This window comes from Dermacentor silvarum, chromosome 7 (genome assembly GCF_013339745.2).
Source record: "Dermacentor silvarum isolate Dsil-2018 chromosome 7, BIME_Dsil_1.4, whole genome shotgun sequence".
In the NCBI taxonomy this organism is placed as follows: Eukaryota; Metazoa; Arthropoda; class Arachnida; order Ixodida; family Ixodidae; genus Dermacentor; species Dermacentor silvarum.
The window spans coordinates 59426575-59498663 of record NC_051160.1 but is presented as its reverse complement, the minus strand read 5'-3'; the positions used below and the strand labels follow the sequence as shown (position 1 = coordinate 59498663).

General features: G+C 48.1%; 2 protein-coding genes across 3 annotated transcripts; one reads left to right on the top strand and one right to left on the bottom strand.

Annotated features, from left to right (window-relative positions):
• The first annotated feature begins 24828 nt into the window (after nt 1–24828).
• LOC119458089 (uncharacterized) lies at nt 24829–62632 on the top strand. Of its 2 annotated transcripts, none has more exons than XM_037719904.2 (5): nt 24829–25158; nt 56794–56991; nt 57779–57910; nt 59735–59987; nt 60419–62632. In XM_037719904.2, exons 1-5 carry the CDS (start codon nt 25138–25140, stop codon nt 61210–61212), a joined length of 1398 nt encoding a protein of 465 aa, XP_037575832.1. In that variant the 5' UTR covers nt 24829–25137; the 3' UTR covers nt 61213–62632. The 2 variants fall into 2 exon arrangements, with proteins under 2 accessions (XP_037575832.1, XP_037575833.1); XM_037719905.2 differs by lacking the exon at nt 24829–25158 and adding an exon at nt 49541–49654.
• A 3608-nt stretch (nt 62633–66240) lies between these two features.
• Nucleotides 66241–68613, bottom strand: LOC119458900 (membrane metallo-endopeptidase-like 1). The gene has a single exon (XM_037720760.1). The coding sequence runs from the start codon at nt 68611–68613 to the stop codon at nt 66241–66243; it is 2373 nt and encodes a 790-aa protein (XP_037576688.1).
• Between the last annotated feature and the right edge of the window lie 3476 nt (nt 68614–72089).

Here is a 72089-nt window from a genome sequence, read left to right as displayed (position 1 = left end):
TCCGTGGCAGTCGAATCCTCGAGCTTATGTGGGAGTCGAACCAACGACTTTTGGTGTTAATTAGGGCGAAGGAAATTAAGGCACAGTTAATTAGGGTAGCGTCAATTAAGGCACTCGAATCCGCGACCTTTGGTCGTAAAAAAAAGAAGTAATAGAGAGTTTTAGAATAGGGGCCCCAAAGGATTAGCGTTGACACCACTGCGCATGCGCAAGACGCTAACTGCGTTTGGGTTTTGCGTTGGGCACGCTATTTCGCCGATTTAGCGGGAGCCCCAAAAGCAGCCCCAAAAGTTTTGCGTCAACAAACATGACGGCACCCATCGAAGCGGCGGCTCTCCGAGTACCAAACTCGGCTTGATTCGTGGTAACGCGTGAAGTTCGTAAGCTATAGGAGAATTGACTGCGGTTGTCGCTTTCTGTGAAATAACGTGTGTAATGAAAATTGATTCATTAACGCCGCTGATTCTGAATTCGATTGTCGATTTCATGGCTCGTAGGCCTAACGTGGATTAGCTTGGCTGGTGAAGGCACGTCAAGTTGGTTACTCAAAATTAGGCGCAATAAATCGATTGCTGCTAACAGAATAACATCGTAATTGCAATTAAACGCAAAACCACGAAAGTCAAAATTACTCTTCCTATCATGAAATGGTACAGTTTATTTTAATATTTAGAATAGTTTTTCTTTGACACCGTAGTGGCGTTGCAAGCGCAAGACGCTATTCGCAAACGCAAAGCCCTATTCTAAAACTCGCCACTCTTGCATGTCCCAACGCAAACACCCGCAAAGCTCTTTGGGGCCCCAAACTTTTGGGGCCCATATTCTAAAACTCTCTAATAAGAAGTAACAACGCATTCGAATGAGAATGTCAAGTAATTTAATGAATGTCTCTCGAGCGCGCAAGCTTTCGCCTTAACCCTCTTTGGCGTACACTAAAGTGGCTGGAAATTTTTATTACTGAACAATTCAGCCCAACCATAATGTAAAAGCGCGGAGGATGAACGTGGGAACTTGCCTTGAAATAATGGCAATGCACAACGAGTTATATAAAATAGTTTCACTTTGCTGACAGTGCTGTTCGCCTCAAAGGGCGAGAAAGAAAAACAGAAACAGTAAAGCAAACGTCTCCTCAGGCATTACAAGCAATGTTTTTCTCCTCGACACGGGATCCAGCCATCGTGTCGTCACGTCACATCCGATGCCGGGGTGCCCAAAACCCCACCGAAATAACTTTCCCGGATTCAAACGAAACACGTTCTGCGCAGCTTCGTTTGTTGAACTCTTGCGTTACTAGCAGCTAGGAACCTCCTTTCATTCATACCCAACCCCCGTGCCCGTACCGATCGAATTTTCCCAGCTACAATATGCGCTTCGGCAAAACAAACCCCGGGAAACCGCGCTTCAAACGCTGGTATCGTTCGCGTAAGACGATTCCTGCACCTGTTCATTGAAGCCACAGTAGGGTACACTATAGAACGAGTGGCACGCATTTTGTAGCCACAAACAGGACGACAAAAAAAAAAAAAAAGAAAGAAAGCGGAGGCTTTTCCGTTGGGGACATCTCTATAAAGAGTTCATACCACGGGTGCAACGACATTTAAACGAAGAAAAAGAAAATTCACGGGGGCAAAAGGGGAAGCGCGTTTACCGGGAAACTCAATTTCAAGCCTGCCGAAACGGGCCTACGCGTGCGGCCGAAGGCGCATCCAAGATTTTTTTTTCTTTTACTAGTGGAAACTGCAGCGGACGTTGAAGAGAAAAGTCGCGGCGCCAAATCAACAGGAAGACGCCCGCTGTTTTTTAACGCTCCCGCCATCGCCGCGCCGACGGTGCCGGGAGAGGCAGGCGCCCGGGCCCCGGCAGTATAAGCTCTGAAGACGACGGTATACCTCGAGCAACGTCTTGGACGGGACGACATGCGGTTTTTTTTTTTTTCCTCAAAGCGGTCGCGAGAAGAAGCGAAACGCGACTTCCGCGGCGGGCAACGCATTCACGACTCGCTATGGGAAAGAAGACCGAAAACAGTCCGGAGTTCGTTCGAATGCGACAGAAATGACAGATAGAAACCGAGAAAAAAAGAAAAAAAAAGCGATGAAGCTGCCAATATAAAATGACAGACAAACACGTCACACACACACGAAACCGGGTTTTTGTGGGAGTGCCGGAATTTTCGTGTCACGTTTCTTTTCTTTTTTTTTTTTTTGTGCTGCGCCGAGCAGCACTCCCTCGTATAGTAGTTTTTTCCCATCTCTGTAATCCTGACGACTAGGCGTCAGCATAAGTGACAGTAGATATGCTGACAGCGTTATAGATGCGCCTATCTGAATCACTTTCAAGACTGAATCACTATAGCCTCCTTCATGCAACGCCGGTTTGAGAGCTGCGTCACTGGAAATGTTGTGTGGAGCAGGTCGCTGTCACAATTCGTGCGAGCTAACACAGAAGAACAAATGCAAAAGAAGAAAGCCAAGAAATATCGTACTTCATTCACTGGTGCCCGTCAAGCTTTACATTCGACCCAAGTAATACGTATATGCTATTAGGGGTCCGTATTCACATAGCACTCCGTGGTTCGCAAAAAACAAGCTTTGGCCAATAGTTTTGGCGAACGCGTTGTATTAGCGAAAGCCACCGGTGAATAACGAAATATTCTTACGGAACGAATCTTACGAACCTTCTTACGGCTCTGTGAATTCTGTCCCAGATGCACGCGAATGACACACGGCTATTCACTAAACTGCTTATAAGCGGAGCTCGCATTCAGCACGGGATCAAACATTTGTGTAACGGAAAAGAGAGTCAATAGATGACGTTGTTTTTAAGGATTGCTGGATAAGTGTAATGTCACTGGAAGCTTTAATAAAATGCACCGCTACGTTTCTTTGCTGACTTTTGTGGACCCATATTCATAGAAAAGTTCTTACGATAGAATTGTTCGTAGAAGCAATCTCCAGCTAATCCCGATTCGGCAAATATAACTAGCCAAGGCGTCCTAGCCAATGGCAAAGAGCACTCACGAGCAGAAGGCTTAGTGACTTCATAAACGATAAAATTTGCATTCGTAAAATTTGCATAAACGAGACTCAATTAACGAACTCTTTTCATTCGTAATTACCGTTTGTCAGAAGTCGGCCACATTGTACCTAGTGATGTGTTCCACATCACGACTGGCGTTTTGAAAGACCGATCTGACCGTGCCAACTTGTTCGTTAATACGAAACTATTTCATCGTAAGTCTGTTTTGCGCTTGCCTCCCACCGCAGTACTGGTCATGCATCGCCAACGAAGTGACGATGGTTACGGTGGCAGCCAATCACGCCCAGTCATTCCGTGCCCGCGACCAGCCGATACAATAGTGATTACATCGGCGGGGTATCACTCGGAAGAGTGACAAAGCGCGAATATTTTGTATATATATATATATATATATCCTCCTCAGACCCGAAGCCCGCTTAGAGGCATGATAGATTTTGAAGCCGTTTCTTATTACCGACTGGTATATAATGAACGTGAAAACACAATTTCTCATTTTAATACCCTGGTTAGATGCCGGCGGCAGCATCTCCATTTAAATGGAGAAAGTAACCGTCTCCTTATGATTACTGTCATGAAAACCGTTTTTAATGCCCAAAAAACAGATGAAGATCTAGCATCGCGTGGAACGTTGGCTTATTGATGCCGCATCCTGTATTTTTTTTTTGTAAACTCGCAGTAATCGAGATGTAATTGATGCTTGCCTGTTGTCGTCTGTGACGACACAACGGCCAAGAACTAATTGGTAGGAATTTTTACACAAGCTTACAGCAGTAATGAGCTTAAACCCATTTCACACAGTTACACAGGCTTCAGACTTTAAATCGGAGTTGAATATTTTACTTAATTGCAGCTGAGGTAATTCTGAAAAGGAATAAATTCAACGTACCCAATTGGGTACTATGGGACCGAGGCGGATATATATATATATATATATATATATATATATATATATATTGTCGTATCATAAGAGGCCAATGACACCAAGGACAGCATAGGTGAAATTACCTACAGTTCTTAGTATAATTAAGTAAATTATACATAAATGGAAATGAAAGTGAGTAAAAAAAACAACTGGCCGCAGATGCGATACGATCCCACGTCTTCGCATTACGCGCGCGATGCTCTTACCAATTGAGCTACCGCGGTGCTATTTTCCGATCCACTTTCTGGAGTATTTATGTTTATGTTTCCTTTCATCTTCCTCCCTTTCTCCTCGAATTTATACATGTGCACATTCTTCATTCACTGCTATACTAGGTTTCTGAATTCAGACCCGACTCCAACTGCCAACACCTAACTTCTGCTGGCTAGTACTTCGAGTTCAATTATGACGGATGTATTTCTGCGGCGCTCGCTCATCCCTCGAGAGAACACGACATTGACGGCACTGACACGGGACGGGATAGGGATACTTCTCCTTGTTTACCCGGTATTTAGTTTTCCGAGAATCACCTAAGCAGAGTTCAAGGATCGCGGGCGTTGAAATAGGTAACTTATATATATATATATATATATATATATATATATATATATATAACACGCACTTCGCCAAGCTCGAAACCTCTTGAAGGCGTCAAACTTACAGATCATAGCCTCTCGTTTCGCTTCAACGCAGTGAGACAGAAAAGGCGCCGAAGGTAAAACAACGCGGCGATCTGGCGTACATCTTCGGGGGAGCTTCGAAAGCTTAGCACACGTATGCATAGGCATACACACGCGTTGTCATTTCGAAAACGATCGCCACCCAAGCCTCTGGCTTCGGGGCACAGCGTGCGTTTTCAATTAGCGCGGCACCCATGGCGACCCCCCACCACGACGGTGCTGCCGCGAGCGGCTATTTTCCTCCGCTCATGAATATGGATCCTCGGAAGCGATCGGCCCGTTGAGGAATCCCGCCTTCCAGAAGCGACGGACGGTGCCGCCGCCGCCGCCATGACCGAGCTCTATGCGGACATCATTTTGGCTCGAGTCGTTATAATACCCGGGCCGGCGAAACAAACAGCAGGTCGGCTCCGGGCATGTCAATCTGAGCTGGATGCATGCACGTCGTTAAGAGAGAAAGGCACATCCTACCACGGCATGTATTTGCTGGAAGGCGGTCAAAGCCCTTGACGAAGTTGTCATTTTCTTTTTTAACAGCGAAGCTGTTATCCTCTAGTTGGTCGGGATTTTTCGCGGGCTCTATCTGTGCTCACCCAAAAACAGTACCGCCACCTAGTGGCCGTGGTCACTCGGACAAACCTCAACCGGCAGCTGGAAAATGGCCGTTTGTCTTTGAGTTTCCGTGTAACGGAAATACGTTTTCTCGTACATTCGAATTACATTCCGAAGCTATCATGTCCGCAGCTTGTGCGTAAGTCGTACTTTATGCGAATTGTCCGACGCCAATTGACTTTGAACAGTTCAATTAGTTCAATAAGGCACTTGCGCTTGGTGGAGGGCCTAGAAGAACGGGGACGTATGCTGCACTTCCACAGACGTGCGTGGGCGCGTGACGCGCGTCGCTTATGGTGGTGGTGGTGCTTGCATGTCTAACGTCGGCAACAGCTTCGCTGTGCATCCGCTTTCACAGGGTGGATTTTTTTTTAAGTCGACCGATTTTCGCTCACTGCAGTTTAAAGTAGCACTGACATGAGATTTTCGATTTGTCATTTCTTCTCGCGTTGAAGAAAACTCGGAACTCTTTAAACCCTACAAAAAAGTGTAATGAAAAGTGTCAAAACGTCCCAAATCATTTACTACGACATTCGTTTCTACGAACCAGGGTCCGTATTCATTAAAAAAAAAACCTTCGTATGCAAGGATTGTACGGTAGAAAAAAAAAAGCCAGCCAATCCGGATGCTGGATATGTCATTAGCCAAGGCGGCCGGACAATAGCAGATGGCACTTACCAAAGAAAATCTTTGTGAAATCGGCCCCTGGGTCAGGGCCTCTATTCACGAAATGCTCTTACGCTAGAATTTTTCCCAAGAGAAAGTTTCAGCCAATCCTGATGCTTGGCATATCATTAGCGTAGTCGGCGTGTCTATGGCAAAAAAAAAAAAAATTAGGGGCAGCTTCACACTAGTGGTGCGAAGACTGGGAAAACAGCGAAGCTGGCGACCCCACCTAGCTTTATTTCGGTTCGGCCAAGTTTTTGCGAGCTTATGCTTCGAGACTCGGCCACGTTTTGCGCAAGATCCCCCCGGAATGATCGACAGCCCAAGGAGCAACGCACACTCGATCATTAAAGTTTCTGGACGCTCAAACACTTTTCCTCGCTTTCGCGGGCTCATAACTCCGGATCTTATGCGAATCGGTGACGTTTCGCCGCCGCTTCGGCGGCGCGATACTCGGGATCGGACCGAAGTCGTCTCACTCGCTCTCGAGTAGAGGCGCGGCGGCTTTCGCACCGCGCTTCCTCTTCTTCGGTAGTGACTCTCCTCTTCGACCATCTTCGCGGCGATGTGCTCGGCGCGGAGACGGCGGGGCTTTCTTGTCGCCGCGGCGGCGACGCGGAGCTTTACATCCCGTGGGTCAGCGCAGTGACGTCACGGCTTAGCTCCGCCTCTGCGCAGCCGCGGCAACCACTCCGCACGGCAGGGTGACGTCATGGCTCGGAAAAGCTAAGGCGAAGCGATGTGGCACGCGCGATGACGTCACGCAGCTGTGGCGAGGCTCGGCGCAGTCGGCGCAGCTGGGGCGAAGCGTTGCTAGGCGACGGCATGGTGACGTGATCGCCAGGCGGAGGGTTTGCGGCGTATACCAACACCACGTAGATATCATATAGGCCTACGCACTCCGACCTATTACGTCATGCTACCTGGCTCGAAATTTCCGTTGCCAAGGAAAGTGACGAAAGCGGTGACGTCAAAATCACTGTTGCATGCTTACACGGGAGCATCCCCGTTAGATTCTGTTGCAGTCGGGCCAGGTAGCATGACGTCATGATCGGAGTGCGAAGGCCTTGTGCTATCTATGTGGTGTTGCGTACACTCGAAGGACCATCCTCGAGCTTAAAAGCTTCGCTAGCTCACAGGAGTATGTGCCATTGCTCTTGGACCCTTTCTGCACTACCTCCAAGATCGGCCAACATTTAGGGCGTACACCACCGCACTACCAACAGCTAAAACAGCTTCGCTGTTGGAACACGAACGAAAAGCTCTGTGAATTCGGATCCAGGGGCCAGATTATAACAAAGCTTTTCTTTCGTAAGTGCTCTCCGCCATTGGCCGGCCGCCTTAGATAATATGTCTTGCATCTGGATTGGCTGACATTCTTTACTACGAACAATTCTTGCGTAAGAAGCTTTTGTGAATTCGGGCCCAGTTTCGGTAGCCAGGAGGGTGCCGCTGCGTCGTGACGTCATAATACACTGTATGCGGCTGTCACACGCGAATGCAGACGCGAGCGCGAGTGCGAAAGGCGTGTGCTAGAGTTTCTATAACTCCCAAAAATACGCCTGAAAAATAACCCTTTAGAGTTAATTTGACACCGTTCATTCTTCGCTGTCGAGAGTCGCCCACAGAGATTGTGCGGGATTTTGTCGGCTATATAGTAGAGGGGTGCATGTGTGTACGTTAGTGCGTTGAGTGTATGTGCTGTCAGTATGTTTTTGATCAACGTGTGTACCAGGTTTCTCCCAGAATCATCTGGAATAACATGCCGGCACATCAACCGGCCAAACAACCTCCAGTTTTCCTTTAAATCAACATTTACTCCCTGACTTTTGCTTCTGTTCTGTACGCATTTACGTTCATTAGGGTAGTCAGGGAAGCTAGCGTAAAGTTTTTGTCGAAAGTCGACAAAACATTTCGAAACTATGGGGACTGCATTGTACCAGTCGTCTTTATACGAAACCAAACTCGCCTGTAGCAATGCGTATTCAGAAGAACCCCTCAACGACAACTGTCACACCTGATCCTCGTTTTTCTGAGTGAGACTGATTGTTCGAAGGTCTGGTGATGCGCGTAAGTGACATTCAGAGAGGCGTTCAGACGAAGCAATCGCCGGCTCACTTCGCCATACTAAGCACGCCTGGAGCCACCACTATCGTCATCACCATCATGAATAATACCAATGCCGGTGCCAGAAGTGAAATCCTAGAAGACCGACCGCCCGAATGGCGAGCATAAAGTGATAGCGTCCAGGGGAAAGTGTCTCCTCAGAACTATAGTTTTCAGGCATAGCGTGATCGCTGAACGTCGTATGCTTATTGTATATCTTAGATACTGAAGCAAAACAACTAACACCCACCCAATGCTGGAAATCGATCAGAGCATGCACAGGTCAGCGGTGGGCGCTGCTGAACACCTGACTGCGAGGATACATCAGCCTTCGATAGAACTCAGTGCTGGTCTAGTAGGCTACCAGGATGTACGGGCTGTTCTACTTCAGTGACGGCGTCGCACCACGCGCAAGTTAAAATAACTATAAAATTCACACAAGAGATACGCGCAGGTTCTTATTTCCTGATTGTTGCTAAGGATAACTAGCCAAGATAAACAGCCGCTCTCTGTTATTATTTTTTAAATTTTAAATATACATTTAAGAAACGTTGCCATCTTTGTGAATGCCGATGGCTTCCTCTTCCTTCGCGTCACGCCTTCTTCAAGCTCACCTTGCGAACGCAGATTGATAAGCTCCACTTTTATGCGACAAATATAAATAAAGTTCTTAAGAGAATAACATACTTGTCCTAAGAGCTTGCGTTCCTCGGTCTTATTCTTGGGGCACCCCTCATGAGTCAACCGTGCAAACCATGCATCCCCTCCCGCGACCAACTCTTGCGGAGAGCTATGACGTCACAGGTGCAATCTCTCCCGACGACCTCGTTTGTGAGTCGACAAAATTTGAAACGAGAGGCCCAATTCCCAGCTTCACCTATTCGTTGTACTGAAACCGACTTCAAGCTTTCCGTAAGGATCATCAGCGGTGCAGAAGGCGGTATAGGAGTGGCGGAATGCTGACAGCGAAGAACAGCCCCCTGCAGTGGGATTACCCTCAACTCGGCACACAGTGGAGTCCTAAGGCAATAACACCTCGCCGTTGGATAAACAGGCCTCTTTGGGTAACGCTCGGAGAAGCGCGAAAAATAAAGCGACGCAGGTCGGAGGAGGTACAACCACCCCGGTCTGTACGGGCTAAAGTGTATAGGACAGGTCGGCAGGAAAGATGATACTATATATGTTCTACTGGAGAGGACGTGCTCGATGCCGGCGCCTGTAGGTCAGCATGACATAACGCCTTTGTGTACATATATAACCAACGAGAGGGCGTTCCTGCCGTTCAAAACGGGGCGTTTTGTACTACAGTTTCGTAGCTTAATTTCCGAGTTATTTGAGATGCAGCAGCTGTCCTTTCACGCGTCCATATAGCTTATTCCACCACACCTATTCCGTCGTCTGTGGTCGTTCTAAATAGGGTGTTTCGTTTTAGCTGCACCAAATTTTTAAAAATTGCCTGTGTCAGATAGCACAATTATAATCCCTGATCTAAATTACTCGATGAGGCGGTCATTACTTCCACGAGAAATTGAAACGCCTAATTGAACAATTAACATAATTACGCAAATTAACTTTTTCATTAATTATTTTACGGCACATTTTTCAATCTACGAATTATAGCCGCTGAGTTCGCAAGGCGTATCCACTTGGAACGAATTCTCAGGACTGAACCAGTTTCGAGATATTAATTTTTAACGTGTCCGACGAAATGTATGGGCGTTCCAGATAACTTTTTGAGGAAAACGCTGTTTAGTGCATTGAAGCACAAAGTTACCTGGAACGCCCATGCATTTCGTCGGACACTTTGAAAATTAATATCTCCAAACTGGATCAGTCCTGAGAATTCGTTCCAAGTGGATACGCCTTGCGAACTCAGCGGCTATAATTCGTAGATTGGAAGATGTGCCGTAAACTAATTAATTAAAGTTAACTAGCGTAATTATGTTAATTACTCAATTAGGTGTTTCGATTTCTCGTGGAAATAATTGCCGCCTCATCGAGAAGTTTAGATCAAGGAATATAATTGCGCTATCTGCCACAGGCATTTTTTTAAAATTTGGTGCAACTAAAATGAAACACCCCGTATACTGCCTATATATGTAGTATAGAGAACAGAGTAACGAGATAGACCTGCACGTATACCATCGGTATCCCAAAGCATGCACTTATTTTCATTCTTGCTCGTTTCTTACTTAGAGGCAGTCTATACATTTCTTTTTTTTTCATTTCTGGCATGACTAAGCGAAAAGAAGCATACGGCATCAATGATATTGCCAAGGTCTGGTAGGCAAACGTTTAAGCAAAAAAGGCCGGAATAAGTGTATACCGACATTGCCACATCCCCCTGCCACCCCCCAACCTCTTACTAACAAAGAAGAAAGAAAAAGAAAAAGCCATCGCTAAGTATGCAGAAAGATTAGTAACGTTAATCAGAAATCGACAAAGCTCTGTTCTTGCGGTGTTCTTTGCTGTCTTTAGTATACGAACTGTTATCAATCTTGTATCAAAGATTCTTTTCTACGAGACTTGTTTCCTTCCTCGTCGCCCACCTTGGCGGTATACTTTCAGGCCGCGAAATTCAGGAAGTACTACATACCGGAACACGTGCGTAGAGTGTCGTCGGGACATGGCTGACTAGACTGACTGAATTGTGCGCGGCAGTAACTCACAGATAACCCTGTTCCGTTGACGCGCGGCGCCCGAGCGGTGACATAACGCGGACGGCCGCCGCATTGCCGCGAGCAGCTCCTGCGGGGAGGCCGCTCTTCGGGAACAAAAAAGAAAAAAAGAAGAAAAAGAAAGGACGGTCGGTGGCGGGCGTATCGTCGTAGGTGCATGCCTCGCGCGTTCGGACCACCACATAACTCGCGCGAGGGAACACGTGTCGCCGGAGGGCCAGGTCAATTCATCACGCGTGCGGCGCCTCCGTCTCATCGAAGCCGCGCGGCAACATGATGGAAGAGCACGGAGATGCGTCGAACAGCAGAACTTGACGCACACCCACACACCCTCCTCGCACTGCGCGTGCGCGCGCCCTCGCGTATACCAAAGAATCCAGCAAAAACGCGCACGACGTGTATACCCAGAAGCGGGCCAGCGAGGAGTCCATCGTTATAAACATCACTACACAAAAAAAAAAAAAAAAAAAAAAGCGGGCCGCGCTCTTGGCACGTGGAATCGGGAGGCCCGAAAGTTACGTTCCCGTACACAATCCTGGAAGGTGTAGGTAATTAAAGGAGAGAGAGAGAGAGAGAAAAAAAAAGAAAGGAAAATGGTGACGCAGGGAGGGTGGCGATGGACACAAACCACCGATTCCGTGCTCTCGCCGTAGACAGGGATACCTCGGAATTAGTGACTGCTGACGGATTCTGAAAACTTATAGAACCAGCGTTTCTAATCGCTTGTGGTGAGTTTGAATACTCGGCTGAAACTGCAAAGCAGTAAAACGTTTTTGCGTGTTTCCAGTCACAGCATGTACAATTAGACTACGAATTACCTAGCTAGGAGTGCGCTTGCTTCTTGTAAGGGAATGAGCGCTGCAGGTCCAGATTCCATTACACACACTATGTTGCAAAACATGGGACCTAATGGTCGATTGACACTTTTGGAGTTACTCAATGACTTGTGGAAAAAGAAGTGTGCACCTGGCCCTTGGAAAACAGGCCGTGTGATACCCATATTGAAGCCTGGTGAAACTCCTCTTTCTCTTATACTCGGATTTCCATGTGTGATGTACCCTGGGATCGTCCTTCCATTAGGGAGACCAGCCTCCGAGAGGGCTATAATTGGTATAGGTGTGTCACGAAGGAAAAGGTTAAGTTCACACAGACACTGTTGAATACCGGCGCAGTTCCATTGCATTATTAAGGGCACTTATGGACGACGGAATGGGCCAAATGGGAATGGGAAGTGCGATGATATACATCAGGCGAGAAATACCTCACGTCGCCTTACCAGTGCAAGACATCTGTTCTACCTACTTGGAAGTCACCGCAGTGCAAGTGTGCCTAGGAAACCGAAAACTCAGTGTGGTGTCGGTGTATATAAGTCCACGCAGGAAGGTCTCCATGGAGGCGTTTATAAAGGACCTTTGCATTCGTTGCCCCTCTCCTAGAATAATCTGTGGCGATTTTAACGCACATCATTCGCTTTGGGGAGATAAGATTGCAGATTTCCGAGGCAAGGAACTTGTCGCAGCCGCGGATGCTGCTGACTTAAGTATCGCGAACGATGGTAAACCGACTTTCTTCAGACCACCAGATTCATGGAGTGCCATAGACCTCGTGATCCATTCTACAGACCTTTGCGTATCGTCGACGACGGCCCCAGACAGGATGGGCAGCGACCATTTTCCGATCTTCACCAACATCACCGGTTTTCACACTGCTGGTCGACGATTCTGTGCTGTGACACGCTGGGACACATACAGAGATGCGTTGGATGAATCCCCTGGTGAGCTGTTCGCAGATATGCTGCGGAGCAAGAGAGTGGCTACCTCAATGTTGAAACTGCCAGATCATTTCCCTACTCCTGATTTGAAACTAAAGAACCTCTGCGCAGCGCGTAGGAGAGCGGAGCGAAAACTAATGAGAAAAACGGGAAATCCCTCTGCAAAAACTGAATACAACAGGATAAACGCTGTCATCCGTCGTCACACAAAAAGGTTAAGACGAGTTCAGTGGGCTGCTTTCTGTGAGAGCTTATCGGCGTTTACTCCCATGACAAAGATATGGGGAGTAATAAATAGTCTATCCGGAATGATTCGCCCGCACAGGCCATTCGAAGCACTTGCTTTAAAGCAAGGAAAAGATTTGCAAACCCTTGCAGAAGATTTTTCAGACGTATACACATCTGGCAGATCAGCAGGAGTATCGAACCCTCTGTTGTCTCAAGCATTCGATGCCATGGATACTACATTCACTTTCCGTGAGTTGGATTTGGCGCTTAGCAAATTAAGAAGACGCTGTGCTGTGGGTCCCGATTCGATCAGCAATCAGATGCTGACAAATCTGCCATACGAACGAAGACGAGCCCTTCTGGACGTATTTAATCACGTCTGGAGCACCGGAGAGATCCCAGCAACGTGGAAGATAGCATGGGTTGTGCCAGTGCTCAAGTCCGGAAAGGATCCTTTGAACCTCGCCTCATATCGACCAGTATCGCTAATATCATGTGTATCAAAGTTGATGGAAAGACTAGTATGTACGAGGTTAACATGGTATCTTGAGCAAGGAAATAGACTGCCATCGTGCATGACCGGCTTTCGTCCACGGTTGAGTGCCCAGGACAGTGTCTTGGATTTAATAAGCCATATCGAGCACCATCGCGCAGACGACCTTTCCACACTCGCCATCTTTATGGACGTTGCCAGGGATTACGACTGTGTGCTTCATAGAGGCATCATCAACGGACTCCAAAACATGGGCGTCTCGGGAAATGCTCTTCGATTCATCCATGAATTTCTCAGAGATCGATGTATCCAAGTTAAGCTCGGAAGTATAATAAGTGATAAGCGACGAATTTCCCTCGGTGTCCCACAAGGAAGCGTCCTATCTCCCTTGCTATTTAACGTTGCCATGGCCAGCCTTCCAGATGCACTGAAAGCAGGTCGGACGGCAGTTAAAATGTCCATCTACGCAGATGACATCTGCATTTGGATCTCGGGGTACCAACACAAACGGTTGGCCCGGATAGCCCAGGGCGCACTCTCCGCCATCGAACGCCACTTATCGACGCTTGGCCTATCTTTATCAGCGGAAAAATCTGCCTTCATGCTTTTCCCAGGAGTGAGACGCAAGTCAACACGCCTGACGCTGAATATCAGAGGGCATTCAATTCTTCGTGCAACTCATGTTCGATTCCTGGGCGTCACCATCGACAGCAAGCTACTATGGCGTCGTGCGGCCGAAAGTGTTGTGGCTGCATCAGTGAAAAGAGTCAACGCACTTCGTCGATTGGCAGGTGTACGCTGGGGAAACAATCCTATGTCCATGCTTAAACTGAACGCTGCACTGATAACAAGCCGCATTCTCTATCAGCCCCCTCTGATATCACCGTCATCGAGTCAATTCGAGCGCTTGGAGGCTGTGCACAGAAAGGGACTTCGCTTGGCGATGGGAGTTCCACAGACGGCTTCAAACAAGAAAGTCACTAATGAGGCAGAGTCTCTGCCACTCCGCCTCTTGACATCTCAGGCGTTGCTGACGCAGCTATTAAGGCTGGGCGAGTCCCGCGCAGGCACGGCGCTTCTCCGGCGGCTAAGAGCAAGAACTCGCTCACATTTCCATGCGGCGCTGAACACTTTCCAATTTTTAGGATTGGAATGGCCTAAACGAAGTCGCCTTGACCCGCCATGGTCTTTTTCGGACGTTACCTGCAGCCTCAGTGTACCCCACCTACCGGCGAAACGCACCATTTCAATTGCAGAAGCAAAGTTTATTGTGCAGGAACACTTGAGCACAGCATTTCAACGCCACTTACAAGTGTACACAGACGGTTCGGTGTGCGCACAAACAGATAGCTGTGCAGCGGCATTCTGCATACCATCCCTTGATGTGTCATAGTCTGGCCGACTGGATCGCGTAGTTTCCTCTACAACTTTAGAAAGCGCCGCAATCACTGCGGCTTTACGGAAACTACGGGCCTTTTCTGCACGAGATGTCGTGGTGCTGACGGATTCCAAGGCAGCCTTGCAGAGATTACATCGTGGCCTACCTCTAGAGAAATTTACAAGGCAATCTCTGGCACTGATTAACGATCTAACAAGCAAAGGATTTAACATAAGATTCCAGTGGATACCATCGCACGTAGGAATTGATGGAAACGAGAAAGCTGACGCCCTTGCACGCCTAGAGCTGACATGTGTCCCAAAAGTAAAAGCTCCAAAAGCTTTTCAGAACCCTAAGGGTGCAATCCGCCTTCACTTTAGGGAGATCTACAAGAATCCCCACGAAGCCTGTGTGACTCATGGGTTTACCCGCGAAGAAGCGACGCTTTTATACCGGATCAGGACCGACTCCGCGTGCACCACAGCTTGGTTATTCAAGACTGGGCTTCGCGCTTCCCCATTCTGTGCTTTCTGTGGTGACATTGGTGACATCGAACATTTCATTTGGATATGCCCGCAGTTTGACACAGAAAGAAAAGCGATGGTCGACAGCCAACAAAAGAGCGGTCTTACGCACAGGACCTTTGAAGACGTCGTTTTCCCCGGAGGGCCTGCGACAACCAGGAAGAGAGCGCAACGACTGCTGATAGCCTTCCTGCGAGACACGGGGCTCATAGACACTTGGTGACACACCCCTGATCTCAACTCGAAGGAGGATCAGGCGGAACAATTGCCGGCTATGTATGCCAGGCTAACCCCGCCTGCTTCAACATCACCACCACCACCACCTCCTCCTCCTCCTCTTTCTCTTGAGTCGTTTTGTCCTGTGAGTTTGACGAGCTGTTTATATGCAAGGGCATGGAAAAAAAATTATCGACACTAGCCTAGTGCTGCACTAGGCTAGCGCAGGCTAGTGCAGGCAACGACACTAGTTGCAGGCACGAAACCGAGAGGGTCAGTTTCATCACTAAACTAAAAGTACATAATGCACTTATAAAGCAAAAAATAGCATATTATTCACCTGTTCCTAATGGGATCTTCCGTTCATCTCAAGCAACCTCAACGATAAATAGATGGGAGCCTTAGAATATCCTCAGGCGTTCCTCGAGCAACCTCGAGTGCCTTAGTAATTGCCGAGGCACGTCATCCTCCATTTCCTATTATGAGGATGGTTGCAACCTGTTATTTCGCGTTTCAGTGCAGCACGAAAGGCATCCCACTCGTATTTCGTTCGTTCGTTCTCTCTTTCGTTCCTTCCTTCCTTCGTTCGTTCATTCGTTCCTTCGCCCGTTCCTTCGTTCCTTCCTTCGTTCGTTCCTTCGTTCCTTCCTTCGTTCGTTCATTCATTCGTTCGTTCATTCGTTCCTTCGTTCCTTCGTTCCTTCCTTCCTTCGTTCCTTCCTTCCTTCGTTCGTTCGTTCGTTCGTTCGTTTGGATCTGCTTGGACGATGCCGACATAGTCTCGCATGGAGCTACGCACCGTGGCTTCAATTATCGTGATGCCATAGACCAGTTCACGCCGATTCACGCATATATAGTGCACGCTTTTTCCAAAGAGAGACATGCCCCGCCTTTCAGAGAACCAAGCGTGCAACACTCCTTCACTCTCCGCGTATTCAATGTCGTCGTTCGCGCAATGACGTCATCTGATAATACTTCCTCCTGTGAGCCACTGTGGAAAACTGAAGGTGCACGCACGGTCTTTGGTGAGCTGGCGTTGTCTGTGGCGAATGGCGTTGCCTGTGGGTCACAGCGAGAGACACAGACAAAAGAGTTCTTCAAGGAGATAAGTCGGTTGTCCATGATATGCTCACGTGCCAGGTCAAGCAAAACAGAACAATAATGTGCTTATAGCAGTCCTCGCGAAAGAAGCAACGCCCTGCATTATTTCGAGAAAATGAAATGCCGCCCCCCTTGGCGAATTAGGAAAACCCTTTTTGAGCTGCACACGGCGGCTACAAGATTGGCCCACAATGTCCTCCCACCAGAATCTCGTGCGATTCGACTTTTCGTAATATAGTCATCAGTCAGGAATGAACGCAGACAGAAGAGGTATCGCAAAAGCATGCAGTCGTGCCTTGACGTCGAGTTTCAAGCAAGGAAACCACATACAATGGTAAAACGAAAAAGAAATGAAGCGAATGCGAGCACTGTTTGACTCATTGCATGGCTAACCAGTCATCGATAATGCTCTTTCGTTTGGTATCTACCGAAAAGGCGACCGTTTCTAGAAATACCCCAGCTACAGATGAGTCCTTGGAGAGGGCCCAGAAGAAGAAGTAAAAGATTGCGGAGACGCGATAAACACAAGCAGAAATAATCCGTCGGGGTGGGAAACGGATACACTCGTCTCTAGACCTTTCGAACGGTAACACGTGACTTTCGCCTCAGCCGCCATGACGGGCCTACCCAATGACGACGACCTCCAATCAGCGCATGCTAGACGGCAGTGTGCGCAATGAAAACAACCCACCTGCGTAGACAGACGGTGTATAAGCGGCACTTTCGACAACACCCGATGCCACTCGGTTTGTTTCTTCTTGAAGCACACTGACCTCACCGTATACACGTACCGAAAGGGTCGGTTGTCTCCCGCACTACACGATCCACGCGATAAGATAACTTCCCGCCCATCTCCAGTATTCGCCCTCCGTTTGCCCTCGTTCACTCTCGGTATGTGTACGCATATATACATAGGTCGAATGCTCGACGCAAGTTGCGCCTTCATGCGCCCTTGTCGAAACGATAAACGAGGGGTGGACTGCACATATAGGTGCTCCCGCGTTGCTCCCGGAGACAAACGGATGGCGAGAAACAAACAAACAAAAAAGTTATGGAAGACGGGCAGAGTGGTTTTCGAGCGTCGGGGGCGATAATAGAGGACTGCGCCGAAGTACTACAAGGCTTTATCCCGAGTGAGTGATACGACGCTCCACGCTTTGACGCGCCTCGGCCTCATTTCGTATTCTCGGCGGGCGCTGCAGCGAGACAGCAACGGAAGCTTGCCACCTGATAAACGCCAGGGAGCCCGGTTGTAACTTTCTCCGTATATACACAGACCGCATTCGCGCGATTGCAGGGTGCTGCGCAAGAAAAAAGAAACGAAGCTCGCCGAATGGTGATTCACGGCACCATTAGCCACCTATAATGACAACCGGTAGGGCATGTACTGATTCGAGAGTCACGCGTTAGTTATAACGCGGCAGTGTATACACTGGGGGATAAACAAGCGGATAGAGAACGCCGGTGTCACTGTATGCAGAGCGCGACGGCTGCGTATAATGAACAATCGCGGACGTTACGTGGGGTGGTGCGCACATAAAGCCCCGCAGCTGTGGTGGTGATTAAAGTGTTCGGTAAATTGGGAAATGGTGGCAGGAATGACTACGCGTCATGTAGGAGAGGAGTGCGGAACAAATTAGTATGATGATGACAGATTTACTGCGAGTCTGTTGCGTCCGTCCGTCCCTTAATTCCGTCACGCAATCGTCGTCATCGCCGAATCACGTCGTTTAAAAAAAAAACGAGAAAAAGAAAAAAAAAAACGCCCGTGCACCTAGATTTAGGTGCGCGTTATAGAGAACCCCAGGCGGTCAACATTAGTCGGTAGTCCCGTATACTACCAATGTTTAGAGTGCCTCGTAAATCAGATACGAGTTGTGGTATGTAAGAGCTCAGAATTTATTTTAATTTTGAAGCGGGCGCAACGCAGCGTTGTTCAAAGAACAAGACGCCCGTTTTATAACGCATAAAGTACAAATCTGCTCAAGTGGTCAACTGGGCGCAGCTTTCTTGAGTGCATCATGACATGGGTCGCTGTCGTTTTTTTTTTTTTATGTCCAACCTGTTTCATAACTAGCAATCTTACGCACATGGTTCTGTTCTAAAACACCGCTTCATCATATGAACTCATCGAAGGGCCGCGCTCGCTCACTCACTGAATGAAAAAAATACTATAGATCTGCCATACCGAGAAGAAAATACTGGCGTAATAGGCGAGACGAACTTGTTGAATGTCGCTGACCCTCGTGGCGAAAAGACCTCGCTGGTCAATGTCTCCTCTAGAATATCACACGAAGTTGTTTTCCTTCTTTCTTGTTTTTTTTTCGTTTTCTTTTTCAATGTTTTCAGATAGTGACAAAAAAAAAAAAAGCATAGACCGGGAAGAGGGCCTGGCTTCCTCTCAAGATTACATAACGCTGTCGCTCAGCAAATTCGCACCACTTACGTCAACACTCGCCGATTTCATTTGTAGTCGCCGGCAAGCTGGTACGCCATCATATCAGCTGTTCTCGGCGACGTGCCTTTAACCTGCGGTGCATTCTTTCGAGGCGACGCGCGTCAGGGTGAAAGACACGATGTTGCGGGAAAAGCGAACGGGCCAAGGGGCTCAAAAAATAAAAATAAAGAAATAATAAAGCGAGAAGAAGAAGGAAGAAGCCCTGCTTCTAAAACGAAAAAAACGAGTCATTTTTTTTTAGTCGCCCACGCAAGACGCGACGATGGGACAAGCCGGCGCGAACGAGGAGCGCGACCGATCCTGACTCAGTGACGGAAGGTTACCGGCTTCGCTTGTATAACAAAACCCCGCTGCATGTGTGTGAGTGCGTTGCGAATAACTTCTTAGAGAGCCGAATCCCCTAAGTGCGGCGACCTCTAGGGTGCGAAGTTCAAAGGCTTCTCGCACCGATTTATAAGATGCATTGGTATAATCGGGGTGTATACTACGTGTTGCGTAAGTTTGCTGAAATGTAATAACCGCGTCGTTCCCTAAAACACTGTTGGCTCACTGGCATCTGGCAGCGAAATTTCGAAGGATAACACGTTTTGTAACGAGAGAGTAAGAGGGGGAGGGGGAGGGGGGGAGGATAGAGAGGTGGAAGAACGGAGCCAGTCATCATGATGGAATATGGCAGCGCGCTTCAAGACAACGACGTAACACACTGAACAAGACACGAGCGCTGTTTGTTCATTGTGTTATTACGCCCTTGTTTTGAAGTGCACTGCCATATTCCATCATGATTAACCAACTAGCCCACCTGTATGTCTTAAGTCGGAAAGGTTGACCAGAACAGAAAATTCGGTTTGCTACCCTCTTACTGGCGGAGCCCGACGCAGAGGAATAAGAAGGAAATATTGCACGTTCTGTGTGACTGTCCTCGATACTGCATCGTACAGAGATGATCTCTTGCGACCGCGCCAGCTAGCTTTGATGAGAGACCATTGTGAGAACAGGCCATTTTGGAATGCTGACTTCCTATAAGCCGTCGCCGCAGAGGACGACCAAATCATCGGTACATTACTTAAAGCCAACAAGCCTGCACAACGGACTAAAGCATGCATTGGTGTTAATTACTATCGTGTGCTGTGATTGTTTTAATGTGCTGTAATTCGAAATAAAACACATTCGTGACTTTTTCGCTGGGATATGACCACAGGCATTCTGCATCAATACGTAGTTGCCGTGACTGACCCACTGAGTGAACGTGTGGTATCGGTAGATGACGCCCAACGAATAACGACCGACTTGGGAGGACCCGTTAGCAAGCGCAGTCAAGCGTTGATTTCGCATGTATTTTATGCTCAACACTTTCGCAAAGGGGCACCACATCTCATTAAAGGCTCACCTATAAACGCCGCTGTAAGACGAGATAAATTAACAGTGTCGGGCATATATCTGGTTGTTGTCAATGAAGACACCAGCTTAATTGTCATTAACGTAATTACGCTGACATGGTATCTGTTTAATTTTTGTAAACTTCAATCGTTTTTTTTTCTTCAAATGCACGTATTTTCTTTATATTCTTTATCGTTTTGAGAACACTCGTAATGTCACAAGAGGAGTAAGCGACGCAACCCACAAACACCAACATGTCCTTAAACAAAGCTAATAAAACTACAGTAAGCTCCCGTTAATTTGACCTTGGTTAATTCGACCTGTTGCTTAATTCGAACGCACTGGAAAGCTCCGGCGACAAATCATACGTTGCTACGAATAGAAAAGTCGTTTAACTCCAAAACACGGCTTTTCGGTTAATTCGACCTCCACCGGTGCCCCCTCAAGCGTGCAGTGGTTACTATAGTTCGGATAAAACCTAATACGTCTGCAGTGAAGCCCCGCCCACGCCCTCAAAACCGCCAGCCACTGTTCCTCCGCGAGGCTGCAAATAGTTCGTACTTCAAACTTTCCCTGTTACAAATAAGGCGGTAACCACAAAAATAAAACTATAAGCTCGTAGTTTTATACGTTTTCACTCGTCTATTATGGTGGACCGTCTAGTATGGCGAAGCTTCCATAGAAGCCCATACGTTCAAAACATGGCGGTTCATCGGCGGTTCATGGGGCTTAGCGCCATCTGTGCGAGGAGGAAACACTTCCGGCGGAAGAAAAAATAATTAGACGTCATATCCGTTAAAAACATAAGTGACGTCATTTTGTTCTCAAAGGCGCGAAATTTGTTCTCGGAGGCCTGCCTTTAGTGCTGTACATTCAAATGCCCCGCCATTCGATTTGATGGGTGTTTCGAGCTTTCAGCGCGGAACGCGATGCAGGAAACGTTCAGCCGTACGGGTGTGGAAATCGCATTGCTGCACAGAACATACTTTGTTTGGATGGCCGACGAACTCTTTGGTTGTAGCGTGCTCGTCCTTTCGTCGGACGCCAAGCCCGTCGGCCAGCGCTGTCCCACGAAAACAACTTAAAAACAATTATCTGGCGGTCGCAACTCACTACTTTTGACTGAACAAGTTAACAAACAATGAAACTACCCGCGTCACCAAATTCAGACAAACGTCGACAAGCAAATAGAACACAACATGTTAGGGGGCGTATGGTAACAGATGAACTTTACGAGCGCGGCTATCCAACTTAAAGAGCTGTATTGCATTGCAAGTGATAGCGGTGTCAACGCCCGCCGCTATCGGTGGGCGCTCTTACGGCGGGCGCTGAAAAAAAGGTATTCATTTTTCGCCATGCGTATATAAAATTGATTAGGAATTTTATTTTCGTCGAATGAATCTAACTGTGCCCCGCTTTAATTAAAAGACGTTTTTTTCTCTCCCAATGTTTGTTCCCTCCAAACATAGTCGCGCTTCAATCGCTGCTCCCATAAGCACCCTTGCTCATGTCGGTGACAATTCGTTCTGAACCGCCTTTTGACCGAAGCTTCGTGACCTATTTGGATCGACTTTGCAAGTACGACAACTACAGTCGTATCAAGTACGACGCCAATTTAAGAAGGTTGCATGACGACAATTTTTTCGGCTTCTGTGATTGGCTGGCGGAGTAACACAACCCCGCGTGGTCCGTGTGCCTTTTTGCCATCTGCTGTTTCTTTTTTTTTTTAAGATGTATCCTACTAGTAAAATGTTTAAGAACACAAGAAATTCAGCAGACGGTGCGACTGCTTCCCTGGGGGTGAAGCTGTTCTATTTTAATTTTTTTAATGTTTTAGTGACCGGCGCTCCTCCCGCATGTGAAACAATCCGTTGCATCTTGTTTTGTGTCGTGTCAGGCTGAGGAACGTGTTTTAAACACGTCTGCGCTCTTCGCTTCAAGCTGGTTGAGTCGCGCTTCAAGAGCAAGAAACAAAAAGGTATTACAGATGATTCAAGCGATAAAAGAAAACGAATTAGTTGATTTTCAGCGGTTTGTTAATTCGACCTTTCGGATAATTCGACCGAACGTATCGGTCCCGCAAGGGTCAGATTCGCGGGAGTCGACTGCAGTACGATTGCTTATACTCAACGCTCTCCCATGTCCACTTCGCTCTGACAGTGGATTCGGGGCAGCAGTGCTGTACTACGTGATACGACGAACCACCGTGGCTTATCGGCTATGGCATTATCTATTTCTCTCTTTCCTCCACGTTACCTTCTTTCACCTCAAGGTACGGTGAACCGGACGCTCATCTGGTCAGGACCTCTGTTTTTTTATTGTCCATTCTCTCTCTCTCTCTCTGCGATGCTGAACACAAGGTCCCGGGTTTGATTCTCAGCAATACGGCTGCATTCAGGTCGAAACTGAAAGCAAAGATGCTCGTGCTCTCCGATACGGCTTCTCCCACGCTGTCCGGGTGTACCTTTGTTGCGATGAACGCTACCGAATAATATTGTTAATGTGTACGGCGTGGTACTTTTCACGGAACGATGTTCGCGAAGCCTCTGTGCATGCTCACAAGGGTTCAATAGGTTGGTGCAGCAGCTGAGGCTGAACCAAAGTGTCAGGCGCTGCTTGCAATAAGGCTCGTAGTGGTCGCCATTATCGAACTTCGCGGGGCAACCCATTAGGTACCATCAACAAACACGGCATAGGATATACGTAAGCGAGAATTTAAATTCTGAACAGTGTCGACAGCAAACTAGGGAGTCGGTGTAGGGGCAGCGTGAGGTAGCTATAGGCTTGAAATGCACACTGATAATATTTCCTACTCTTGACTTTTTCTTTTCGTTTTGCATTACCTGAAGGTCCGCGACCTCTAAACCCTAGACAAGATAATGGCAAGATTAAGATCTCGTCAAATAATTTATTACGATAGCTTTTAGATAGCTAGTTACGGTATCGCTTCCCAGGAGGCTAATGTTCAGTGACGTCATGATGCAAATGGTCGTCACATAGGACCAGGACATTGGGATGTTTTTGGCACTCGAGCCATAGAGTTGGCGAAGAGGAATATTCTGACATTAATTGGGCTTATAATTGATTGTATTCTGTTTTCTCTGGTGACGGAAGATAGCCTTAGCTACGGAATCAGGTCGAGAAGTTGCAACTTGTAAACATGCGCTTCCTGCTGTACTTCATTTCACATCTATATTAACTAATGCGCTACAAGTAATAAATAATTACTTTAGAAATGGCGATGCATATGGTAGAAATTACTCCAATCTCCTTATTATATGACGCATGCAATGTTGCCAAACTATTCAGCTGATTGTTCGGTTGTCAAAGTCAAAAATTTGTTTCTTTCACATTGAACAATACCCCCCCCCCCCCCCCTCCAGCTCATCCTTCGCGTCCTCCGACGATCAAATCAAATAATGAATGTAAAAACCCCTCGCAACGCACATATGTACGTACAACAGCTACAAGCGGTTAGCAGTTGCTTCTCCTCTGAGCAAGTGTTTTTGGTCGAAGAGGTTAACCCCGTTTAAGACCAAATTTCCTGTCACCAACATCGCTTTTCGTCGGGAAAAACCATTTCGTGCTGAAAACATGGCCGAGCCACAGAAGCCAGTCATGCAAACCAGAGGCAAGTGATTTTTTTTTTCGGTAGAAAGGAAGTCGGAGCCTAATCAACTATAGCAGGCTGCGGAAGCAGTTTAACGAATGAAGATACAGAAACGGGTAGACTCTGTAAAATCTCCAAACAACACGCATCCACCGGTAAAGATCGGTCTTTCCACAGAAAAACAAAATTTAAGACGCAGTACCGGGGAAAAGGGAGGGAACGAAGGATTCCAGAGAAAGTCCCGTGATCGCCGGAATGAAATGCGTGAAAGGAATAAAAGAAAGAAAAAGGAGTGAAGAAGAAGAAACGAACCGAAACTGACTCGAATGCTTCGAAATAAGCAGCGGGAGCCCGCACAATGCGCGAAAATGCGTCGGGAAAAACAAGCACCTAGCGGAAAGCAATATAAAATAAATAAAAATCGAAGTGCGAAGAGTAAGTTCGCGTCCGCGGCCGCGCGCACACACACACACACAAAAAGACCCCATCCGCGGTTCGGCAAGTGGACCCCGAAAGCGAAATTGCTGTTATGTAAGGGCCCTCCTTTCTCACCGCGGGTTCTCAGTAAGAAAGGAGGCTCATGGGGGTGAGGTCTTTCTCGATCAACACACACACATACACGTGTTCCCTTTCTCTCCCGATCTCAGGCTCGGCTACCCTCTCCCCCTCTTCATCATCGCTTTCCCTTTCAATGACTCCTGCTGGAAGCCACCGAATGTTGTTGTGCCCCAACCCCCCCCGAACGCTGGTCCCACCACACTCTCGTTCAACTCCTTCTCGATTCTATCCCCTCTCTCTTTCCCTCTCAATTTTCTTTTTTCCGTTGCTCGATTCCCGCGATGAAAGAGCGATAGAAGAGAGGGAGAGAAAAAAGGGGAGGAGAGGGAGAGTGTGCGAAGCGGAAGGGTGAGCCATCGCTTCGGCGGACGCGAGAGAGACGGCGGCATAAAAGCGCTCCAGCGGCCACCGGCAAAATGCAGACAACAGCGACGAGCATCTCTCGACAAACGCGAGCACAGAGGCGGTGGTAGCGGTGCTTCGCGTTGGGTGTCGTCGTCAGTCCGCACTAGATAGTAGGGAGGAGAGGATTAAACAAGTCGGAGAGGGTCGATCACATCGTTCCTGTGTCGATAATAGCGGGTTGCTGCTGTTGTTGGCCTTGGGATCGGATCTGTCGAGACGAAGGTGACAGATTGTGGACATCGCCGTCAACGGGGGACTTTTGATTCGTCTGCTTCGAGTGCGGGACGGCTGATTGTGTTTCTTCGATCTCACTGCATTATGGTCTCCGTTATCAATCAGGTAAGCTTTGACGTTTTATCCGTCTTATAGAGACTATCTTTCCTTTAGAAAAGAAACAAAATGATGAAGAATAAGATTAAAAATGAGATAAGAAATATTATGCGCCGTCGGATATGATGTTATTTTATGTTAATTGTATCATCACGCACTTAAGATAATGCCGCGTGTGATAGACCTGACGCAGGATCGCTTATGCCAAAGTGGTTGAAGTAGTATTGGGGCTCTGCTCTGCCTCTGAGAATGAATCTGTTGCAATTGTAATGAAACAGAACAACAACAAGACAAAGAAACTGTTAAAGGTGTGAAGAACGTGCAAAAATTATCAATACCACAGGGAGCGCAGGTTGTCTTTGCACAGGTGAGTGCTTAGGCTACAGGAAAGAGAAATCACCGCAGATGTAAATAACGAGGCAGCAACGTTGCCTCTTCGCCAATTAGATGTCAGGTAAGAAAAGTGAAAGCAGACAAATATTTTTTTTTCTTTTCTGTGACTACGAAGCATCGCACTCTCAACATCCTGCGTCGCATTCGTTATAGCGCGTTCCTAAAGCACGCCAATTCGTTATACCCAAAATTATACCGTTATACCGAATTCGTTATACCGTTTTACAAACTGGCCCCACAACATGTCGGGCCAGACAGTAGTACATGTATAAGGTTCGAAAACACACTATACACAACCGGCACGCAGCGAGCGTGACTAAACGAGACAAACTCTCGCGCACCTCACGTCATGCCAAGGTACACCTCTTGCGACAAAGTCGTGTACAAACATACAGGCACGAGCACACAGCCTCGGGCACTCGGCCCGTGGCATGTGTACAGTGCATACCTCGAGGCATTACACTGCACCACGTGGTTGCACGAACGGCCCTCGCATATAAACAAGCCTGCCAAGCGGAACGCGGCGGTGTGTGTGTGTACCTACCTATGACTCGGCTTCATTGACGCGAAACATCGAGCAACCAACTCTCTTCGATCGCGGTCACCGAGCGTACCTGAACGCACGCCAGAAGCACGTATACGCGTCGTCGCGCCGGCCACCGCGGTTACGTTTGACCGCACTTCATTAAAATTCCGCGCGTTTCCCGAGGCTACACACGGCGCGCGGTCAAGTGGACAGCTCAGAGGTGTAGCACGTAGCACCTTACTGACGCGGTTTTCAATTGGAGCAGGTGACACGCAACCGCTCTATGAAGGTGACTCGTCGACAGGCTTTTAGTCACCGCTATATACACCTGAGACGCGTCAAGCGCGCAATCGGAAAACCACGTTTGCAGGACTCCGGAAACCGCTTATCTGACCTTTACGCGCGCACACTCATTACGGAAAGTGTATTGACACTTACGTGTAACGCTTATTTGGCATTGGTCAAACGAACGAGCTTGAAGGGCTTGCAAACACACCGTGGTATACACGTGTTTTCGTTGAGACTGCCCAGAGGTATAGAGACGGGAGCTTGTAATTATGCTTATTGAGGTGTACGAAACTGTAGACTCGTGCGACGGCGCTCGCATCTCCGAGGGCAGGCAGACACGGTGTAGCCTGGGGAGGCATCAGAGCCACAGGCGCCGGAAACTTGATATTTGCATGATTGCGGTAGCGAAGTTCGTCGTCCACGGTTGCGGAAAGGCAATGTCGTAGTCCACTTGGGCGTTAACTCGTCTGTCTGTAAGCATCGCAGGTTAGAAGAAAAAAAAAAGAAAGACATCCGCTCGTCCTTCCCTTTCATTATCGCGTGGTTCAGCGTTCGAAAATGTTACGACTGACACACCAAAGGGCGTTTATCTTTCACGCACCGCTTATCTGGCAAAATACCCTCCTCTTAAAAAAAGCGAAATTAATGATCGATACGTCAATGGGAATACGGCTTTCTTTTCCGTGAGGTTTCCTGAAGTCGCTGTGTTTCCAACCGAGATATCAGCTATCATCTAGATTCTAACTTCGCTACCCTTGGCAATGACCTCGAATTAGATACGGGGAGAACGGCGCCGCCCTAAAAAGAGAGCTTGAAATCAGGGCAATTAGGCCTGAAGAGAGGAAAGCAAGATTCAAAAACATGTAACGGGTAAAAAAGAAGAAAGAAACTGGCTTCGTGCCAAAACTCTTTCTGCAATTATCTTTCCGACCGTATCTAATCGGTAATTACCATCCCGAAAACAAAAGCACGGGAAGTCCTACAGTAAAGTGTCCAGTTCGTGTCAAAAACTCGATTTATAAGCTCGCACGTTTATTTATAACGGTCGGTAAGATCAAGGGGAAATGTTTCGGAGAAAGGGGAATTTCTCGCGTTGCCGCCTTTTAAGCAACAGGTATAGGCTACCGTGAATTAAAGAAAGGGAAAACGTAATTGGGTCGTTAAATAATGCGGGCGCCGCCCAGCACTAGTAGCGTGTGCTTCGCAACCTGTTGTTTGTTGTTGTATGAACAGACGCCCTCACACGCGTCTGTTGGTTTTTTTCTTTTCTTTTCTTTAAGAGTGGAGGTTACACCCACCCAACGTGACAGTTTTATATTGCCTGCTTGGACGTATCAGGAAAAAGCGAGCGCACTTGGGCGGTTTGGAGTACACGATAAAGCATAAATCGAATCGAACATGTATGTCAAACTTAACGGTTAAGTAATCTTTCGCAGAAGCATCACCAAAAATTACTGTTCAACCTTAAACAACCGAGGTTACGAACTTCCGGGCGCCAGAGGTTCATAAGTTGCTCGCATCTTGACTAATGCGTGACTCTAAGAATTATTGAGCTATATGTGCTTGAGGGTGCACGGGTTCTCGGCTTCTCGCAAACACTGCTTCGCATGCTTCGCATTTTGTTATGTTAGAAAAGCTGAGAGTTCAGTGTGAATCAATGTTTTGACCTTCTACTCAACATTGGAGCAGGAAAATAAAAGTAAAGAGAGAGACGCGTTGGTGATTAGGACGAAATTTATTGTACGAATGAACACAAACAGCGAAGATTCTTCAAAATCTCAAATCCAGATTGCTCTTTTGCAACGATTCGGTGAGATCCTCTCGAACATCATACGGACGACAACGGTCGCGGCCAGGGTCCCAATAGAACTTCTTCAGACAAAGGTTTATTGACGAACTTGAACCAACGTTCTACCAGTGATTCTACATGTGGTCCAAGGAGCCATTGATGCCTACTGTGCCATTGATAGGCGACTGACATAGATTCCTCGTCATTTTCGCATAATTTCAGTAAGAAGAGTGCATAAATCTTATGATACTACTGAATACATGGGTGGAATGTTTTGATGGGGGTATATATGGCTCTCTCTATATTTTTTTCAAGGTTGAGATTGTAATTACCAGTCAAGAAAGTCTTCATTTCAGCGCGCAGTGTTCGAAATTTGTTTAGAACGAAATTAAGCAAAATCGACCAGCAAACAAAACGAAACAACATCGCGGTCAAGCTTGAGGGCATAATCCCAGATTCATGCAGAGCTCTAACGGTTTTAAGACGCTTGCCAAAGTCAGACCACACCAAAAGGCTTCGGCTGAAATCTGAGCACAACCTCCACGTACGCCTTGGTCGAGGCGACCTTGCCTCTGCTGCGTCCACAGCTTTTTAATAGTTCCATCGCGTCACAGGAATTCCGCCTCCCAATAATATAATTTGCTTTGTAAGTGCGGCTTGAATCTGGGTAATAGGCAACGTTCATACAAGCCGCGATAAGCTTAACACAAGCTCTTGCTACATACAAAGAAAGCATACGGAGATTCGCTTGGGGTGCTGTGACATTTTGTATACGCGCCTAAACAGCAACAAAATTTAACAACCAGGACCCGTGTTCCCTGAAACATTCTTACGCTATAGAGTGTTCGTAAAAGCACGTGTCATCGAATTGCGACGTTGGACGTGTCGTTAGCGAAGACAGCTGGTGAACAGCTCTAATAAAAAAAAAATGCTTGTGATTTCCGCCGCTCTAGACTAACAAGATTTTAAACCAGCACGTTAAAGCTATTGTAACGTAGGCCAGATTCAGCGCTCGTTCAATTTACTTTTCCTTCAAAGATTGCATGTCCGACAGTTTCGGCAATACTTGGACGCCTTGCTAATAAGTAGACGTGCCATCCAATATAACACAGGTAAAGAAGTTAGTTACTTCTGCTACTTCGTGTGCCAGTATATAGTCAACGGCCTAGAGAAACAGACAGAGCCAGTCATGCCTTTAACGATTAAGCAACGCTCAAAGTTCAGGTCCTTCGGCATGATGAGCACCTTGTCCTGAACGGGTCAACCGGTCGCCGTGCACCGACAGTCGGACACTGACGCGAACGATGCGTCACGAGGCTCACGCTTCAGTTTGCTTAGTTAACGACAAATGGCACACAGGACAGCACTTCGGCAGTGATGTTGATGATCTCTTTCTCTAAGCAGACGGAGGGCCCTGGGGTAACAGGGCCCTCCGGTAACAGTCTTATGGAGGCTGGGTACCGTTATGGCGGACTGAGATGCACTTCGAGCGACCGCTATAGAAAATGTACGTACACTATACGTACACCCCATCATCATACGACAGGTAACGCCGCCGTCCTAATGGTCTGGAACAGGATATATTCGGTTCAGTGACGACGATCATGATGATCGTAAGCGCGGGGACCATCGTATCCCGTTATGGCATACTGCGCAACCAGTTAAAAGAAGCTCCGTGAGCTCGCGTACACCGACCCGACGACAGGTCACGTTGTCTGTAGACATAAACACACACGAGTCGGACGGGAGGAAGCGACACAAGGTACAAGCGCGCCTCTGTCAACACCTGTCACGAAGCAACGACGTACTCCGCGTACAACACACACTAGCGCGGCAGACGGGCAGGAATCGTTAGCTACACAGGGTCGCAAGAACAAGCAAACAAGAAGACCAGTGTATGCAATATAGAATGCGCGGCTATAGGAAGTGACCGTGACACAGCGTACGGAAGGAAGAAGGTAGTCTTACCGCGCACGCCACGTAAACTTGAAACAAAGAAAGAAAAGAAAACAAAACAAGAAAGAAAACTCAGGAAAAGACGACAGCCCTACCGTCTATTCCGCTCCACTGACTCCGTTCACCCTCCTCGCAAAGTTGGTAGGAAAACGTGCGTGTGCGTACGAAAGAGAGCGAGAGAGAAAACACTCCTCTCTCGTGGTTAGTAGGAAGGCGTGCGTCTGTGCACAAGACAAGGGGAGAGACGTAAAGAGAGAGAGAGACAGAGAGAGAGAGAGGTGGCATTGAAAAAAACTAGCGAATGAGTCGTGCTGGAAAGCCCGAGCTACGGGGGGCCCCGGAAAGAAGTCATTCGGGGCCGTTCGCCTACGCTCCTGCTCTCAGCCCCTTTCCCCACTTCCTTCCCACACGCGTCGTTCATCAACCTTTTTCACGCACATTCCGAGCGGCGGCGTAGCAAAAAAAGAGAAAAAAAGAAAGAAAGAAAGAAAGAAAGAAACCACGCGCCGCACCGTCAACGTCGCCATCGTTACATTCGCGTTGCGGGTTCCTTATTACAGTCATCAAAAGTCACGCGTTCCTTCCCAAGCTTCTCCTCGCCTCAGATTCGTGTCCTTGAAGCATCAAAGAAAAAAAAGAAAAGAAAGAAAGTAAACGAAGAAGCGTGAAAGAATAAAACTCGAACGTGCGTAAGACAAACACACCGGCGGCGCCCTTCCGTTTTTCGTACGTACGCTCGCTTCCTTCCTTCCTTCCTCGACTCTTGCGAAACAAGAAGCGAACTTCGCGATCGACTCGACCGGTCCACGACGCGCCCTTTCTTATATGTAATGTACCGTCGCCCCTGCCGTGTGGATCTTCACGCTAGCGTCCACAGTTCTTCAATCGCGTTCGCCACGCGGAAGTGCGCGGTCTGAGCTGTTTCTCTGCGGTTGCTAGCTGTATGCTGGCTCGATTCACCGGCGCCGTGTGATGATTGCGACGAGTCGCTGAGAGTGCTGGCTATCACGCGATTCGCAGTGAAGAAAGAGTTCGCGCGCATGCGGATGAATCGATCCGGGTGAAAACGCGACGCACCGAAAACCACTCGCGCCTATGATCGCCTATAAATAGGCTCATACAATAATGCAGTGGTTCGCGTAGAGTTGAGTCCTGACATGCACGCGCTAACAGTGCAATCCCCGTATGATGTTATAGCCCTTCCTCGCCGGCGCGGATAGGTATAAACGGTTTGAGAATTGCAAAGCCGTTAGAAATATTTCGGAACTCGCATCATTCGCTTATCCATGGGTGTGAGAGTTCGATTGGGAGAGCCCATTATTCGCTGTCACACTTTAGGGGTAGGGCTGGGAATCGCAGATGAAGTGTGTGATCTTTGAAAGAGCAGTATAAGTGTTTTCTTGTACTGGAAGTTGCGATGGAGCAAGGCCAATAATTATATGTGCACGGAAGCACTGTATCATCTGGCGCAACAACCATACTCGTAGCGTTTTCTCCAACACCTCACCTTTAAACATGATGCGCTCCACCCAGTACACGATTGCAGGTGGAGTTCCCAAAATCCAGGGAGCCACTGTGAGCCCAATGAGAATCCAAAGGCAAAGTTATTTAATTCCAGCAGTGGCAACGCGTTTATCGCGACGCCATTACCCCAGGCTATACAGGGCACGGTATTCGAAGCTTTCCCTAGCGATTAAGGGCCATTATAGCTATTATAAATAACTCCTGGAGAGGCTTGGCTGGCGATTGATACGCCTAGCATGCAACTGCAAATCGCAATGATGAGAAATAGAACGGCACGTGGTAGTGCATTCGACATGATACACACAACAAAAAAAAGACACCCAACATAGAAACTATAGTATACAAAAACATACAATTTTATTTTATATACGACTTCCCCTGGGTAGTACGCAGACGACGGTTAGAGGGCAACGTCTCTTAAGTTTGGCCCGAGCAAAGTGACTTGTACCCTCTCAATGATGACGATTAATGCTCTATACAATTACGAATGCCTGAAAAAGAAAAGAAGAAGAAAAAAAAAACTTCCGCGTTGCACTTGAAGCCAACAGGAACATGAATCGCTCTAGAGCCTTGAGGTGGCAAACAATCTAGCGCGCTGAGCGGGCAGGGCGCCGAGACAACGCGTGGTCCCGGAAGACAAACTCAATTCTCGCCGCTGTCCCCTCGCCACGAATGCCGACAGGCACAATCGGACGCGGCTGTTCCGTCCCAGACGCGTCGACCGACCTTCCCTTCCGTCACCCCGAACTTGAACAACGCTTCTCCCGGGAGACGCAGAATGAACTACACACACACACACCAAACCGCGCTGGAAGGGTCAAGTGGCAGGCACAAACGATCGGAAAAGGAAGAAACCGGTCGCACTCGATCGCATGCCCGTGCGTACACACAACGGAACGCCCAGGAACGCCCTCTCTTAATACCCGCGCCGTAGGGCCCGCAGACTGACTCTTCGCTTATCGCATGACGGTTTCGCCTCATGATGGTTTCGCCTCCGAATGCTCGACGACTATACGACGAGGAGACGTGCGCCGCCCGTGAGAACGATCGACGCCCCGTTATTTGCGCTGGAAGGTCGGGTGTATCAAGGGCGTGATAACGAGCGAACGACTCCCGAAGATGCGCGCGTCGTGTCTAGCTCCCTACATGCAACAGCGTAGGCTCGCTAGCCGTGTCTATTACGCCGTGCCCCCCCTCCCCCCTTTTGATCCTATATATAAACCGTCGGCTGGCAGCTGACGTTTCGCATCCGTTTAATTTCGCTACCGCGCTCTCTTTGTAGCGCGCCGGTTTAGTGTACGAGCTGCAGGCGACCTCTCTGGCGACATCTGTCATCGTTAGCGTATACAACCCTCGTGGGAAACCTTGCTGGCTCCTTATTGTCCGGCAATTTAAAACCGGATCGTTACGTGGAGGAACCAGATGTGACTTTCGTTAGCGGATGAGAAATCGAGGACGGAAAAAGTGAGAGAAGGCTTTTGTGTAGACTTATAGATATAGGAGGAAAGCGAATCGATAGGCAGTCGCGCGCTGTATACATGTATACGTATATATATAGGTGACAGAGCGTATGGGCCCACGGCAATTTCGTCGAGTGCCCAGGTGCGTTATATCTATTTGTCACTCCTTGCTATATAGTGAAGTAATCAGAGACCCATATTGTGACGCGAATTTGTTCTGCATGCCCATCGTCCACGGCTCTAGCCATGAATCAGGAACTATACGAAAGCACAGATTGAGAGAGGCTTTAGGAGGTATCCCCTTCCTGATCTACTAAAGCATCGCGGGAGTTGAAAAAAAAAACATTTCTATTTTGAACGATGTTGCGGGGCAGGAGTTTGGAAACCTTTATCAAAAGTACATGCTCGCTGAGCAGGAATAGAAGTTAAAATTGAAACTTTAGCAACGACAAGTCGGTGGCGAAGAGTTGGTTATTGTGAAGCAAAGAGGAAATATAGAGAACGAAGGTTAACGAAACGAAAGTTTGAGAGGTTGGCCTGTAGAGATGATTGTGTGGTATGGAGGACTAGAACAATGTAGGAAGAGGAAAACCAGAGCTAATATCCGGTTATAGTTACACTGCAATGATAAAGTGTATAAGGTGGCATAAACGACGAAAAAAATTATTATGCAACGAGGAAACGGGAAAGAGGGAACTATGCGAAGTCGCACGATACAGCGCGTGTTGAAGCTACAATTTGCAATAAAAGGACAACACTTAAAGCATTCGTTCGAAGAAGGTGATTCCTTGTTTCGAGCTCATACTCCGCGGACGTGACTGTGTATAGGTTTCTTGAAAACTGGGAGAACGAAATGTATCTTCCCTTGTTTCCGCTAACACAGGAATACTTCGTTTTGCCCGAGGCAAGCCAAGAACACGTTCTTAGACTGCGGACCAATACGTTTGTTAACGTAGACACTGTTATGTCAAGGCATGCTGTGACCGGCCGTTCGCGGAATCAGAGATTCAGACTGTGACGCGAATTTGTTCTGCCTGTCACGGCTCTATAGCCAAGAATCACACGTCGCTGATACAGAGCCCTCTATGTCTATCTATGTCTATTGCATAGCATGCAGTGCCTCGCTTAACTGAGCTTCTATTCCTTCGCATCTTTTTTTCTTTCCCCCGCTTTCCAGTTTTTCTTTTCTTTTATTTGTTTGTTTTTACATTCCTTAGTCGCTAGAGGTTATTTTTGATGACTGGGATATCGTGCCATTTCATTCTGCGGCCTCGTCACTTCATAAACAACAACACTTTTAGAGCGAGCACCGCAACTTCGCGCTGTTGCGACACTTTGCGGAGAAGATCAGTATATAGCCCGTTCGGAAGCTGGATCCGAGTTCTGCGTGCAGGGACACGACGCTGCAACAAGGTCATCCACGGCGCCCCGCCCTCGTCGGGTCGGCGGCTTAGATTCCAAACGAGAGCCATGAAACGCATTTCGGCAACCGGGACAGACAAGGGGCGCGATACGGTGAGCCGACGAGCCAGCGTAGTTTTATATATATATATAGGAGTTCCCCTGCGAGGTCGATGTTGTTTATTTCTCGCAAGTGAAGACGGGCGGGGTGTAAGTTGGGGGAGGGCGTTAAAGTGCGGAAAGGACAGCGTGACAGCGGCGTCTCAAGTTGCTACCCTTCGGCAGCTCGCGTGCACTATTTGTGAGTGCCATCTTTCTCGCGCGCGGTGTCGATCAGAGATCCGGCCGCCGCGCGCTAAGGTTTCTTCCGCTGACCCGGTTCGTCGCCGGCAGAAAAGGACGACACGCCCGTGGCTCTAAAGTCCTTAAGGAGAACGAATGAGGCTATGGCTCTTAAAGCCGCGAGGAGGCTATAAAGAAGCAAAAAAAAAAAAAAGTTACCAACGAAACGAGCTCGGTGGCCCTCACGCAACGTCCAAAGTCAAGCGTCAAACGCTGAGAGAGGGGGGGGGGGGAAGAAGATGCGACTCTGGGGGAGGGAAGGGCCGACGCAACTACGAGTTCGGGGGAGAACCGGAGAAGCGGCACTCGCAAAGGGAAGGGACAAATACCCGAGACTCGGAAGACTGCCGACGTCGTGTAGACGTCGACCAGCCGAACAACGGTCCTACTCTGTCCCCGAGCCCAGAAGTCGCGTGCTGAAGGTGCGCGCCCCTTTACGCCGACGGAGGTGTCTTATACAATGGATGCACGCGGACTTGGGTTCGTGCGTGTTTGTGCGGCTCCCTGTTCGCCGTGGAAAGCCGGGCATTGTTAAGAAACGCCCCATTGAAACGTCGCGCCTGCAGCGTCCGTTGCGTGGAATATAAAGCCCGTGATATTACGCAAAACCGCAGCCGCGGTGCGCCGACCGCGTCCGGTGACCTTGTACACCCACGTGAGTCATGATCGTCTATTGTTTTTTTCAACGCTTTGATAATCGACCGCATCAATAGTTTCCCGAGATATTTTGCCAAATTACGTGCCCTGTTTGACATCTGTGTTGAGAACGAAGTGCTACAGAGGTGCGATCCAGGTAGTGCGTCAAGACGAGTGCAGATTAAAAAAAAAAAAAGGGGGGGGGGGGGGAGACAACGCGATCACTGACTATAGCAACATTGGCGGCAGTAACAGCAATGACGACCGTAACAACAGCAAGGCTATACATTGCCTTGCTGCTATAAAGTTACTGTTGCTATTCAACCCTCGTGTTTTCTGCTTTTCTGTGTGTCCTCTTCGTGCTGCAATGTCATCGCATCTCAAAGGCCATGTAACACCAACTAGACCAACATCGCGCATTGCCGCAGTATATGCAGGTGCTATTTGGTAACCGTGTTTCGCCGTGCTATTTATACGGGTCGTACCACCGCGTTATTGGAACATTGGCACCACTAGTAAAGTTTCGCTACTAGAAGTGATTGCTATAAGTACAGCCTTGCTTCCGACTTAGGCTGGTTCTTTGCTAGGTAATGTTCGTTAAAGTGTACCTTCCCTTTAAATATAATCTTCATAAACCGAAAACAAAATGTAATCGCGACTAGTTTCTAGCGGTCAGTGCTTCTCATCCAAATTTTTTGCCAGATCTCGCACCGCCAATGCGTGGGGAGGAGTGACGATGAGGTGAGGCTGACAGAATGGTCAAATTAAGGTGATGATACGGGAAAGGTTGGGGGACAAACACGTTTTTTAAACTCCGCGCTTAGCGATTGTTTAATAACTTGGTACGTGAGATCGTGACAATAAGCAATGAGAACCGCTTCTGTGTGAAAAAAGATAAGGAACGAAATAAGGGTTTGCTACAGTACAACAGGCAGCTAAGTCCATTGCTGCGCGAAAGCCGACTGGAAATAGAACGGTTTATTTGAAGTGACAAAGAATGGGAGCATGCAACGTGACAGATTACTTGTTACTTAATCAATTGGGATAGAAAAAATTTTTGTGTCGGTTACACAAAGACAAAAGTGGTAAAACTGAGAAGCCACACATACAAACGTCTCTATAGGGGAGAAAAACACAAAATAAATAAGTAAAAGGCTTATAGATTATATTACATATATATATATATATATATATATATATATATATATATATATATATATATATATTGGCCCACATGGAATCAGCTGCGCTCACAACACCTGCAGATCGGTGAAGTTGCTCTACGCCGTTATTCACATTCTTGTGCGCCTATATCCGACTAGTTACGATGTAACCTTCGGTTTCGACAAAACATACCAAAACGTCATAAACGCTGCGCTGTAACTTGTATTCAAAAGCTATTACCGCCAAACGTAAGAGCATGCACTATCATAAAAAAAAATTACCTGCAGTTGAAGGGTATAGCTTCCCATCCTTGCTCGGGCTTCTTGACCTGTCTTTTACGTTAAGACAAGCCTGTTTGGTTCATGTCGCCGCACCAGCACATGGGCCTGACTTATCGCACGAAGTCCACATTTTATATTTAAGTAAAAAAAAATTGTTATTGTCGCAGTCCTTTATTTGCCTGCATTGTCTGTCGGCTTCCACCCTGTTGTTGCTAACATAAAATCTAGGCCCTAGGTTCCTGTTTTCTTATCGCTCCCATAGAACAGCCCGAGAACAAAGCTACCTCAAAAGCCTTGCCTCAAAACGCAGGTTCTTTGAACCAGCCGCCAAGAACAGCGAGATCCAACTTGAATCATTATAAAACAATTCTATACTATCATTCAAGGTCTGTAGGCCAACGTTTCGTCATGACGACGTGTTTTCATATACGACAACGCGTTTCACGCTGAAAACACACGTGTCGGGACCACGTGTTCTCCCTTCGAGCGCCAGTTTCCCGAGCGCGCAACACTGATGCAATCCGAAGACGCAGGTGCGTCGTTAACAATGATCAGAAATAAGATCAATTTTGTTTCCTCGATCAAAAACACACCTTCCTTATACCTTCGGCGAACACGGCAGGAATGGACTTGTCATGCTTCACCACAGATGGCGGCACGGCAGCTCCCAGTGCGCGCTGACAAATTAGCAGAACGCACATCCGCCACTCGCCCCTCCACTTCCGAAATGTGTGCTCTCACGCCAACCCCCCCTCACCCTAATCTGTTCTAGGGCGCCACGCCTTCGCACCTCTGACGCCCAAATCGGCAGTTTCGTGGAAATCACCCGCGCACTTCGCAACCGCCATGTATAGCTAAGCGCCGTGCTTCGCCCAAAGCTTCAAGCGAGGATCAAAGGCAGCCGCGCATGTGTGGGCGGGGGAACGAAATGTTGGGAGCCGTATTTCATATTCGAGGCACGCGAACAGCAGTCTATAGCCTGCGTAAGCTTACGTTGCGTACCTACGCGTGGCATCCACCTCACTTACACACACACACGCAGACACACCAGCGAACGCGAAATTTTGCTCGCTGCGAGCTGGCTTCACTGTCCGACTGACCGACGCGTGCTTGAAAGTCCAGCGACTGCGACAGGCAGTGGCCTCACCGAAGCTTATACGTATAACGTCGAAAAGCTTCAGACCGCGCCGAGACGACCGGGGACGAAATTAAAAATAAATCAGAAAAAAAATAGAAATCCAATAGTACAGCACAAAATTCATGGGTTTCATTATAGATACGATATCAGAGCATAAGTTTAGTTGGAGGTTCAGTTACTGAAGTGTCTGGAATAATTAGAATTAATTAGAAATAGCTGATTGCCGCACACCAAAGCACAGAACACCAACGCCGAGGTGCGAGTGCCACTAAGTGACACTTAAGTCAAAGGTTACGGTCGCCTACCGTTTTTGTTTCGTTATTTTTTCTTTTAGTTAGCGCGGAACAACATTTCCGCAAAGAAGCAAATGGGAATACTTATTACAATTTTCAAGGCGAGTATTGACATCCGCAGATAATATTCCGAGAAAGCAGCTAGAAAAACAGACTGCCGCAACTCTCTGTGCCGTTGCTTGAAGTTATGCTGCAGGTACACAACAGTTACGTTTCTTTACCTATTTTGAATAGTAATTTTATGAGTGTTATTGGCATCCCCTTTCGAGACAGGGCGGTGACAAATCGTCACCCAGCCTGCTTGAGATAATCGGGTATCACATACATATATCGCAGCCTAGCTGTTTGACTATCTCTCCTTGATCTTGTCTCTCTTCATCAAAACCCCCCACCTCTATATCAAACAGTTACCTATGCCTGTAACTACCCCGGCAGTATCTCTCACCTACTTTTCTTTTTCTCTTTAATACACTCTAAGAAAAATGCCGGGGAAAACGGGAGTAACTGGACATTTAGTCTTAAAAAGGGCGCTTTCCTCCCTCAAGGGACTAATTGCAGGAGTGTGCGCGCCGTGTATAAGCGTATAAATGGCTAATTTCGTTAATTCCATATTTGAGTAGCATCGGAAAGAATGACGATTACTCCCTTGACGATCATCTGAAAAGAGCAACTGGTAGTCCTTGAAGGAGTAACCGCATGGGGAGTAACAGTTCGTCCCCTCTCTGTTACAACCCAAAAGGACGAATGGTCGTGGCAGGTCAATTACTCACCAAAAGGAGCAACCTCGATGCCCCATTACGTGTCAAATTGAAGAGACGCTCCCTCGAACGATCAATAATTCTTTTGAACCAGGGAACATCAGCGCGGCACCAATTAACGCGTCCGCAGACAAAGCAATCCGCGCACCACCGCAAGCACCGCAGGCGCAGAATCGGTCAGTGCACCTCCGCGGACAAGAGTGTTGCCCCCGTCCGAGTGTGCGCACCCTTTTAGCACCCGTCCTCTGACCTCGGTGTGACCGCTGTCATCCACTCCCATAACTCACGCAGCGTGACGCCACAGCTCTTCTTGCTCGTCCGCAATATGGCGTCGGGGGCACAACTGCTTCGAGGGTTTTTGCTGGGACGCCAAAAGCAGCAGTAGGATGGATGGATGGATGAACGTTTATTGAATTCAATAATATCAATAGGTACATACATGCACATTGGGGCGCGGTCGCAGGGTCTCCAACTCTTGGAGGCATACCTCAATGCAGTATAGGCCAGAATAGGTGGAGCTGTTAGACCGCTTTTAAGACATTTCCAGCGCTTAGGTGACAGAAAGAAATAAATATAAAGAACACGGAAAAAAGAGGCGATGGGATAAGAAAAATGATTTCTGTACATGTCTTTTCTGTCCTTCCTGTCTTGTCACCTTTACCGTATCCTTCTAAGGCAACATTTCTTTATTTATGTTTGCTTTGTTTTGTTCCCTAAGCGCTGGTAATGTCCCAGATGTCCAGAGCCGATATATATACACTTTCCAAAACCTCTAAGACGAAGACGAGACACCTGAAAACCTACAGGACAAAAGCGCGTGTTTTCAACTTTGTAGCAGTAATGCATTAGAGCAATAGTACTTAAGTAATGTATACAGCGTTCCTCACTCGGACTCCACGGCGTTCACACTTGCCGTCCTAAACGCACGATCACCATAAGTGTTGCCTCTTTCAACTGGAGGAAACAACTTCTGCGATGACCCCTGCTCCTACGTAACAGCGCGTCATTGTAAACTGCAATGACGCACTGTTGCGTATAGGGGCAGGATTTATCGCAGAAGTTGTTTCTTGCAACTCTATACGCTCATTGATAAAAAATATATATACAAAAATTAGCATTTCCTACACTGAAGCTAAACAATAGAAATGCAACAAACTAAAATACGTTATAATGGCAACAATTATTGCTGTAATTGTTGAATGGGTCGACGCCGCGCACAAAGGAGGAAAGTAAATTTCCGCTTCATAACAGCACTGTGCATATTAAAGTGAGGTCAGTATATAGGTGGTGTTATAACTCCTTGGCAAAACAATAATTACAGTGCTATGGCTTGGAAGTTAATGACGACAGCACGGCGGTGAGATAATTCTTGATAACGACGAGGAGAAAAAAGACGAGCTGAAGGTCAGTGGCCCTCCTCGAAAGTTCAAAGCCATCACACATAATAAATACGCCGAAGAACTGGACTTTTCCGCGTGCGTGCTTCTTTTGGCTCCTGCCGGATTAACACCGCGTCTTAAACAACACATTTGAATAGCGCCGAAAAGAGAGAGAGAGAAAAAAAACAAGAACAAAAAAAAAGAAAACTATATTATCTCCTGACGGCCAACTACTAACTAGCCCCGTCACGGGGCTTAGGGTCGTTGACACCACAACCAAAGAGACACATAAAAATATTAAATTAAAGAAATATAGGGAAAAAATAAGAAAAGAAACAATTTTGACCATACATCGGCGCGAGACCGGCCTGAAATTATTCATCACGTAAACGGGCGACGGCCATTCATTGACGCGAGACGAAGAGGCCGACGACAAATCTCCGAACACCGCCCCAACCTTCATAGGGCCCTCCCCGGATCTCGGGAGCCCTTTAACCCTTCCGGGAGCAGACGCCGCGGCACTTATCACGAACGCCGGAATTACGTATGCCGCCCCCTTCGCGATTGCCAAGTATATAGGAAGAGTAATTTATAAGCACCGCCGGCATTAACCGCGCGCTGCGCAGTTAATGACCTCGGAATAGTTCGCAACGTCGGCTTCCGTGGCGTTATCGCTGCAATGTTAGCGCATCGCGCTACTTTGCATGACGCGCGCACGAACGCTTTCTGGAAAAAAAAGAAAAAAAGGTTAGTGCTGCGTATACAGAAAGGGAAGACGCCACCTGGGCGTGGTGCGAGAAGACGCAAGCCTCGCGTGTATAAAGAAGGCTCGCTTTTGAACCGAAGCATGGTGAGCGCGTGCAAAGAGAAAGTTTTTGCGTGCGGGGCCCATATAAAGTCTGAGCACCCACCAGAACCGTGCAGGGCTTTTCCAAGCTCAGAGGAAGAGAAAGAAGTGCTCAGGGCTCACCGGTGCTCTGGGCCTCTCGCTATTATGCAGTCTTTTACGGTTCTGCCAGTTTCGTCAACGTATTCTCATCAAGAATGAGCAGGAAAACGCTCGCACGACCACCTGAACAAGGTCAGCCGTCTACTTCATCGCTCATGTTTAGGCAACGTGACTTTGGCAGCTCGGACCAGCTCCATTCCCGGGAGAGCTCAACGCCCGAAGCCATGGACTCCGACAACGAATACACCGTGGTCATGGGCCGTCGTATGAAGAAGAGGATGCGCCAGATGTCAAGTGAGCAGACTTCATCTAACGAGTAGGAGCAGCAGTCTTTCATGGTCTCTTACGTGCCGCTTACGGCGTCACACAACCTGAACTCCTTAAGTAGGCAGTTTTTATATGAATATTTTGAAAGTGTGGCCCCTGGTCAAGTCAACGAAATCCGGATCAACTCTCGAAAAAACATCCTGACGGTAGATGCCAAGAGTTCAACTATAATAGAGAAGTTAAAGACTATTCCAACATTAAGCGAAATTCCCGTCCGTTCCTTTTTTACTTACGGGAAGGAGTCCACGACTGGTGTAATTTCTGATATCGACCTTGACATCAAGAATGTTGACCTCAGGAAATTACTGAGTTCATCGGTGCAGATTCTTGAGATTCACCGCTTGGGGAACTCCCGGTGCATCAAACTAGTATTTGCTTCGTCAACTTTGCCAATGACTGTCAAAGTGGGGTACGTGATACACCACGTCCGACCATTCGTCCCGAGGCCTCTGCAGTGTCGGAAATGTCTCAAGATTGGTCACGTAAGCGCTGTGTGCAGAAATCAAGTGACCTGCCAGCGTTGCGGTGGGCAACATAATACCGCCGACTGTGATGCACCTTCATTGAAATGTCCCAACTGTCCTGGCTCTCACGAAGCAACGTCGAAGGATTGCCCGAAGATGCAGCAGGAAGTTCGTATTCTCCGGAAAATGGCAAAAAACAAGTCTTCCCATAGACAGGCTGCTCAATCTGTTCGCCGAGACAGACAACGCTCGCATAAGAAGCGCCATCCAATGACTTCAGGAGAACTGGATTGTGGGCCGCAGGGGCCTCGACAACCTCTGCCTTTGCCGGCATCGAGGACGGTAACCGCACCTACAGCAAATTCAGGATCTCCGAGAGCACAGGGCGCACATTCGTCGCCCCTGGGTGGCACAGACACGGAGTGGCCTTCGCTACCCAGTAGATCCACGCCCACGATACCATGCCGTAGTGTTCCTCTACGTCAAGAAGTGGATTATAGGGCTAGTAAAGCCGATAACCCTATAGGCAAGCAAGGAGCTGAAAATAATGACCAAGAAAGCGTTGAAAAAATGCTGAAATGCCTGCTAGAATCAATGCGCGTGATTCTCTGTGGTCTCCAGACTCCGGCCGCTAAAAGCGCCGTGCATGTCCTCGCCGTACTGGAGCAGCTGATCGCTGCTCTTTACATAATTTAATTACCTTGCTTGGCACCTGTGGTGCTCACGCAGGAGAAGCCCATACACAAGCTTCTTCGCGGCGAGTTTTTGTGAACTTTCAATTGTATTCGTGACTCCGTCCATGCTCTGGAAGGTAGATGACACGTTTGAAGGACCTTTTTGGACTTTGTTGATAGCCATGAGGATGCTGAACTTGCCTTTACCGTTGTACATCCTTCTTCTATGTCATCATCACCCCTCATCCAGCCTTTATGTCCCCGTTCCCCCCTCCCCCTGTGCAGAGTAGCAGGCTAGAGCATGCTAGCTCAGGCCGACCTCTCTGCCTTCCTTCAAATAAATTATCTCTCTCTCAGAGCTGTAATCAGCCAATCAGAGGAGGGGCGCGTGATCCTAGTTGAAGCTGTTATAGAAACGTCTGCGGAATGCACGCATCCGCGGCGTCGTCTGGATCAGGACGTCTGGATGAGGACGTCGTCTTCTTAGCAGACGACGCTTAGAAAAAAAATCGAGCGTGTCACATAACTTCGCATCGCATTTCGTAGAGGGAAATTCTCATTTGCAGCGTAGATCGTTGGCTGTGGGCAGTTTTTTTTTTTTTTGTAGCTATTCTTTTAATTTTTTTCGTTATTCTTGCCTTTCGTCATTGGCTCGCCTTAAGTCCCGTCCCTGATATAGCCCGGATATCGGAATCGGCGGAACGAATGATAACAAAATGAGCAATGCCAGAAAGAAAACGCTATTCTCAGAACATACGGCTCCGTATCACCTAAAAATGCTGATTCAACGCACGTGTTGAAATTTATGTAAAGCCAAGCTTTAGCGAAGTGGGGTAATTAAATGCGCTGTAGATTAGTGTTACGCGTACAATTGTGTTTATTTTCCTCCTATGCAGCGTGTAACTTCATTCAATGTTTATGTTTGTTGCTGATAAATAACGTGATAAATAAGGGCCCGAATAAACATGGCTTTAGTTCCTAAAAACTGCTAGTCAATGGCTGAATACCTTCGCTGATATGTTCACTATTAGGATTCGTAGGCCCCTGTTATCCCAACTCGTGAGAGTAAAATCACAACTCTGTTGTCATTTCACCCTCACGATTCGGACGATATATAGCGGCAGTCCTGTGCCTATATTGTGCCATAAAATGTCAAGAGCGGGCGCAGTGCAAGCGTGTAAGAAAAAAAATAAGAAAAAAAAAGCTCGATATTGATTTCTACAGAGCTCAGGCTGCGTGGTCACCACCCGAGAAAACGAACGCCTCGCAACTTGCACAATCCTGCACAGAGAGAGAAGAGAGAGAGAAAAGTCTTAAGGGAAAGGCAGGGAGGTTAACCAGGCTGAGCCCGGTAGGCTACCCTGCACTGGGGAAGGGGGAGAAGGGATTGAAAGAGGAGAATGCACAGATTTACATACACACAGCGGTGATGTTAGATGCCTTAAAGGCTATGAGAACCTGCACGTGCAGGCTTAACGATCACGCGAGGCGAGGTATTATAGCCTGCAATAAGAACAATAAAGAAAAAATAAAATAACACGGCAAACAGAACGCGTGGCGTGGTTGCGTGATTCCAGGCTGTAAAAAAAAAAATAAACCGTGTTTATAAAAGCTCGACGGAGCTCGCGCGGCGCGAAAGAAAACAACTCCCCGGCAATTTACGGCTACCGGTTCAGCGGGGAAGCCGCCTTGTCAGAGCGACGCAGTCAGTGCCTCGGTAGGTATAGACGATGCCGGCGCGGCCCGCATTGCATCGCGCTGTGCGAAGCACACACGTTATAGTTTTACCTTCCGCAGAGCGTGCATGCTGGGCTCTCTGAAGACAGAGAGAGAGAGAGAGAGGAGGTGGCAGCCCGAGGGGGGGGGGGGGGGGGGGTGATTTCGGTAGGGGTGCACGATCGCCGAATGAGTTCGTTCACACAGGTGGGCCCATTCATCAGAGGCCCCCAAACACGCCCGTCCCGGAAAGTAAGGATCAGAACAGGAAGAGGAACCCTCTCTCTCTCTCTCTCTCTCTCTCTCTCTCTCTCGTTTTTTGTTACACGAAGCCGCAAATAAAACGACGTTCGCGTGCTGGCGAAAAAATCGCTCCAGGTGAAAGAAAGTAAACGTGCACGTTAAGCCCACAACGTCAACAACATCAACAAAACGGAAAACACTTAGGGCTACCCGTGGACTCGTGGCGGGACTATGATTTTTTTTTTTTTCGCTCGGCGAAATAATGTGCACGGCTAAGTGCAAAGAAGGGGGGTCGTTAAAGGGCCGAAGCAGGGCTGGAAGGGCGTCGAGATTTGTTGGCGGGGGGGGGGGGGGGGGGGACAAAACTGCAGAAGCTGTCCCCACGCCTGCAGTGTCGTCTTTCTTGGAGCGGGCATTATAATTATCGCAATGTTTGCGCGCTGATGTTGCCCGTGTTCGCAATCAAGACGTCGCCAATTTTCTCAGCAATCAGTCGCTTTCCAACCACTCTATATATATGCCTGGTCCCGCCGTTGACTTAAGCTCTCCTCCTCTTCTTTCCAGAGATAAAAAAAAGTCGGAAGGCTCGCGTTCGGGAGTTGCGACGTTGCAGTACAAGATGTGACTCTTTCACTGCTGCTTCGTAAAGCTATACGTCACAGAGTGCCAACAAGTAACGCTAATTCAGAGCGGTCCGTTTCCACGCGTTCTGAGCGTCGCACTGGAATCGAGGAAGCTTGTACGAATCGCACGTGACACAGTACTATACGCCAGGCTTAACTGTCCGATACGACCATAGCTGTCCGGTCACCACGCCCGTGGCCACGTAGGGCGCTGCTAACAGACCCAGGGCTTTGTTTATTACATGAGGGCGAGACAGTATATATGGACGAGGGGACAGCCGCCATCGGTATATCTCTATCGGTATTGTGCTTCACGAGTACGTTGTAGGTTCGGCTCTCACCGGCGGCAAGTTGTGCGTGACTTTATGAGTGACTTTATGCGTGACTTATAATATAGTTCACCTCTGCGGACCGCGCACGTGACAACATAAATCCTAAATCGAAAGCTAACTGAAAAATGATACCATTAGGGAATAGATGAGTATCTTTTCCTTACGCGTGGAGTACTGATAAGATTTGGGCACGAGGTCGCGGGATCGAATCCCGGCCACGGCGGCCGCATTTCGATGGGGGCGAAATGCGAAAACACCTGTGTACTTAGATTTAGGTGCACGTTAAAGAACCCCAGGTGGCCGAAATTATTCCGGAGTCCGCCACTGCGGCGTGCCTCATAATCTGATCGTGGTTTTGGCACGTAAAATCTTATAATTTTTTGATAAGCTTTGGGTAAAATGTTTAAAGCTATACTGAACTTCCACTGTATTCTTGGCGATTCCGGTTCTTTGAAAAAGTGCTGCATTACATAACAGACCTGCCAGCTTCGGTCATGCATCTGGGAAGCCAAACGTTCGCGGCATTCTTTCAAAGCCCTAAACAAAAACAAAAACGAAAAAAATCTGGACGCACAGAAAAATTTAAGGTGAAGAATAAAATAAACAAAGAAAGACGTAAGCATACAAGTGAGTCGTACGAAATTTGAGAGGAACAGAATAAGTCAGATGGGATGTCAGCATCGTAAAGAATTCCTCTAAGGCGACTAGCATAGCTGGGAACCTTTACGATCTTCGCATTTCAATACCCAGAAAAGGAAGAACTGCCTGCGTTCTCCCGAGAGAGCGCGATCAAAAGGCTCCCGACACATATAGCACTTGAGCTCAGCCGCCATAAATGCCGAGTAATGGCCGGCTCACGTGGCCGGCCCCTCAGTCTCTCGTCTCGGCTAGGCTGTCAACGGAACAGCCATCTCGCCTTAGCCAGATATTACGGCAACGCAGCCTTTGTATTGCGAAATATGCCTGCGCATGCGCAGCAGCGGCGATGTTTCGTTGCGCACTCTATATAGTACCGTGTGTACAGAAAACGTTTTATCTGCGTTAAGCACCGTGATGCGTTTCCCGGCCATTTCGGGATTGTTCGTGACTGCAAGAAAACCTGCGGAACTACTGCGACATTCCGGCGATTTACGTATATAGGAATTCGCAAAAGACCCAAGAAGATCGTTGCGATATTTCTTATGGGCCTAAAAGAAAGATAATGCGACATAGCCGCACGATATTTGCCCGAGATGGCTGAAAGAAAGTCTGATCGCCCCGGGATTTGCGCGAGAATGTCGCATACATTCGCCACAGAGGGCGTGACGGGCACCGTTATCAGCGCCGCTAAATTTGGACGTGCGAGCCTTTGCGTTCTCTGATCATGGTCAACGGTCGGTTGCAGCGTTTCTGATTGGCTCCAAGGAGCAACCACGGCCGGTAATCGCCAGTTACAAACAGCATGGCAATTAATTAACCATGCCGTAAAAATAAAAAAAAAGATGAAAAAGGGTATTTTGCGTCATTTATTATTATATTTATTGTGGTAATTTATATACTGACGAAGATACGCACAATTTTAAATTGTTGCGCGAATAAAACAATGATGTGAGGTGAGGTATAACTGCTTACAGCTAATAAGCACTTCCCTACCCCACGCGGGGGCAGTCAATTGCATTAGCAGCAATAAAAGCGGCGCAAGAAATGAAAATGTAGCACTTTCAGCATCGTCTGAGATAGGGAATGATGGAGACAGTCTTCTAGACTACGTGCACAGTACCTCTCAGCAATATATAAAAAAGAAAGCAGAAGCAAAATGAGGTACGGCAGTGTATTGCGATACCACAAAAAAAAAAAAAAAAAAAAACGTCAGACACCATACACACAAACACAATATGGCGCTTTTAATGACTCAAATGAAACGCCCGTCGGAAAACTACATAAGGAGACCCATGCTTGCAGACGTGTTAGACGTTACCGCGAAGTCCAAATCATGCGACAGCCGAACAAAACGATTTTCTCTCGTTCTATAGCTTCGCGAAACAGGTGTCCTGAACGCTTACGAGCAACGTGAAACCGCCAATGTTTACAGAACGTACGTTGCGCGCTGTAACTCAGACAAGAAAGCAAACAAAGGTGAACAAAAAGAAAGATGAAAGAGCTTGCGGTGACAACGGAGGTATGATCGTTTCCGTTATCCGGTGCCCGCGGGGTACCGCCACGCCATTGCACAACGACTCACCCGTGGCGGCACCTTTGAAACAAGGCTCGCCAGTCGCCGTAACACCGCAGGAACAAAGGAACTGATAAGAGCGGATAGAAAGGAATACACTACGCGAAGGACAGTATGAAGAGGGAAAGCACCCAGACACAGAAACACTATAGTACTAGAACTAGAAACCATCGCCACGAGGTCTTATCGCAAGAACACGAGAAGGAAAGGAATCTCTGCGTTTCGACGCAGAGAGAACAGACATGGAAAAATATCGCGTTAACTGCAAACAACGACAGGACGAGTGTGAGCGGAAGCGTATAGCAGTACCACATTGACTCGAATTTAAGTGGCCTTATTGCGTTTTGTGTTTTTAATCAACATAAACAAGCCGAAATTGCTCCAAAAGATTGCGACAGTATTTTCGGTGTTCTCGAGTTACGTCGAGGAACATACGAATGGGCGTGTTGGTAATCCGTACTGAACAGAACAGTCCAAACAGAGGGCGAGAAAATACAAGGGGAGAAAGGATGGCAAGGCCTCCTTTTTTTTACCATATTTCGTTATTTTATCGACTAAACCTGCCTCACTTGATCGGCCCGTGTTCGTTTGAAAGCGGTAACTTTAGCATTACTTGCAGTTATGACGGCATTTTAGTCTTATTCTGTTTTTGTTGTTATCATCGTGTTCTCTGTAATTACCCTCAGTTGAGGGGTACCAGTATATTCTTAAACAAATAATTACGCCGTCAAGGAGATCGCAGGTGTTACACATGCTGGACTGAAATACGAGAATAGGAACGCTGCAACTGAAGATGACAAAAGCAAGAGTTTGAACCAAAAAAAAAAAAATTTGGGGGATGTAAGAATCCGTTAGCTATAGAGAGCAGTTCGACCTTCTACGGTCTTATGAACCGGTTAACAACGACTTGTCGTCGTTTCTGTCTAAAACAAAAGTTGAAGTTCACACAAAACTGATTTCCGTTTCGTTGTTTTCAACCAACTTTCGAGTTCAGTGCCCGACGCTCACACTTCAAAAGGCGCATATATTACTCGGTATACATTTGTGCGGTACATTTGGTACAAGAGAGAGAGAGATCTGCAAAAGCGCGAGACAGTGAGAGAGATGGGGAAAGGGAAGGGAGAAAGAGCTTGCTTACACGGTTGCAAGCAAGCGCACCCAAGCGAAGGCGCGGAAGGTGACCGAAATGCGATCTTCGGAGTGACGTTTTACGTCTCCCGTGATGGTTGTAAAAAAGAAAAGGCGGGCGCGTCTTTATGCCTAGACGTCCACACGAGGACGTCCGGAGCACTTTGAACCGGCCGTGACGCGCCCCGCCATGTCCCTGTACCTTACGGCAATATCCCACCTCCTCCACTTCGTCGTGAAGCCATTGCGGACGCCATGCCATGCCCTGCAACGGATGTCGGCCGTACGCGGTGGCGTCGTAAACGTCACAAGGTGTGATGAGGGAAGCCGACCCCCGTGTAGAGATATCGTCACACGAAGAGGCCTCGAGTTGCGACTCGTGGCGGCGTTATTTATCGGCGCCACGCTGAAGAGCTGTTCTATATATATAATCATCGTGAGCTCGAGCTCACTCGACACACATTGTTCAGTGGTGCGTGACAGATCAGCTGGCGGTGATGCTTTTACAGGTGAGCTCAGTTTTTTGTTCGAGACGGGTATATTTCTGCGCTTGTCGTCCACGCTGACGGATTCCTTAGTTTGCGTCGGCATTCGATGACAGAAAGAGTCACTACAAATTTAGTTATTCGAGCCGCAATGCTTCAAACGCGAATGCGTAGCGATGTAAATCTTAAAGGCATCTTTTTTTACCTCTTTTGAGCGCGTCCTGTCTACACGACAGAGTTGGAACGGTGCTCTTTCGTCAGCGTCCGAATTTAGGCTTATGGTGGCGGCGCGATAGATTTTTTTTTTTTAAGTTCCTCGAATCAATGCGACTAGCTCTATATCGGCTGTCGTTGTTTGAGATGGGATGGGCGAAGGAAAAAGATTTTGAGGTATATGTTTTGATAAACTGTTGCAAGTCAGCGCTGTGTGCGTGTCGCTCTCTCGTGTCCGTGTTTTTTTTTTTTTTGCGCTGTGTTTTCGGCAATATGTCAGCGCTGATTAACAATTGTTGTTGCTAAGCAACCGCAGGAGGAGGCATGTCATTCGCCAAGAAATAGGACGTGTTCTTATACCACGCATACAAAAATGAATGACAATGTGACATAAATAGAGATTTGGCCTCTGTGCAGGTCTTACAAAGCCGCCACCTGCTGCAAAACGCGGCAGATTCAATAACGAAAAAGAGCTAAACTTCGCAGTTCCTAACTGCGTCACTGTCTACAGCCACGATCTCTCTGTCTTTTATTTATTATTATTTTTTTTGCATATTATAGCTATATGATTCTATGCAGAGCTTTATCCGTAAACGAGATGCATATGTGGTCTATGTAACTTATTGTCTATATAATTAACCGTTCATAGTCTGTGGGTTGGTTTGGCCGCATCCCGGAACCTCTAAGCAACTCTCGTGTGGATTTTGTCCCTGGACGCCTCCGCAGGAGATGGCGAGTATTGCTTGTACAGACTCGGGGGCAGAGCCCTTTGTGCCCTTCACAGGGTCTTCGGCTGCTGGACTCCAGGCTTAGGTTACGGAACCTGTAAGGGCAGCCTGAGGAGAGAGACTCCGGAGAGAGACTTCCTACACCCGAGTTCGATTACATGGAAGTGTATGCGCGTTTGTGTGTGTGTGTGTGTGTGTGTGCGTGTGCGTGTGCGTGTGTGTGTGTGTGTGTGTGTGTGTGTGTGTGTGTGTGTGTGTGTGTGTGTGTGTGTGTGTGGAGGGGGGGGGGGGTTAGAACTCGGAGACGACATTTTCGGACTGCGAAGATGGATCGATAGTCGGAAGGTACCGAAGTATAGGTGGGCCGTCAGATGAACAAGGAGAGTGAGTGCATGCTGCCAGCTACGTTGTTGTAATAGTGGTCGTGCCGTGACCCAGCGATCTGCAGCCTATACTTTGACGGTGAAACGGGACGCCATCTGAGCGACTTATATTTATAGTGTGAAACACTGTACGCACACACGCCTTTTCATTTCCAAGTTTTTCTCGGCTTTGTTTAGTATAGAGCGCATTCCGCAACTTTCGCACTAAATGTATACTTCCCGCATTTATCGCGGATAGACGAACTCTAGCGATTTTTTTTTTTTGTCTCCCTCGTGAAAGGCGCTTTCTCGTTTTGACCTCTCGCGCGAGCGGCCGTGAGTATAACGACGCCTAATCAATTACGAGGCGCGCCGGATCGTCATTAGAGGCTCCCGAATCACTACGGGCCCCTCACGACGGTACCCATGCACAGGTCGACGCGTAATGACCCTAATACGCATGCAGCGCCACGGCGATGCATCAGACCTTTTTAAACTCTCTCGTAAAGACGCCGATCTTGGTAAAGTTTTCTTCTCGAACACCGACAGGTACGGGCGTTTACCTTCCGGGAAAGGACGAATGACGAAATAAAACCCAAAGTGGGAGGGAGCAGCCATGTCCAGGTGAAGCTGCGGTGGGCAGCGCCTATAGGGGAGAACCACGTGGGGTACTGTCAGCTGTCCAGTCGTATTACGTGGTGATCGATGATTACTCAGGAGTCGATGGCCTCCTTAAAAGGAGTCGCCGCTTCGCGGATGGTTGCGCGTCACGTGACAAAAAAAAACTATGCAAAGAGTTTGGTGGTGAGAAAAAAAATTGAAATTCCTCGCGTGCTGCGCGGTGCATTTGTTACACACACGTTCGGTATGAATTCGCGAACGGGTTGACCGCCGAAGCGAACGCAGGGTAACGCGCTTGCTTGTATACTCCTGCTAACTTCGGAGCTCTCGCCACGGCCTGAAAGTTTATTTATTTATTTATTTATTTATTTATTTATTTATTTATTTATTTATTTATTTATTTATTTATTTATTTATTTATTTATTTATTTATTTATTTATTTGTATAATTATTTCGTATCCGTTTTACCCCATTGCGTGCGTTACAGCAGCGGTGTGCAATTCATGAAGTCTAAGACAAATCATTTTCCTAAACTACGAAAGATATCATTATTAAATAAAAATAATATCAGCGATACCGGGTGACACAATGTTTCAATATGTTCTTGTCCAGGCAGAAAAAAAAATGACAGGAAGATTAGCGAAATGCGTCAACTCATGATCTAGTCCCTGCCAGACATAAACCCATCGAAGGTGGTCGGTCCGATTCTTTCGCCTGGAAATACATAAGTTCGATGACACCGTGATGCGAAAGCCTCTGTCCATTCGCTTCCTGGCCTATTTCCTCGTTCGGCATGCATATTTGTTGGATCAAGGTCAAGGAGAACAGGATCTAAAATTTAATGCCGTCTCTTCATACAATCAGCTGAGGAAATCATTCGTGACATTTATAGCAGTGTATGCATAGCCACATGCACTGCCATAAAGCGAGCTTACTCTTGCATATCTGATAAAGCGAGTCCTATTATACGACTGTCATGCATGAGCGTTCCCAGACCACGCGTTACGGTGTCAATCCTTAGTGTGTACCACTCGGCCCTTCCCTTCTATATAGATAACTTGTACAGAGATAGCACGGCCCGATACACGTAGTTATTCAGTGCTCGAAACGAGGTCTTGCAAATTTTTTATCGCTTCATAACATCCGTGCTTTCGTGAACGTATATGCCCTTATTAGCAGACGCCATTGTTCTCCGCTCCGCATCACCGCAAAGCCAAACCAGCCCCCGTAATCCTAATGCGTGCGGGGCCAACACTTGTGATAACAGGGCGAAATACCAGCGGGGTACGGGTTCGCTGATCGTCATCGATCACTCAGCTGGAGGCGCTTCTCAGGCCAATTCTGGGCGCACTTTAATCGAGACTAACTGTACGATGAAAAAAAAAAAGAATATAAACACCGACCACTAAACATTTAGCATAAGGTTACCGTTTCTGGGTCCACGTGAGAACCTTGTTGACAATGAGATTTAGAAGCGACAAAACAGCCGCCCTAAGTACACCGCATAACGCGACCGAGATAACGTACACTGGTGGCGAATTTACCATCCTTTTTATTGTGAGAGTGTATACACAGTAGTTTGGACGTGTAACGATTCTATATCAGCTGCACTTTCACAGCATGAATGGGAGATATATGTATATATATAAAGCCACGTTCCCTATAGCATAGCTACGCGTAAATCGAAACACGCGGTAAAGTCTTCCCCGTTGCCGTATACATAGCGTGACCAAGTGAAATCGATTCACTAACGACGACAGCATCAAATGTATTGATAGCTTTCACGTGACGTCACGCACCCACCTTATCACCGTGTCGGGGCACCAACATGGTGACTACGAGCACTTCATTCCAATCCATCTTACTCAAAGCTTTCACGTGACTTTACGACCCAGCTTGTCATCGTGTCGGTGCACCAACATGGCGGCTACAATGACGTCAGTGCAAGCCATCTATACGCTGCCCTGCAGGAAGCATGACGCCTGGGTCGAAACGTAACCCCGAGACCGCATTCTCACGGGTTAGCGCCACTGTCACGTGATGTGGCCCACCGCTGGAAATCCGAACACGCAGTGCAGACGGAAGCAGACGACAGACAGCAGCAGACGACAGACGACACCAGAACAGACGAACAAAAAGGACGACGGAAGGCACCACAGCGGGGAGCTGTTACACAAAACAGAGAAAGAGATAGTGAGGTGGCGTACACAGTGAATTGAACGTACTATACGGTTAAAACAAAAGAAAACCCAGAGAGGCACGTGAATACGTGCGGACACGCGGGAACGGTCGTTTCCGAGTGTCGTCACTGTAGCTACATCTTCTGTTTTTAGTTCCTTTTTTTTTTCTCTTTCTTTCTTCTTTTTTTCTGCAAGATTTCGCCACGTGTGCATTCTTTTTTATCGCTAGCTACGTGCGACAATGCATGTAGAGCTATACGCATCCGCTAGCCGCGACGCAGCGCTCGCGCCCTTTCCGCACGCTCTCATTTGTATGCGCGCGGTTACGGCAAGCTCGCGACCGGTGTTGGATAACGCTCGTCAACAGAGAAGAGGTAAACGCCGCTGGCATAAAATTGGCCGCCAAAAAGAAAATAATAACACGGGCTGGACAGAGAGGTGTACCCAAAATAGCAACGCGCATGGAAATGTAAAAAATAAAATAAAATGTAAATAAAGGAGACAGAAAACGAGAGAAAGTTAGCGGCGCAGAAAGTGAAACCAGGCTCGCAACAAAAACGGGGATGCAGCAATGCGTGCGGGGTCAAAATTTGAACGGAAGGTAGCCCAAAGCCGGTCTTTCAGAGGAAAAAAAAAAAGATTCCTGAAGATATTACAAACACGGTGAGGTTTTGGGAGCAGACAACGCTAAACAGAGCTCACGGAACGAGAAGAGACGGTAGGCTGTGCTTACTAAAATCAGAAATATATACATTTTTTTTTACATAACAAGTGGTTTATGAGCCATATAGCATGCTCGAAAAATATGAAACACAGCGAGAGGAATACATCAAACTCAGACGAAACAAGGTTTTAGACAGCACATATGACATAGGTGAAGCTACACTGATCTCACAGGCATGATATTGCTATAAGATTCTGGCATACGCATGACATATAGGCCTCGGAGATTTGTTTGTGGATTGATGAGAGCGAAGAGACGCTCACCAGGGAAAAACTGCGAACCATCACACGCCACATCTGACGACCTTATGTGGTGTGCGGAGCTATACCAAGAGCTTCGCTGCTCAACGAATGCGGAACAACCCGGGTACAGCCGCCGAACGTTCGCACCATTTTCTAATTTTGCCAGAAGCAAAAACTGCTACCACAGCGGAGTATAATCGTTGCTGGTGCAACAAGGAAGCACCCCGAGCGACCGTGAGTGCTCCATCGCGGGACATACAACTATTCGTAAGAGTTGTAGAGAGAGACCGCCGCTGAGCACGCTCCCAAAATCGCGCCCAGTGGAGATCATTAATCAAATCAGGTCGTCGTACGCAGCAGACACGAGGAAAAGGACGCGGAACAGAGAGAAGGAGCTCGCAAGTGGCAATGCCACCCACAGAGTCATTTGACTAAACGCAGGCCGAATTATACAGCTTTTTGATGGTTTCTCGGGCAGTCACGACGCTCGGCAAACGCACCGGCGAACAAAAAAAAAAAAAAAAAAAACTATCGATCCAATAAAGCCACGCCAGCAAGCAAGCAAGTCTTGCGCCTATACACTAGTAAACATTGCGATGCGCGAGCACTCAATGGTCATCGCGAAGATCTGAATGCAGCCCGATCATCCCCTGTCATTCGCAGCCTTCCTTCGTGCAGTCCGCACGGAAACATGCGGGCGAAAGTAATTCCGGGCCATATTCGTTGCGCCCGGGGGCCCGGCATCGAGATGGCGAAAGATAAACAGGCGCCACCGCAGTCCTATAGCTCCTAATGCTCCGAGCGCCAGCCATTTCTCCTATACACGTAATAGGGGGCGCTCACTAACTACCTCCTCAGCGGTCGGCAATGCAGTCAATGTCGCTCGCTTTTCAAGTTCACCGTGGCGCGTGCGCGCCCTCTCTCGAACGCGGAAGGAAAGCGCATGCGCGTATACGTACGTACATATGCTGCCCGCCATATTACTGTGGTACTGATTACGCGCGGCGTCACGCCCACCTGGGGGCTATACGTAACGTACTCCCGAGAGGGCTGGTGGATGCTCGTCATTGGCGGCGAAGTAATTGGTGGCGATTTTTCCGCGCCGGTTGCGCGGTTGATTATACCAAAGCGCTGCAAGCGTAGAATACGCGTAGCTCGTGCAACCTGCAGCGCCGCGAGCGAGGACTATCACGTGACCGGACGCGGAAGGACGAGAAGCAGAAGAAAGAGCTGCAGACGGGCACGGGCGGGTTGTAATCGCTGGCTAAGACACCGGGAACTCATGTCTCTCTCTGAGGAGTTGCGCGCTCGCAATCGTGTGGACAGTACAAACGGAGGCTCGGAGAGCGACGCGCCTAATTGTGACGAATGGAGCGCTGTAGCAAAACGGCGAGAGTGAGAGATCAAATTACCCGAACCCGCTGCCGGAGTCACTAAAAGAGAGAAGAGGTGTATGTGTGTGTGTGTGTGTGTGTTAACTCTTCGACGGACTATATATATATATATATATATATATATATATATATATATATATATATATGTGTGTGTGTGTGTGTAGTGATGGCGCTCATAATAACTGACCGGTTTTCGAGACGCCCTATACCTAAGCCTGCTGCAGATGGTCGGTTATCATAACTATAAGCGCGCGCTGGTCTGCTGGTATTTACTTTGCTAAGTTCATCGGCTTCGGTCGCAGACATGCACGCGACGCTTGTTATACCTTGGGTGAACGCCCAGTTAGCCCATCCCTGCTCATTACGAACTTATGGATGCCTAAAGTGCGCTCTTTTGTTGTCTTTTTTCTGCAATAGCATGTCATATCGCGGGACAAGAACTAAACAGACTCCTTCTGGACAGTGACTACAATCTTTCTGTATACAGCAAGATTGTAGTCCATTAGGACAAAGTAGGCTCTACCGTATCCGAAATTCTCAACTGTGCAAGCTTTGTTTACACATCTTAGGCCACACCTGGCCCTGTCACATGACTGGCGCTTGCGCCAATAAAAGAACCAATACATCTTCAAATTGCGTCACTTACTGCGCCAAACACTTATGTTCTCTCTCCTTTTTTTTTTTTTTTGCATGCGCAGAATATGGCAAGGTCGTCGTGGAGGTGGACTCTTCCAGGACTAGTCTTGGTAGTCCTGGCATGCTTGGCCTGGAACGCCAGTCCTGCGCAAGGTCACGGCAGGCTCATGGAACCCCCTTCGAGGTCGTCCATGTGGAGGTTCGGTTTCAAGACCCCGCCAAACTACAACGACAACGAACTGTTTTGCGGTGGCTACGCGGTAAGGGAGCCCAAGATGTCGTTTTCTCGGATTCATTTCTCTGGACACGGGGATGCGGGAACATCATGGAAACGCAGCTTCGTTTATGTTACCCACGTGATCCAATTGCGTCACAGTAGCTGCCAATTACAGCTTGTAGTACGCAGGCTGTCCCATTAAGGACGTTTTACAAAAGGAACGCGATTGAGTAAACAGAAAGGTGGGCAACAGTAGCGCGTTGCATGAGAACTCGGAAGCCCGCTAAGGATTCTCCGAATATTACACAAGGGGCGTTCAGTGCTATTTATCCTGTCATCTATGTTCCATAATCGGATACGGTTTAAAGAAGTGATGTACCGATGTCCACCTGAGGCAAATTTGTATAGGTGAGCCAGCCAATTACATTCACTCATTTCCTTGACGTCACGGTGGCGGCGAACTTCGTGTAATACTGGCGTCTCTCGAAAGCTGTTTTCTTTCTTTTCAGTGTGGAAGCACAGGACGCAGGTGCAGTGCTGTTTTGCCGGCAGTATTTGCGCTGAATTCTTAGGTTGTCACTACAGTCAAACCTCGTTTTAACGAAATTCGCGATATAACGAAGTTTTTCGCTGCAAGGACAACTTCGTTACATCGAGGTTCGACTGTAGTCCGCAACACGAGACCTGTGCTCAATGACAGCATTTTTATACGTTGTCTCTGTCCAAGGGGATAGCCTTGTTAGTTCTGCCTCTTTTCTTTCTTTTTTTTTTTGTCATTCTGATACACGCATAACCAACTGCTTGATACGTTCCTTCTCACGCTATTGCAGGTTCACTGGCAGCAGAACGGCGGCAAGTGCGGCGTCTGCGGCGATCCGTGGCATCAGGCTACGCCGCGTAACAACGAAGCGGGCGGAAAGTACGCCAAGGGTATCATCGTGCGTCGCTACAAGAGGGGAGATGTACGTTCAACTCGAATACGCTACACATTTTGAGCAGCCTAACGCAGCGCTTTCATTTCCAAACTGCAACGAGCAGAAATGTCGCGAGCGTCGGTGCGGCGTGGAGATCTAATAATATACTAATAATATACTACCGGTGCTAACATATGGGGCAGAAACTTGGAGGTTAACAAAGAAGCTCGAGAACAAGTTAAGGACCGCACAAAGAGCGATGGAACGAAAAATCCTAGGAGTAACGTTAAGAGACAGGAAGAGAGCGGTGTGGATCAGACAACAAACGGGGGTAGACGATATTCTAGTTGACATTAAGCGGAAGAAATGGAGCTGGGCAGGCCATGTAATGCGTAGGATGGATAACCGATGGACCATTAGGGTTACAGAATGGATACCAAGAGAAGGGAAGCGCAGTCGAGGACGGCAGAAAGTCAGGTGGGATGACGAGGTTAGGAAATTCGCAGGCGCAAGTTGGAATACGCTAGCGCAAGACAGGGGTAATTGGAGATCGCAGGGAGAGGCCTTCGTCCTGCAGTGGACATAAATATAGGCTGATGATGATGATGATGATGATGATGATGATGATGATGATGATGATGAATATACTAATATACTATAACTAATATTGAAATGCGTGATTATAATATAGACCTACGTGCATACACAAATGCGTTTCAATTCGAAGTTCCTCCTTGACTTTCCCAGATGGAAGGTGGCTTTATCGGCCATTTTATTGAAACGTACACTGCTCTGCAGTCCCGGCGATTTATAACGATGAGACGTCGATTGGGAAGCACCCCTTCATTCCAATAGTCGAGAGTTGACGATAAATAGTAACCGATAACTAAACTAACTTTTCAGTAGCTGGCAAAGAAGGGTAGGCTAAGCCAGGAGCCAACGTGTCGACCTTGGTATAATCGGGCTTTGTCAAGGGCTTGTCAGTGTAACAGTTACTTTCTTTGGCACGACTTACAGTATATATCTCTTGCTTCCCCAAAGGAGAAGACCCTAAATTGGCGGAGGGAGTAAGATGAGGGCAGTGTGGTTGTGATAACAAACTCTGATCTGTTCCTTGTCGTGTTTTGATAGCGAAACAGCTCAGGAATCGCGTATAGATTATTGTAGGGTGGCCCTTGTTGGAAAGAATGGTACTTAGGAAGATAGATACAGGGCGCTCGTAAAACTGTATGTGTATAGTCTAAAGCACCTTAACAGTGCCAAGTAGGGTGGTGTGAGACAAAAGGAAAAAAATAATAATAAAGGAGGATGAAGTAGGTGGAGAGAGAGAGAATGGAAGTGACACACGTGACCACACGGATCGACGCGAAGGGAGTTCACAGTTCACAGCATTTTGAAGTATGGCGCGCAGTGATTACTTCAGTCATGAAATGGAGTTACCTTGCACATAGTAGAATCAAGGAGGAGCTTGCAATGGAGTCGATATACCCCGCTTATCGAAGTGTCCTGCATGCGCAATATGCATGCAGCGTAACTGCTACAGATAGTTTGCGCGAATGCCTAGTTAATTCACATACGCAGTTTTTCTCGAAAGCAATAATCGACGTCGATATATATAGCCAAGTCTTAAATCCCGTTTTGAAGTTTCACTTAACTCTAAAACGGCCAGACTACTTCGCCGTCCACGAGCATTGGTTGCCAATTTACCATTCTCGGAGGCAGTCTCGAAGCGATGTCTAGATAATGTTAAGCGCAAATTTCTCGCTCTTTACTGCTCACTAGCGAAGAGAGAAGCAGACAACAATGATGCATTGCTGGTTACTGCTAACACTCCGAGTTAATTTTTTAATTTTTTATTTTGGGGGTTCGCAGGTGATGAAGGCGTCAGTGCAGCTAACTGCTAACCATCGGGGATACTTCGAGTTCCGTCTGTGCCCTGTGAACGACCCCAAGGTTGCCGCCACCGACGAATGCATGGCCAAGCACCCGCTGGCCATGGCTGACGATCCTAGCGGAAGCACGCGCTACATGGTGGACGCCCGCAAGCGCAACTTTGACCTGCGTCTCAAGCTGCCCAAAGACATGACCTGCACCCAGTGCGTCCTCCAGTGGTCATACACCGCAGGTAGGAAGTTCGTTGATCCGTTTGACCCATCAGACTCACAGTGAGGTTAGAATGCTGTATTAATCATTGAAGTAGCTTGGTGTGCATCAGTTTTTGCTTTGCTTTAATCATCAGACGACAGATAGGAAACTATAACCTTTAGGCTCCTTTTTATGACTTGCAGATAGGAATGCTTGCAGAAAGGAGAGTTAAGACTTATACATGCTCTTGGAAACGTCACCTATAGTTTCTTAGATGGATCCACGGGCAGCAAACTGAAAGTTACTTGCAGAGCAAGTTGTCATTTCATATGTTTTGCACACCACTCAAGGTTTTCCGTCTCACAAATGCAATGGTTCATTACATCTTATATCTGGCGCAACGAAACGCCGATGATATAAAGAAAAAAATATGGCGTGTTTATTGAGGAAATCCGCTCGTCTCTTTCACAGGCAACAACTGGGGTCGGTGCGCGAACGGATCCAGCGCCGTCGGCTGCGGTCCTCAGGAGACCTTCCGAGGCTGCGCCGACATCGCCATCCAAGACGACCTCGCCGGAGGAGAAGGCGGCCAAGGCGGATTCGACGTCGGCGCCGGCGAGGTTCCCGCCGCGCCTCGTCTCCCGGCCTCCACGAAGAAACCCGCGACGCCCCAAGTGCCCTGGTGGGTCAAGGGAGGCCCCAAGGTACCCGTGACGCCCAAGAAGCAGCCGCCTCACCGCGGATACCCCTGGAAGACCGCTCCGACCCGCAGGCCCTACCACGAAGTCGAAGGCCACACCAAGCAGGTGCCCACAGCCGTGCCCGCCGAGCCCAGGCCAGTGTACCCGGGCAGCGCCTACCCCGGCGGCAAGCCAGAGGTCGAAGGCGGATCCGAAGACGGAGGCCATGGAGGACATGGAGGGCATGGAGGCCATGGAGGCCATGATGGCCACGACGGCCACGACGGCGCGCCCACTCAAGCCTACCCCGACGAGTCGTTCGAGAAGACCACGACGGAGTATCCGCGTACCATGATTCCCAAGAGGTACTCGCCTAAGAACAAATGGACCCCCGCGCCGCCCAAGGACACCAAGAACAAGCCTCCTTTTGCCAAGGGTCCCGCAAACAAGCCTGGCGGCACCAAGGAAGTCTTCGGAGGCTGTAAGGGTGTAGGCATGTACAAGCGAATCCCCGGACTCGACAAGTGGTGCTGGGACAACTGCCACAGGGGTTACTGCCCGCCCACCCACTGTACTTGCCACTAACGTTTCCGTGGACTGCAGTCTGTTCGAATTTTAGAGTCTCCTTTGTTTTTCCCATTTATTTCTTGTTGACGATGTCTTTCCCACAACGCGACCCCCCCTGTTGCTGCTGCCTCGCACTAACTGCAAAGCCATTTCTTCTTCATGGACTCTTCCACCGTCGAGTGCAAGGTTGCTCGCCGTCTTCGAGCTTGCACTGGTGGCTGGCACTTTTTGTTCTCGTTACGTGTCTATTTACGTACACCACATCTGCACGGGGAGTGAGTTGAGCTGCCCGATGATACGTGTTTTCGACTTGTGTGTGAATGTTTATAAGGCTGTATTTATTTGTCCGCGTGATGCATTTGGAACCCGGTGACTAGATGAAGGATCACACATGCATAGAGATGCGCAGTCTCGAGTGTCTGAAGGGAAACATCCTATCACTGAAAGCTTGACCAGCCTGTCGAAAGTGTAACACTGGGCATTCGTCCACGCTTATAGGTCATCCTAAACGCGTGGGCACTCTGGACGGCTGGCTACGACGCTGAGAAGCGCATGGCGTGGTTTTGTTTCTGAATTACAAACCAGCACATCTTTACTGCCTAGACGTCTTTCATAAACATACCGATGACACCGCCTTAGCGGAGGCACTATACACTAATGAGCCATAGCAATGGAGATTGAAAGATAATGTTACATAAGGATACACTAACATAAGACAAAAGGCTCGAAGGAAAAGTACGTTTCTTTGCGAGCCTCCAGGAATTGTTTCAAAGCAAACATAATTAGAAAGGAAGATAAACTTTGTCCCAGGCTCGATAAGTAATCGCAAGCCTTTTATTTATACACTCCATACACTTGCTGAGCAACTGAGCAGGTTCAGTTCACAGGTTCACAAACTAAACTGGCAGGGGCGGGAGCCTACACACGCATTATCATGAGAAAATGATAATTAGCAAGGAGGGAGATAGAAAGCCTCAGGTGAGGGACCCTCGCTGTGCGAGATGGCTTCTGACTGCTGTGCCAAGTTGAGCGCGAGGTGCATGAGCGTTGCGCGACGCTCGACATCTTCACCATTTGTGAGCGAAGTGTACATACTGCGGCTCCTATTTAATTTTCAACTGTGTGCATGCTTCTCATCCGTGCACATCCATGTCGCTTGCATCTTTTCCTCTCAACGAGGGGTCATGAATTATTTATTTGCCCGTCTCAGTGCGAGAACTATAAAATCCTGTTCGCGCTCATCCTTGTTCATCTTTCGCTGTGCCGTGAGTGTGGGAATTTCACGTGTGCCCTCATATATATATACATATAATTTATAACTACGCGTTCTTTTCTTGTTATTGTTGTTGATTCTTACTTTTTTATTCGGTTCACGGGACCGACGTGTGAAGTGGCAATAAAATAAACGTGCCCAACTGCGCCACACTCGAAGTGCTCACTTGTGTCAAATTGTGTGTTCAGTGGTCGTGGAGACCTGGGAAGGCCGGTCTGGGACCTCCCAGGCCCATTTCTGAAAACTTCATTCATTCATTCATTCATTCATTCATTCATTCATTCATTCATTCATTCATTCATTCATTCATTCATTCATTCATTCGCTCGGTCGGTTGGTCGGTCAATGTCTCACCAACGTCAGTAGCGCAAAATAAGTCCGATGACGGCTTGACTGTACGCATGCAGAGACTCATCTAGTTTACACGCGTAAGCTGCTTCGACGTCCTTGCTCAAGACGGAAGTATACTGATAACACATTGGCGACCAGTTGTCCACTCCAAAAAATCAAATCCCTGTTGAGAAAGGCGCATTTCCTTAGGGAGGCTCTGCCAAGTTACTAAAAAGCGCATAGGTGGACGTGCACATCAGAGTATACAGCTGCTATCTCCATAGAACCTGCTATCGAGTTGCCCATGCAGAGACGGTGCACATATGCTCTGAACTTAGTACTAACCATTCAGAGCCAGATGTCGGCAACATGGCACATGACGACCTAATTTGCGGACTCATCTGTGCGTAAGCACTCCACTATAGCTGGGCATCCAAGACGCAAATGATTTTTCCGCACTTGCTTATAACTAAGCTTCGTGATACACAAAAAAATTATATTGTCCTGGGGATTCAGTGTAAGTATGCTCGCTCTGAAGGAGGAGATCCACGATGCCGTAATTTGCAGAAGTTAGATTACTTTCAGAATAAATTTGGCCATCTCTAACTGTAACCAGTGGAGGGTTTGGAAGGCCAGTGGAGGGTTTTATCTGGGGCCAATTCCGATTTCCTTATTCAAATAAAACGCAGAAATGCTTTTTATGAGACAACCACGTGACCAATTTGAATGAAGTTTGTTGCATCGGAGAGAGAAAGTTAAATTCTAGTCATTGCAGTACGGAGAACTTTGACTTATTGCCTTAAATTTCTTCCCAAGGATTGCCGAAAGTCGGAAAGTTATAAGAACAAAACAAGCACGAAGCTTACAAAACCGTAATTCTGAACAAAACACAGATATTGCAGTTCTGTAAACTATATCCGTTATACCAACTAAAGCGGACAAATTTGATATAAGAGTTTTACAACTCACATGTTCACAAGGGTTTTGTAAAGGTCCTGCTCAAAAATTGAGGGATATATTTAAGGGGGGTGCATAATACATCAACATTGGCTGCTTTACATTTATTATTAGGTGAACTTTACAGAATTATATCACTTCAAATTGCTGAGCTAGTTACAAAGATGTAAATCTGATAGTCTCGTTCTTAAATTTTTTTGAAATTTTAACAATGTCTATTAAATGGAAAATGAGACATCCACCCAATCGTAGCAATTGCTACAAAGGAAACCCATACGGGTTCCTCGAAAGAAAAGCCTCGCAGTTGAAGAAAAATTCGCACTGGTCCGGGACGAATTTCAAGAACGAAACTATGGACCAGGACAAAACTTTCTTCAACTGCGAGGCTTTTCTTTCGAGGAACCTGTATGGGTTTCCTTTGTAGCAACTGCTACGATTGGGTGGATCTCTCATTTTACATTTAATTACTTCTCTCCACCTAGCGGGTTTCCGCTCAACTATTACGTTCAACAATATTTAAATTCTAAATCCAACTAACCTCATAAAATGTGGTGCGACGGTTGTCGAAAAAAACGACGTCTCCGTTCCAATGTACACAGACAGGAGCCCCCCGGCTAAAGCTTTTTCTGTGAACACACGATGCGGAAGTGATCCCTCTCACTTTTGCGATAACTCAAAACGTACTCATGGGATGGATGAGAATGCTGAGAACTGGTTCACAATTCAGATTGTTAAGAGATGGCTTTCAACAATTCCGGTGCCCGAACGGCACCTCTCAATGTGCCTCGTGCCGATTTCATCAGAGCGAGCGGCAAGAGTTGGCTGCGCGGAACTAAATAGCGCTGAGTGGGTGGGAATGTAAGCCAGTATTAGCAGACAAAGCATGACTGATGACCTATCTCTTGTGAACCCTCTCCTGCTTGGACAGCATTGCTGTCCGCAGTATTGTGCAAATAAATAAATAAATAAATAAATAAATAAATAAATAAATAAATAAATAAATAAATAAATAAATAAATAAATAAATAAATAAATAAATAAATAAATAGGCAAAGCTTGCACTAGGCCGCGCATAGCTCGAGACACAGCGAAGCTGGCCGATCGATTGCGTCATAACCTAAGAGATACCTGGCATAATCAAGCTCAACTCAGACATAGCCAAGGCCGAACCTAGCTGCTACCAAGTTAAACCTAGATATAACCAAGTTCAACCTAGCTACTACCAGGAGACGCAATTGATCGGACAGCTTCGTTGTGTTTCTAGCTTTGCGTGGCCTATAGTGCAAGCTATAGTGCATACTTGGGCCACGGATGTTCCCCAAGTATTACTGGCAAGAAGCCTTAGTATGTGGGCGATAGAGGTGAGCCGCGTCTTCCAGTATGAGATCTGGGGGCTCCCTGAAAGGTCTATGTCGATAATAACGCTAGGAATGGGTGAGATTTCGCGTATGAAATTGTTTGGTGGTCAATAAAAACGGGGTACGAGGTCATGGGCTTGTGGATAAAAGCGACTAAACGCACTTCTCGGTCGAAATACTGAGTCCTCGAGCACGTAGGTACGACGATGTCAGGGTCACTGCTTTTTGGAGACGTGCACGCACCTGGGGACGTGTAACTGCCGAGGCCCAGATGCATACGTCGTCCGCATATATGGAAAGGTGGACTGTATGTCGTAGAACCTCGGCAAGTCCAATTATTGCAAACTTGAACAATGTGGGGATGAGATCCCCGCCCTGCGGGACACCATGGTAAGTGTAGTGGTCAGCGGTTCGGCCATCTGCACTCTGCACAAAGAAGGATCTTTTGAACCCACCGAAATATGTCCACCAATTCCATTATATTCTAGGGCATCAAGGATGGCTTCATGCGTTAAATTATGATAGGCGCCTTTCACATCGAGTAAAAGCGCAACCGATATACGTTTGAGGTGTTTTTCATGTTGCACAAACGTCACGAAGTCGATTACGTTGTCAACAGAGGAGCGATAGTATTGTCTAGTAGTCAGGGCATTAACGTTCCTGGCGCAGTGGCCTTAGGTTCAAATTCTGTGTCCGCCTGAAAAAAAAATGTGATTCTGATTTAACGGTGTCTGTCATCGTCGCCTTACAACTATAGGCGCTACTGTAGACTCAGCAAAAGCATTTGTCAGCTAATACATTATTGTGGAGGTGCTACGAACACAGGTGCAACAGAAGTGCCACAGTTTCCGCACACATCCTTTCAGGGCGAGCGCCGATTACCAGCACTGGCATTTAACGTCGGATTTCGTTAAAGCTAGCTCAGGTCGGGCACTAGAGCCAGATAAATACAGAACACGCTGATCACTGCTCCGACGGACCACAGAGGACTGCATGCGCTTTATTTCACGCTGCCAGAAGGAGCAGCCGCACTACTTTGCCAGCATCAAAACCAGGGGCCATGCGACGACTACTGCCCGACGAGGATGATCTTAACCTGGTGACTGGAATAGGGTGCTCCCAAAAGTTCTACTTGAGAGCGCAGCGGTGCAACGGATTCATGAAGGAGTTGGGCTTGCACATGAACGCATCGGCGAATGGTCTGAAGTTTCGCAGCGGCCCGTTGACCCTGTACCACCCCGGAGCCTTCGTGCCTTCATCTAGTACTCGGTCGAGAAATGTGGCGTTGTTCACCTCGCAGAAGTTGCGCGCGTACTCGACAAAGAACAACTGTCTGGGCGTCAGGTTCTCAAGCTTGGGCAGCCGCTCGTTCCTGCTGGCCCTGTCGGCGTAGCGCATGAACGCCAGGTACGTTGGCTCCAGGGCCAAGAAGTCCAGGAGGTTCGAGTAGTAGGAGTTACGGCCGATGCGTCGTCGGGACTCCGTCCACCGCAGCTTGGCGTACTGCCTGCCCAGGCAGTCCATGAGCGCGTGCAACTTGGACACGAAGAGCGTTGGCTTCTTTCCGGCGCCATAGTTGTAGGCCAGGTGGTAGATGCCGTGGTAAAGCGCGTAGAAGACTCGGACCCCGACCCGCGGAATCTGGAAGCGTTCCATCGATGCATCTGGGTCGCGAATGAAGTCGAAGACCGGAAACGGAACCTCCAGCTTGAGGAACGGAGCATCTAGATGTGCGTATGTGCTAAGCATGCCGCCTCGCCAGCCGACCCACTTGTCCAAATCCTTCTGGGCATAGTCTCGGTACCGGAACATCGTGGAGAGCGCCATGTAGCTCTCGATGACCCTTTTGCTTCCGGAAGCAGTCTCGTAAATCGAGACCAAACGCCGGAAGAGTTCGTTGTGCGACGCTACCGCATCCGGAACGATGGGCTCCCAGTTGATGGCAGCCACGGACTCGACCAGGCTGTCCCGAAAGTCTTTGTCAAACTCTGTTTGAGCGTACAGGGTTTCGTTCAGGACGGTCTCCAGAAGATCGAGGAGTGAGTTGAAGGAAGCCTTGCCTCCCAGCCTTGTAGCGGTATTGTCCATGCTCATGTGCATAATGAGAGTTGGTTCGAACCGGTTCATCATCCGGATGCAGAGCCTGCGACGCGTGATGGGTCTTGGAGCAGGATAGCCGGCGTAGCGGGAGTAGGAAACGGCCATAAGGTCGCCGAGGTCGATCTCGTTGTCAGCCGCAATCTCGACAGCCGTGCGGAAGGCGAGGTAGTTCAAGTAGTCTGCGATGTTATTGGTCAAGTCACCGGTCTCCAAAGCGTGCAGGTATTTCAGTGAATAGGTCTTGAGCGGCCTCTTCGACAGGTCTGTGCCGAAGGCATCGGCGACTATGGTCCGGATACGTCGGGCAAGCTTCGGGAACTGCTCGGTCACGTCGACGAGCTCGTCATTCAGGCCCGATCCTTCAATCTGGTGTCGATCCATAGACGCCGAGAGAAAGCGCTCGACCTTGAGCACGTTGCTGCGAGCCGTCTGGTTCTGCTCGGATATCTCACTGATGAAGCCTGCGAGAGCGTCGTCGAGGTACGAGTACTCGATGTCCAGGCCGAGTCGAAGAGGTCCCATGAGAAGGTCCGGCTGTCCGATGAGGAGGTAAGACTGCTCTGGGTTATCGACGCTGCGCTCCACGGAGAGGCTGAACAGTGGCTGGATGCCGATGGTCATGAGGTCCTTGACGACCTGGTCCAGACTGGTTCCGGGCTTCAGAATCACGGGAAACGGTCGAAGGCCCATCTTGGAGAGGACGTCGAGCCAGTGTGTGTCACCTTTGCGCGGATACTCGCAGCGCAGGAAGATGTCCTTCACGGCCTCGTAGCCTGGCCGGCCGCGCTGGATGATGTCGGCCAACATCAGTTCGTACTCGTCCAGCAACGTGTCGTCCATGGAGACTCGCGCAGCGCCGTAGGGCAGCTTATGCGCCGTCTCCCAGCGTTTGCAGACGTAGGCGTAGAAGTCGTCGCACGGCTCCTGGTGGAACTCGAGCTGGCGGAACAGCGCGCTGCCTTCTTTCTCGCAGGCCACGGTGGGACAGACGCGCGCTTCGCCGTCGCCGTCGTGTACGGCGTGCCGGTAGGGCCGTATGACGGCCGGGGCCCGCGCGTCGGCGTCTCTGTCGTCGCCGTCGGCGGCCAGCGACTGGCCTCCTCCGTACAGGTCCCTCGCGTCGGGCCCGCCTCCCAGGCCAAACAGGCGCCACGGCAGGAGGCCGACCAGGAGCGAGACGACGGACACGAAGATGGCGCTCGCTGTCAGAAAGTAAAGCACCGTGGTGGCGTGGCTTCCCGAGGTGCCTTCCCTCTGGCGGGCGACGACCGACGGTCCACCGCCGATGATGACGTCGTCGACGGCGGCTAGCGCCGTGTGGTGCTGGCGGCGCGGAGCGACGACGCCGCCGATGCGCGCCGCCTGGATGACGGCCAGCTCCTCCGAGGACTCGGACGACATGGTGCCGGGGCTCCCGCGGAGGAGCACAAGGAAGCGGAGCGCTGGACGGCGGCTCTGGGCTGTTGTTGTTGTCGGCTTTGGGGCAGAGCTTCTTCTTCTGGAACGTGCACCGCCGCGCACTTGTTTCCCTTCTTGCTCTCAATTGACGGCGCTTACCCACTACGGGCATTGACCCAAGCCAACAGTAACGAAAAAAAAAACAAGATGTGAAATGAAGAAATCCAAGAAATAAAAATGAGTTTAAAATTTCGATTAGGTAACATTATAAATCAGAATACAAAATTAATGTATTTAAATGGAGCAGCGCAAAACATGGGACAAGCTAGGCAAATACACCTGTCCCCTCCTCTGCGCTGTTTGCTTCAAAAAAATTCACGTACCTACCAGCTCGGATTCAGACCTACAAGTGGTATGGTTAGACTTGAGATGGACATAGGTGAGAGTGAGGGTTACAACAACAACAACAAAAAAAAGATAGGCCACCGACATTAAAACACCTAAAATCAGCCTTAAGTAACAGTTCCAAAGAATGGGGAGTTTCATGAATTTAACATGGAAATCGTTGTGTCACAGCGAAAATTCTAAATGGATACGCGAGCGCCCTTCAGCTGAAGCCACGTGTTCGACCCTTCTTTAATCGCTGTTTCTTCTACGTTGATGGAAATAAATCAAGGTACGTCCAATTTTGGCAAAAATAAAAACAGAAAACGCCAAACCATAACTATAGCAAACGGCACAGGGAACGGTTTGTAAACTGCAAAAGAGGTGTAGTCTATAGTATGCCGATTCCCAGAGGAAAGCTTTACGTAAGCCCGACCGGACATTACCTCAATGACAAAGATCGCAACAATGTCAAGAAGGAATGCGATAGTTGTATTGCTCTGCGCGGTATCATGTGTCGTTGCGTGCATGCTCTTCTTCCAAAAATGCTTCATTGCAATAATGGTGAATACTAAAAGAGTCATATCAGCTCAGAGACCCGGTGCGCCATCTTTAGTTTTGTTTAAAAAAAAGAGTTACTTTTCCTGAACGTGCATGGTCTAGCGTGTGCATAGCGTGTGTGTCCTTCCTATTTAATGGATGTCATTGCGCACGCATATTATGTGCAGAGTAGCAGGCCAGAGCATGCTAGTTCAGGCCGACATCTCTGCCTTTCTAATAAGTTATCTCTTTCTCTCTCTCTCTCTCTCTTTCTCTCATGACTAGATTTGGGATTTCCGAGATTCCCGATTGTCATAGATTGAAATTCAAATCCATATTTCCCTCCTCTACCCCCCCCCCCCCCCCCCCCCCCAGGAACAGTGGGAGACGCTGCTGCCCAGCTCCCGCCTCTCAGACCAGATCATGTTCGTCGAGAGGGCGGTCGCAGCCAAGACGGTGCATGGCGTCCTGTGAAGAGAGAACCACTCCTGCAAATCAAGCCATACTTATGCTAATTAAAAATGTCTTTCTCTCTCTCTCTCTCTCTCTCTCTCCCGGTTTCTAAAATTGCCGCGATGTTAGTGTCAGCTACGTGCGTGCATCTACCGAACTGCTTAGACCTGGTTTTTAGCAGCATTGTTGTCCCGAAATGTGGCTAGCTTACTTTGGGTATCCGGGAAACCTACAGATTGTCCATGATGTCGAAAGTTTTTCAAGCGAAGCTTTCTATGTCTCACTGATTCGGCCGTGAGTGCCGAAAACGCACTGCAAGAAAGCCAACATACACAATCGAACTATCTGCGCATCGGCGCATATAATAGAACAACGGCTGCGCATATGCACGCACAACAGAACAACGGCGCACGACATACGTATCGTAGAACACTACAGTTTACATTCGCCGTTGTACCGATAAGAACAATGGGAACTGCAACGCCACGCTACCCAGACGAACTGTATGTATCTGCATTGCATTACGCGCGTCACGCAATGCATTCCCGGCCGTCACCATGGGTAGGCCGCGTGTGCAGCGCACGGCAGAACAGGCTGCCGTACGCGAACGCAAGCGCGAACGCGATCGTGCCCGTAAGGCCGATCCCGTGTATCGGCAACGGCAGAGCCTCTGACCGTCTACCACAGCGATCACAAGGCAATACTGTGCAAGTGTAGAGTCCTCCGTGAAAGTGAGATTGTGTACGTGTAATCAACGGCTACGTGATCTAAAATAAAGGCTATGCAACTTAACGAAATGTGTCTTCATTCAACTTCAACGTTCAAAAAATACAATCCTAAACAAGCAATCAAATCACATACGTATCGCATCGTGTCGCTCAGTATTTCTTAGGTTCGTTGCGTGGTCGTTGGCTTTCTACTTTGACTTTGATTCATTTTGCATGGGAGAAAGCTTCGCGTTAAGCCATCTTTCTTTAAGAGAGGGGCTTTCATTTTTTCTATAACATTTCGTTCGATTTACCAGACTCACTTTAACTTTAACAGACTCACTCAATTCAACTGCAGGTAGTATTTAGCCCTGGCAGGGAGCACTATAGTGGTTTCGTCTTCCCATGAGCCCACGGCGTCCGAATAACTGTGCTCTAAACTGTACTTCATTCCTTCCAATTTTCCAGAACTGTGAAAGTACATTGATTTCATGCGCATCATGTGTCATGTGGCGCTTGGCGCTTGCCGCAATAGTTCATGACGGACATGCACCCGTTTTCAGGACAGCTCTTAAACCGAAAGGTTGACCTTATCGGAACTAGATGGGTTCATTTTCATTCCAAGCGCTCACTTACGAAACCTCAGAGGTTTTCCGTAAATAAATTCGACTATTGCATCTTGGCACGCAATACTTTGTATCTTGTGCGTACTGTAGCGTGTGCTGCACGGAGCTCTATAGTATTCAAGATGTTCAAGAGCTGTCGACCAGGCTGGCTATCAAATCTCGCAATGTTGCAAACACTGAGCCTATGCGACAAACAAAAGCAACATACTATTTCGGGTTACTTAGACTTCTAGGTCTTTCCCTCCTGGAATGACATGCTCTCGAAATGTGTGGAAACACTTATGCGGCTTCCAGGACCATTGATAAAAATTGATTTATAACGGGTTCAACAGAGTGGCGGGAAACAGCAGAACTTGAAGCATGCAGGCGCAGATTGAAACATTAGATTCTGCAGCAGGAAAGCTGGACGGTCCTGCTAAAAAAATCTTACGACGATACCTGACATTGAGTGGGTTCGTTCGCCAGGAAAAGCGGAGGGTGATTACGACTTGGCCTTAAAACGAGCACTCAAGTTTTAACTTTTCGCCTCTGCTAAAGTGGAGCTCTTGTTCTAAGGTCGACTTTAAGTATGTTTAGAGGAGAATATACATAGCTTTTGCGAGCAGCCGCTTGAGATGTTCTTGACAGTTTACCTCAATGATACAGAATAATGCAGCAAGTGTTTTGGTGGGGAGAACTTGATAAACCGTTTGATGCCAGTAAAAACAAACCGAACGTATTTTTGTGCTCCGCGCACTGCCATGAAACATGTTCCGATTTCTCGATCTTT

What these genes read in the sequence shown, in the direction of transcription:
- LOC119458089 (XM_037719904.2), top strand. Translation starts at nt 25,138, where the DNA reads ATGGTCTCCGTTATCAATCAG. An exon ending in TGTTTTGCGGTGGCTACGCG is followed by an intron (nt 56,992 to 57,778) that starts GTAAGGGAGCCC and finishes ACGCTATTGCAG; the next exon opens with GTTCACTGGCAGCAGAACGG. An exon ending in CCAGTGGTCATACACCGCAG is followed by an intron (nt 59,988 to 60,418) that starts GTAGGAAGTTCG and finishes TCTCTTTCACAG; the next exon opens with GCAACAACTGGGGTCGGTGC.
- LOC119458900 (XM_037720760.1), bottom strand. Translation starts at nt 68,613, where the DNA reads ATGTCGTCCGAGTCCTCGGAGGAGCTGGCCGTCATCCAGGCGGCGCGC.